Source organism: Apium graveolens, chromosome 3 (genome assembly GCF_009905375.1).
Source record: "Apium graveolens cultivar Ventura chromosome 3, ASM990537v1, whole genome shotgun sequence".
Taxonomy (NCBI): domain Eukaryota; kingdom Viridiplantae; phylum Streptophyta; class Magnoliopsida; order Apiales; family Apiaceae; genus Apium; species Apium graveolens.
Genome location: NC_133649.1, coordinates 118,026,177 through 118,098,265, shown reverse-complemented (window position 1 = coordinate 118,098,265; position 72,089 = coordinate 118,026,177).

Here is a 72,089-nt window from a genome sequence, read left to right as displayed (position 1 = left end):
AGTTCCACAAGTTCATCAGAACTTATCCTTTTACCAGTATCAGAAGTTATTCTTCTCCCAATATCAGAACTTGTTCTTTGACTTGTAGTTCCAGTTTTACTTGATGAGAGACCTCCACCTTGACCATGACCTCCACCCATTTCAGAGTTTCCCGGGTCATTTCCATCATCCTTTTTCTTCAGTGTCTTAACAGGTTTGCATTTAGACTTAATTACTTTCTCCCCCTTTTTGGCATCAGCTAGGTAAAAGAAGAGAGAGAAGCAATTCCACTGAGGATTGGATCTCATTGAGTTGAGAATGCTGAGAAGCTTGATTTTTCAAAATTTCATCAATCTGAGACTGTTGCTTCTCTTGGGTTTTCTCAATGTTGGTAATTTTGTCAAAAGAAGGTTTTAAAAACCTTTTCTTGTCCAACTTGACAACTGTATCTTTCTGATTTAAGGTTTCTTGAATCTTGTCCACCTTGGCCTGAGTTATAGAGTGTTGACCTTGAAGGTGCCTTGTACTAAGTGCAGTAACTCTTAGCTGAGTTTTGAAATCATCATTAACTAGCATCTCATCAGCTTTTGCCAAGTGATTAGCAAGAATCTTTTCAGTAGGAACAAAGGTAACTGTGTTCCACTCCTTAGTCCACTCCTGTCCTCTAGGAGTTTCACTCCAAGGTACTGGTGCTTCCTCTATAACAAACTTTTTGACTATCTCAACTTTTGAAGGAGCTTGTAGAGGTGCATGTCCAGAAGGACCAGCTGCATCAGCATCTAAATTTGTAGCAGCATTACCAGTATCATCAATATTTGCAGCATCAGAACTTACAGAGTCAACATCTTCAACATCCTCTGATAAAAGAACAGTATGAGAGGTTATGGAGGCTTCAACATCATCCTCTAAGTGCTGATCTCCAACTATGTTCTGATCAACAGCCATATTCTGATGCTCACCTAAAATCTGATCTTCAGTATCTAGAAGCAGAGAAGGTGTTGTAGGCAATTCTGGATTAAAATCAGCATCAGGAATTGGTGTTGTTGGCGGAGTGACTTGAGTTGGTGGAGCATCTAGATTCAAAACCTGAGGCACTTCCAAGTTATGTATGTCAATTTCATCACTTGGCCCCTGGGTATCAGCATGAATTGGAGATTGATGAGTTGCATGAAGGTCTAGATCAGCACTAGGAGAATTGTGAGCTTCAACAGGATCTTGTGAGATCAGAGATTCCTGACCCCCTTCCTTAGCTGCTGCTTCCATTCCCTTACTAGAATCTTCAGGCCTTTTTGCCAATGTTTTGAATCTTTTAGCTTTTGAGGATGCTGTAGGAGCTGTATCATCAGAATTACGCTTTCTAAGCCTTTTTAGAGGCCTAGAACTCCCAATATCAACATCCTTCTGAGAAGAGACCTTCTCAGCTTCTCTTGCAACAGGTTCTAATACAGGAACCTGTTCCTCAGCATCTGATTCATCTCGTAAAATGAATCTCCTTCTTTTTTGTTGTGTCTGAGGTACTTTCTTAGTCCTCTTAGGTTTGGAAGATGAAGGCTGCACTGTAGGATCTGAAGGTTGAGGTTGAGAAGTTTGAGGTGGTTGAGTAGAGGTGGTAGGTTTATATAACCAATAGAATACCAAGAGATGCAAGGAAAATTGAATGGTTATAGGTAGAAATAATTCTACCTCATCTCCCTAGACTGATGAGAATAATAACAACCATTGAAAGCTTAAAACAGGATTTAATGCGCACACGAAACAAGTAAAAATTACTATGTATAGACGAGTACCACTAACCCAAATTATGCTGATTGTTAATATCTCACCCAAACATATTCTGATTTAAAATAAGACTGTTTCAGATTTTAATCACAAATAAGTCAAGTAAAGAATCATAATTTTAATATCAGAACTTAGACTTATATCAGAACTTAACAGACATCAGAACATGATTCTTTAACTCGAAAAGTGAATGCTTATTTCTGTAATTCTTCACACAAATTCTGATTTCGAATCTTCAGAACTTAATCATCAGAACTTCCATCATTACTTGTCCTCAGAATTTATGCATCTGACACTTAAACGTTCATCTAAAACAACATTTATCACCACAGTAATTTTCATCATTCATATGGAGTGTATGTGTGTGCAGTAAGCTAAATATCAGATAAAGATTAAAGTCTGATTCACTTCAGTACATCTTAGAAATAAGGCATAACTAAGAACTTTGCTCAAAATCTATCATGATTCTGAAGTCTACTTTAGAATGAGTTCATGCATGAATCCACCTCAACTGTTTTGTGCTCATTTTATGCATCTTTTAAAAGTTCTATTTTACAGTGGCTTCTCAGTGTAAGTGAGTCACAACTGCTTATCAGAATTTATGCTATTATCAGAGTATTTCTCCAGTAATCATAGAGTGTAAAAAGTCACCAAGAAAATATTTATTTGCTTTTCTGATGCATATTACTTAATACCAGCAATGCACTTGGGTCTTCCCTTCCACATTTTTACTCTAGATCTCAAAGGAGTACCTGATTTTTATTCCCTTTAATTTTTCTTTTTCTTTTGATAAGTGAGGTTTATCAGCACTTAGTACATCCATCAGTTTTACTAATATCAGAACTTAACAGATAAGAAGCACTATTCCAGTTTTTGACTTAGTAATAAGATACACAAAATAAACTTCAACTAAGCTCAATATCAGAATTTGCTTGTGTTAAAAGTTTTCCACATAAACAATTACTTCAAACATGGGATCTTTAGTATATTAAAGACTACTAGATCAGCATCTAGCATAGTTATCCTCATTGGATTGAATAGTCACAGAAACATGCATATCACTATCAGAGTTTAGAAATTCACATCAGACAACAATCAGTACTTAAGCAATTTTCAATTAAGCACAGAATACACAAAGATAGTAATATCTGTAAATAGTGATTATAAAATCTGATGAAATAGAACATACACTAAGCAGACTTAGAGAAAGAAACTGAAACCATTCCAAGTTCATTTACCAATCTTGTAAAAGTAGCTTCACACAGTAGTTTTGTGAAGATACTTGCCAGTTGTTGATCTGTTGGAAAAAAATGCAATTCCACTATACCTTTATCCACATGTTCCCTTATGAAGTGGTACCTAATGCTGATGTGCTTGGTCATTGAGTGTTGAACTGGATTACCTGTCATAGCAATAGCACTTTGATTATCACAGTAAATAGGGATTTTAAAATGTATTAACCCATAATCCAGTAACTGATTCTTCATCCAAAGAATCTGTGCACAACAGCTTCCTGCAGCAATGTACTCTACTTCTACAGTTGATGTGGAAATTGACTTTTGTTTCTTGCTAAACCAAGAAACCAATCTGCCTCCAAGAAATTGGCAGCTTCCACTTTTGCTTTTCTTGTCAATTTTGCATCCTATAAAATCTGCATCTGAGTAACCTATTAGTTTAAAGTCTGATTCTCTAGGATACCACAATCCCAGATCAGCTATTCCCTTAAGATACTTGAAAATTCTTTTCACAGCTGTTAAGTGAGGTTCTCTTGGATCTGCTTGAAATCTTGCACAAAGACAGGTAGCATACATGATATCAGTTCTACTAGTAGTTAGATAGAGTAGTGAGCCAATCATACCTCTGTAATCAGTAATATCTATTGATTTACCAGTATCCTTATCCAATTTTGTTGCAGTGGCCATGAGAATGGATGCACTTGAAAAATCTTGCATTCCAAATTTCTTCAGCAAATTTCTGGTATACTTGAATTGACAAATGAAAGTGCCTTCTTCATTCAGCTTGACTTGAAGGCCCAGAATATAGCTAAGTTCCCCAATCATACTCATTTGATATCTTGACTGCATCAGTTTGGCAAACTTCTTGCAAAGTCTGTCATTTGTAGAACCAAAAATGATATCATCAACATATATATGCACCAAAAGTAATTCCTTTCCATGGTTGAGGTAGAACAGTGTTTTGTCAATAGTTCCTCTGTTAAATCCACTTTCCAAAAGAAACTGAGCTAAAGTCTCATACCATGCTCGTGGAGCTTGCTTAAGGCCATAAAGTGATTTATCAAGCCTGTAGACATGATTTGGAAATTTGGAATCTACAAAGCCTGGAGGTTGTTCAACATATACTTCCTCTTCCAATTCTCCATTGAGAAAAGTACTTTTCACATCCATTTGAAAGACAGTAAACTTTTTGTGAGCAGCATAAGCCAAAAATATCCTTATGGCTTCCAATCTAGCAACTAGTGCAAATGTTTTATCATAATGAATTCCCTCCTGTTGAGAATATCCTTTTGCAACCAGCCTTGCTTTATTCCTTGTTATTATGCCATCACTATCAGTTTTGTTTCTGCACACCCACTTTGTACCAACAACAAATCTGTTCTTTGGTCTTGGCACTAGGGTCCATACTTTGTTTCTTTTAAATTCATTTAACTCTTCCTGCATTGCTTGCACCTAATCAGCATCTTGAAGAGCTTCTTCCACTTTCTTTGGTTCAATCTGAGAAAGAAAAGAATTATAGAGACATTCACTTGAAGTAGCTGTTCTAGTTCTGACACCTGCATCAGGATTTCCAATTATTAAATCAGGTGTATGTGATTTAGTCCATTTTCTTGCAGATGGAAGGTTTTCTCTAGAACTGGATGCTCCCCCATGATCCATGCTATCTTCATCAACATTTTCTGATGCTCCCCCTGAAATTATGCTCTTTTAGTTGGATCCTTCAGAAATTGAGTTTCCAGAATTATCAGAACTTGGCTCATCAGAACTTGATGAGCCAGTTGTAGGTTCTGATGCTTCTTGAGATGTGATTCTATCTTCAGTATGTTCCCCCTGCACAGGTGCATCTTCCTTTGGAGTAGTCACCACCGTTTCAATAACATCAGAGTTTAATCCATCAAAGTTTGCAGTATCAGGATTTAGACTATCAGGATTTTCAGTATCATAATTTAAGTCTTTATTTTCAAATCTCAGCTGATCATGATCATTGAAATCTTCAAGTCCAGTAATCTTCTTATCATCAAAGGAGACATTGATAAATTCCATGACATCCCTTGTTCTTAAATTGTAGACTCTGAAGGCTTTTGTGGAAAGTGGATATCCAACAAAAATTCCTTCATCAGCTTTTAAATCAAATTTGGATAGCTGTTCAGGATGAGTCTTAAGAACAAAACACTTGCATCCAAATACATGAAAATACTTCAGATTTGGCTTCTTTTTCTTCACCATCTCATATGGTGTCTTTCCATGCTTGTTAATGAGTGTTGCATTCTGAGTAAAATAAGCAATCTGCACAGCTTCAGCCCCAAAATAGGTTGGTAGCTTTGCTTCATCAAGCATTATTCGTGCAGCTTCAATAAGAGTTCTATTCTTTCTTTCAACAACTCCATTTTGCTGTGGAGTTCCAGGAGCAGAAAATTCTTGCTTGATTCCATGGTCTTTGCAGAACTCTTCCATGATCAAATTCTTGAACTCAGTGCCATTATCACTTCTTATGATCTTCACTGAATCTTTGACCAATTTATCCAGTTGCTTGACATGATCAATCAAGATAGATACAGTTTCACTTTTTGTGTGCAAGAAATACACCCATGTGTATCTGGTGAACTCATCCACTATGACCATAGCATATTTATTCTTTGCAATCGACATGACATTCACTGGACCAAATAGATCAACATGTAGTAGGTGATAAGGCTCAAGAATTGATGATTCAGTCTTGCGCTTGAATGGAGATTTTCTTTGTTTAGCCTTCTGACATGAATCACAAAGGCCATCAAGAGCAAATACTGACTTTGGCAGTCCTTTCAAAAGATCTTTCTTGACCAGTTCATTTATATTGTTGAAATTTAAATGAGAGAGTTTCTTATGCCAATTCCAGCTTTCTTCAATTGATGCTCTACTCAACAGACAGATTGCAGAGCCATCAGTACTTGTTGAAATCTTGGCTTCATAAATGTTACCATGCCTGTATCCTTTCAGAACAACTTTTCCTGTAGATTTGCTTACAACTTCACAGTGTTCTTCAAAGAAATCCACATGATAACCTCTGTCACAGATTTGACTAACACTCAGCAGATTGTGTTTAAGTCCTGAGATCAGAGCTACTTTCTCAATGATGACATTCCCAAGATTGATATTGCCATATCCCAGTGTTTTTCCAATATTGTCATCTCCATAAGAAACACTTGGGCCAGCTTTCTCCACAAAGTCTGATAGCAGGGCTTTATTTCCAGTCATATGTCCAGAACATCCATTGTCCAGAACTAGGATGTTTTTACTATTGCCCTGCAATCACAAAGACCACTAATGATTAGTTTTAAGGACCCAGACTTGATTGGATCCTTTGGCCTTATTAAGTTTGTTAACATTTGCAGCGGATTTAGCATCAGAGTTTATGTTAACATTTTTCTTATCAGCATTTACACTATCAGACTTTGTATCAGTACTTACACTAGAAGGAACAATGTTAACTTTCTTTAAAGAAGGTTTTATTTGATAATAATCATAGTACAAACTATGATATTCCTTACAAGTATAAATGGAATGCCATAAACTACCACAATGAAATATGGCCTATATTTAACAAACTGACTCTTAACTATTGACTTTGAAGGTAAGGAGTTTATGTTCTTATTCTTCCTGCAAAAAGAGGCCAAATGGTTAGAACTTCCACAGTTATGACATATTTTTCTAGGAGCATTAGGAACAGGCTTATAATCATTGCTTTTATTCACACCTTCCTTTCCATTCCTATTTTTCCTAGGTGACTTTACCTTGTTTACATTCTTAACATCTTTCAGCTTATACTTAAGCTGCATCTTTGTCATTAAGCCTACGTTAACTTCAGTTGGCTTTTCCTGTTTTAGTTTGTCAGAAGTTAATTCCTCTTTAACTTCTGATTTCTCAGTTTCAGACTTTACAACTACAAACTTAACAGGTTTTACCTTTGACTTTTGTTTAACAACTATAGGCTTAATTTCTACAATTCCTTTATCATTCTTATCATCTCCATAACCTAAACCCTCTTTCCAATTTCCACTACTTAACAAATTCTAAGTTGTACTGCCATAGTTAGTCCAAGTCCTGATAATATTTCTTTCCTTTTCTAACTCAGTTTTTAGAGATTCATTCATTTTAAGTACTTCATCCCTAACATAGAAAGCATCATCTCTATCTTTCTGAGTTTGATGGAACATGACTAACTCTTTTTCTAAATAATTATTCCTCTTTTTACAAGCAAAATTTTAAGAAATTAATCTTTCACATGTTAAAGTTTGATCTCTATAACTAATGAACATGGTTTTAAGATATCTTCTCAACTCATTAATGTCATCAGTATGAAAGGCATAAGTAATTTGAGGTACCTTTAACTCAGCAGCTTCAGAACTGCTATCAGCATTTGCCATCAAGGCATAGTTCTCCTCACTTTCAGAATCTGAAGTGTCTGTCCAGCTTTTCTTCTTTGTGACAAGAGCCTTGCCTTTGTCACTCTTCACTTTCTTGCAATCAGGAGATATGTGGCATTTCTCACCACAGTTGTGGCATTTGACATTTGTGTAATCTCCTCTGTCAGACTTCACTCCTTTGCCTTCAGTTTTTCTGAAATTCTTCTTATCAGAACTTGCACCTTTCCTGGAAAACTTCTTTCCTTCCTGAATTTTCTGTATGCAATCCTTGTGATTCCTTTCACCATAGGAGCACACAGCTTCATCATCTCTTCATTAGCATTCATCTCAGGCAAGCTTTCAGTTTCTGAGTCATCATCACTATCAGAACTTGATGACTCAGTATCAGACTTTGTGATGAGCACCTTTCCCTTGCCTTTCCTTGAGGTAGCTGCTTTGGGGGATTCTTCCTCAGCCTTAAGAGCAACTGTCCTTGACTTTCCTCCTTCCTCTTGCTTCTTTGTTCCATCTCAAGTTCATGAGTCTTGAGCATCCCATAAATTTCATCAAGAGTTATTTCTTCAAGATTATAGTTGTCTCTTATAATTGTGGCCTTCAAATCCCAACTTTCAGGAAGAGCTAACAGGAATTTAAGGTTTGAATCTTCAAGATCATACTCCTTATCAACTAGTGACCAATCATTCAAGAGTTTGACAAATCTGTCATATAAATCAGTCAATGACTCATTAGGCTTTGAGTCAAAGTGTTCATACTCTTGAGTGAGTATAGTCTTCCTGTTCTTCTTAATAGAATCCGTTCCCTGGCATCTTGTCTCCACGGCATCCCATATCTCCTTTGCAGTTTTGCAGTTAATTACCCTGTTTGACATTACATTATCAATGGCACTATGCAGCAAGTGTCGTACCTTAGCATCCTTAGCAATTGATGTGATATCTTCAGCAGTGTAATCACTCTTCTCCTTTGGTACAGACTTTGCTGCTTCACCTGCAACTACAACAGCGAGTTTTGTTGGCTTGTCAGGTCCTTCATTGATTCTGTCAAGATATTCTGGATCTGTAGCTTCCAGAAACATAGTCATCCTCACCTTCCATATGGGATATTCAGATGGTTTCAGTATGGGAACTCTAATAGCCTCATATCGACTATGGATTTGAGTCTTTGGAGGTTCTTCAGTTTTGGTGGGTTTGGTTGGAGTTTCTGCTTCGGACATGATTGTTTTTGGATCTTAAACTATTTGTGTGTTAACAGATAGGCTCTGATACCACTTGTTAGGTCACACACACTGTAGAAGGGGGGTTGAATACAGTGTATAGCACCATCAAATCGAATTCAAAGAACACAAGTAACAGAAAATAAACTTTATTAAACTCTGTTACAATATGGAACTGTCCTCTCTCAGTGATGAGCAAAATATCACGAGAGCTGTTAGGGTTACAATGAATATTATTCTCGATAATGATAACACTTACAGTGTAAACCCTATGACTGTGTTTATATACTACATATTTACAAGATAATCGCTAATTTATATTAAATATAATTCTGCTTCCTTAAATATATCAATCTGATATCTTTTCTTCCAAGTATACTATTCTTCATAGAATTCCTTCTTCATGCATATCTCTTCTTGCGTTTGTCTTGATCTTCTTTCCTTTCAATCAGCCGCCTTCCTTATCTGAAAGTTTCCTTTAAGTCCTGATATTATCTCCTGATAAATATCTCCTGAACCTTAAGTACTGATAACTTAAGTTCTGTCTTCAGTATAAGTGCTGATATCCAGTTAAGTACTGATTTGTCCTGTTGAAGTAAGATCTGAAAACTAAACACAAATCATATTAGACATGACATTATCAAATATATCTAACATTACAGCAAATCAAACACTGTTATATATATTAAGTTAGAACATTTTTAAAATCTCAAAAGTAGCCAGAATTAGATTCAACCCCCCCTTCTGTAATTCTTGTTATATTGTTAGGGAATAACGATTGGTATCAGAGCAAGCACTTGAAGTACAAAGAGTGTAAAGATCACAACAATCAACAAGATGAACAAAAAGGATGTTGGAGTTAAAATTCCAATTCTGGATAAAGACAACTATCACCACTGGAAGGTGAAGATGCACCTACATCTTCTTTCCCAAGATGAAGCTTATGTGGATTACATTGAAAGAGGTCCTCATGTCCCTATGAGAGCTGCTACAGGGAATGATCCATCAGTTCCAAAACCTAGGCATGAATGGTCTGATCCAGACATTGAACAAGTGAGGAAAGATAAGAAAGCCATGAACATACTGTTTAATGGTGTTGATGGTGATATGTTTGATAACATCATTAACAGTAAAATAGTCAAAGAGGTTTGGGACACAATACAAATTATTTGTGATGGTACTGAGCAAGTAAGGGAGAACAAGATGCAATTCTTGATTCAGCAATATGAGCATTTTCACTGTGAAGAAAGTGAGTCACTTACTGATATTTTAGTAGGTTTCAGAAACTACTGAATGCTCTAAAACTGCATGGAAGAGTTTATCAGACAAAAGACTCTAACCTCAAGTTTATTAGATCTCTCCCAAAGGAGTGGAAGCCAATGACAATCTCATTGAGAAATTCACAAGATTACAAGGAGTTCTCCTTGGAGAGACTGTATGGCATCCTTAAAACCTATGAGCTTGAAATAGAGCAAGATGGAAGGATGGAGAAAGGAAGGAAGAAGGGAGGATCCATTTCACTTGTTGCTGAGTTGGAAAAGGGGAAAGAGATGAACGTGGAAGATGTTGAGTTTACATCTAAGGTCTGTGAAAGCAAGGGGGGGCTGGTAACTTGGTGATATATACACCAAGTGTAGCAATTGAGAACATCTAACTAAGCACATTTTTCAGAGAGATAGATAAAGTTGTACTTGTTAAGAATTTCTTTGTAGTTTGTTTGTTCACTTGTAAAGCAGCCGTGTGCTATTCAAAGTATCACAGAGTTCTCAATCTAATATATATATATATATATATATATATATATATATATATATCTGGTGGACACTTTCAAATCCACCCGAAAGTTTTAAAGCTTATGTTTTATTACTTAGTTTTTTTATTTCTATTACTTCTTCATTCCGCATTACAACAAATCAACCACTGTTATATATTAAGTTAGAACATTTTTAAAATCTCAAAAGTAGCCAGAATTATATTAAACCCCCCTTCTGTATTTCTTGTTGTATTGTTAGGGAATAACATATTGTTCCAAACACTATTCCTCTCAAGAACACGTAACCACTAACCGAGCACTAAATTTTATATCCGCAAAAGATTGGAAAGAATTTTTTAATTTAGTGATTATCCTATTCAACCCCCCCTTCTACGATAATTCGGGACCTAACACAACTCTCTTTTCCTGAAAATTACCCTTGGTCACCAAAATCACCCTTATGAAGTTTATGGTCTTGTTCAAAGCCCTCTTGTAAGTGATGAAGTTGTTGTTGAGAGAAGCTCTGACAGCCTTTAGCATATCTTCAAATTCCTTGCTTAGACCAGGTCCCTCGGCTGCTTTGATAAGTCTCTCCATTCCAACATCAACTTCAACTATTTGAGATTTGCCTTTATTAGCAGCTTGAGCTTGAGCTTGAACAGATGTAGATGTTTGGGATGATTTTAGTAACCTAGCCTCTATCTCCCCCTTAGTCTTGTTGGCAGGCATGATAAGAGGTGTAGAGATTTCAGGCCTCACAGCTTCTGGATGTAACACCCCCAAATCCGGGGTCGGGCATCCGGGTTCTCACGAGTTTCATTTCCCTTAATAACACCCAATCTTAATAAATTATCAACTACTCTGTACTGTGACCCCACAATAAACACACACACCACAAGTTATAGTCTCAGAGATGAATATCCAAAAATAATCACAAGTCGTTTTATTCCACAATTATATGCCAATACACCTTAAAAAGGTTTCTGAATAAATTTACATTTCTTTGCCATTATTACAATTCATAAATATACATAATCTGGTACATCAAAAGTTGAAAGCCTAGCCTATTGGTAGTTCCTACCTCAGCTACAGCGACATCAATGCCTATAGGAAACTGCGGAACGTTTCCTATCCGCTCGCGAATTGGGAGCTTGGTCCTGTTCATCTTGTCTATCTGATGTTGTGTGATGAAAGAAGAAAGCAAGGGTGAGCAGCAAGCCCACCAAAATAATATGTATAATGATTAACAATATATGAGCCTTCTCATAGTACTCATGAAAGTCTTGGTCAAAAGAAATGAACCAAGTTGATATCTTAATGCGATGAAGTCGCAAAATATTCAGTATATATATATACATATATATTTTTCAAAATATGGGAAGTCCTCTTCCATGCATAATACACACAGAGTTCCAGTGTATAACTGTATAAAAATATCGTTGCAAGGTGATCTCATATATCTAACCTTGTCTCAACGTTTTTCTGAAAATCTTTGTCATGCATAAGATAATCATTTCCTAGATATAAGTTTAAAAGATGAAGTTACAAGATACTCCAATATACTTATATTTTTTCCAAATACTACTTGAACTACCACCGTTCAAGTTATAATTACTTTCAAAAGTTCATCACACTGATGAGACTACAAGATAAGACTTGAATAGATTCAATCTTTGAAATATTTTGAAGGAAATGAAGTTATGATATACTTCATTAAGTCCCGATATATATATACACCTATATATATACATACGTTTCCTGAAAACCTCTGTCATGTAAAGTATGAACAGAATTGCAATATCCAATAAATTTGGAAAGGAAAGAATTTTGGCATAAACCTAATATCTTGCTGATCAGGCAAAGATACCAATAAGTAACCTTTTCTACTAGTAGATGGATGAATCTCCCACCGGTCATCACCCTGGCCATATAAGGACCTTGTGCTGGACCGCCACCCGGCCTCTTACGCGTTGATGGACTGCCACCCAGCCACTTACACTTTGATAGACCGTACCCCGGCCTATCGCTTATGCCGACTCAATTAGATGGGCTTACTTCCCGAACGTTGGGTAAGTAATCAATTCATTTGTTTTCTCAAAATAGCAACCACATTGCGAATGTAAAATGCAACATAGAGCTGGATCCCCCAGGTTTTGAGCGAGTATTTAAATCCCCTTTGAAAGGAAGATCTTAAATATAAAAAAAAATGAGTTTTGGGGTCCACTCTAACTTTAAAAATCATTTTGAAGACTCGAAAACATTTTTAAGAATGTTTGGAGTACTGCTGATTTATTAAAATAAATCAGTCCCGATATATTAGAAAATATCTGAATATTATTATTTAAAAAATATTTCCATAAAGAATAATCTTTATAAAAATAATTGAAGTAGAAGTTTTAAAACTCTTACTTGAATGAAAATTAAATAATCAAAGATATACTTATACAAAAGTACTATCTTTATTTGAATAATCGAAAATAAGTTTGATTATCGAAACATTATTCTTTAATAAAATAAAGAATATATCTCAGCAAATAATCAGAGTCATAGATCCTCAAATGAATATTCAAATAATATTCAATAAATAAATTAAGCTGAGTCATAAGCCCTCGAATGAATATTCGAAATAATATTCAATAATACAATAAAGGAGTCATAAGTCCTCGGATGAATATTCGAAATAATATTCAATAATAAAATAAAGGAGTCATAAGTCCTCGGATGAATATTCGAAATAATATTCAATAATAAAATAAAGTTATCGAATAAACCTTATTCGATTAATAGTTTTGAAAACTATAACCATATATATATATATAAATATATATATATATATAATCTACTCGGGATCCTCGACTCCCGGTTTTAGAAAATGTTTTCACCTTTGGGTCCCTATACTAAGGGTATATGTAATTTACCGCTATTCTCTAGCATAGGTATTATCAACTGAACCAACAGATATATATGGAAAGAATACGAAACAGGCATGCATATGTACCATATCACATGCTACAATATATCGCAAGAATTTGCTAATATAACCGTCATGCATCTATTACAAGATAATGCATATACAAGTGTATACATCACAACAACAGTATAACGGATAGAAAACTTGCCTGAGCGACTGGGGGTTACGAATGGCTCGGGACGAGTCTGGTAACCTATAAACAACAAGTAAGTTGGAATTAAACCAAAGTCACTTGTAAATCTATACATTAACCAACTTAGACTCTAACGCTCGCTTTGCACTTACTGATTCTCTTAAGTCACTCGAGTACCCTCGGCTCCACCATTTTTAATAAATTAACCATTACGAGTTTTAAGGCGATTCTTTCGCAAGTGTCTTACCAACTGCCTATTACACCTTACATAAATGTTTCATACTTCAATTAGTCCTTTAAGGTCTTTAACCTATGTTTCAAAGTAAGGCGAGGGGTAAGGGTTCGTTCGCGAAACGTTGTTACTTAAAACGGCCGTTTCTCCTAAACCGTTCATCGGAATCAAACGAACCACATATCAAAACGAAGCTCGTAACATGAACTATCTAAACATGGAAATGGTCAAAACCTAGCAGTGAGTTCAAGGGTTCTGATGTTAAGAACAAAAACAGTCTACGGTAAATCGGGCATTACGACGGCTATGTTTACGCGATTTTCCAAATTTAAACCATTCCAAAACAACCACCAATCAACCCCAAATCAATCATACAACCAACATCCATCCAAAACACACTCCAACAGCCCCAACAACTCAATATTATCAACTTTATACTACCCTCAAACATGAACTAAAAGCTATACTTAAGTTCATTAACTAATTAACAAGATTTATAACTCCAAAAACACCACAAAACCAACTAATCTCTACAAACTCAACCAAACTTTAAACAAACAAGCCTCATGCTTCACATATTCTATATCAATCATATTCATTCCTAATTACTCAAAACCAAAGCTAGGGTTTGGAGTTTATACCTTCCTTGGAGCTTTTAATCCATGAAAGATCCTTGAAATGCCCATGGAAGCCATAATCTAACCTCCTACAAGCTTGTTCTTTCAAAGAAATCAAGAACACAAAAATTAATTTCAAGAAAGTACTATTCACCATCTTCTTCCATGATTTATAGAAAAAGATTGGCTTGGAATTAGAAGCTTAAACTTATAGGAAGTATGTAACTATCCATGGGGAAGCTTAGATAAATACCTTGCTAAATAGTAAGTGGTGGAGCTTGGATCTTCATTTTTTAAGAAAAGGGGCCGAGAGCTTCATGAAGAAAATGGGGGGTTTTGTGTTTTTTTGATGAAAATGAAATGTTTTGGCTTGGTTGGTTGCTTTTTGTTTTGTTTTTTGGTTAATTACCTTTCTAGCCTTGACTTTGTGTGGTTTTAAATCAACCACATCTCCTTCCCCTTATGTCATGTTTATGTCACATTGTTATGTCATCATCCCTTCTAATCTCTTTGATTAGCTTCTAATTGTTTGCCTAATGACTGCTGATCTGTTATACGGTTCGCTTAACTTTCATTTTCGTTTATCGTTTGAGGGATCATACCCGGGATCTTATTACTTAGGTTCCCTTAACCTTTCTCAATATATTATATTCCTTTTATGATCCTCTCTTATAATCCTTTAATTTAAATCCCTCTTATCTTGTTACCTTATACTCAATTCTTTTCGTATCTAGTGGATTTCCGGGAAAAATCAAAGTGTTCGGAATTGGATTCTGACGATCTTTACATACACTTATATGCCATATAGAGTACTAATAAAATCTCAGAATATCCATAACAGAACCCCTACATAGTGTGGCATGAAAAGTTTTCTCATTCAGCTAAAACACTATTCATAAGGGTTACAAAAAGTTCAAAATTTTGGGGTTATTACAGTCTCCCCTCCTTAAAAGGATTCCATCCCGGAATTAAATAGAAAACAAATGGGGGTACTCTTCTAGCATTGCGCTCTCTAGTTCCCAAGTTGATTCTTCCACATTATGATTCTGCCATAGCACTCTGACTAACTTGATCACTTTGTTCCGGAGCACCTGCTCCTTCTTATCTATAACCCTTACTGGCTTCTCCACGTAAGTCAGATCTGGTTGCATATCCACCTGCTCGTACTCCACTATGTGTCTGGCATCCCGATGATACTTCCTTAGCATTGACACATGGAACACATTATGAACTTGTTGCAAGTTAGGGGGTAAGGCTAGCTCGTAAGCTAACTTTCCAATCCGTCTTAATATCTCAAAAGGTCCAGTGTACCTTGGGCTTAGTTTTCCTTTCTTTCCGAACCTCATTAATCCCTTCCAAGGGAATACCTATAACAATACTAGGTCCCCTAATTCCTATTTTTATCATACTTCTTATGTTCATCTTGGGCTACTACCAGCCGTCCTCTGATTAGATCTATTATATCCTCGGTCCTTTGGACTACTGTGGGTCCGAGCATCTTGCGCTTTACAGCTTCATCCTAACATAAGGGAGATCGACATTGTCTTCCCTCAAGGATCTCATAAGGCGATATCTCAATACTGACATATGATCTATTGTCGTGAGAAAACTCAATCCGCGTTATGTGATCATTCCAAATTCTTTCAAGTCTATTACACAGACTCTCATTATAGCTTTTAGCATTAGAGCTTTTGCTTCTCAATACCCATTCTTTTCCAGTTCGTAATCGCTACTACCTTCCGTTCCTAATATTATACTGGTTATACTTTTGCTCGCTAGCGTTCTATAACCTTTTAATAACCACGTCAACCTTAGTATCACGAATGTGTTTCCATTCCGAATACCACCATAACTTTACTACTCCTTTTTCAGCTGTTTCTATTTTCCAAAATTTGATCAATCATATAGAAGTAAAGGAATTTGTTGAGAGATCACTATGATCATGAACACTTGTTATATCGCATAGTTAGTACAGAAGGTGGCCAGCCTTTAGTACTTGACAAGCAATTAAACAATAGATGGTATCCTACTAGGCTTCTATCACACAGATAGATAGTCATTCGGCAATACCTCCCCTTCTGGAAGGGTTGTTCTTCTCAGCTTACATGAAATGAAAAGAAGAGAAAAGAACGAACTGAAGAGAATTTTATATATGAAAAAAAAAATATACTGCCACAAAATATCTGGCTTGGAACCTACCTCTGAACTATAGAGGTCTGTCATAGGAGAACAAAACATATATGTATTTATATCAACATCAAATATTATAGCATCGTATTTCACATGCCTAAATATATACTATTCCATCCATCATTCTATGGACCCATGCTCTTGCTCGAGCTTATACACAATCACCTTTGAAACTCCCTCGACATCGAAAATCAAATCTGGGATCTCATTCTGGACATCATCGTTACTAGAATTCTATACTAGCATCGCAACCTTCCTCGTATAATAATACGACTCTCTATTGATAAGAAAGAATAAATATTCAATAGGTAGATACTCTACTTAATTAGTCTATCAATGATAACTTATACACTACCATGACCCGTTTAGTGGTACTTAATCTCAACATCCATTCCAATACAACTCTCATGGTTGTAATCGACTCATTACTCGCAGAATCATTGCTGCACTACTATGGTCCACCACTGACTTACTGTCGTCATTCATTTTCCATGAAATCTTAATATCTAACCATACGGAGTCCATATATGTCGTATAAAATTCTTCTAAGGAGGTAACCTAATCACCATTCATGATTCATGAAGAACACTCCTGATCCTGACATACATACATGACATGAACTAGATAAAATTGCAGAAGAGTTTCAGTCAAAGCAACGATAGCAGGTGAATACCATTCTTAATCGTATGCCTTAAATAGAAGACTTAACTCAAGGTTCGTTTAGCCCTTTTTTTGAAATATGGTCCTGGATTATTCTCAAGATAGTACCTTCTGAGATAGATAGCCCGCTCATGGCGATTACACGAATTAAACCTTTACCAACCACTATTACGGTTGGGTATTGCACAGTCATCAGAAGGAATGTCAATCTTCCAAACCATAATACAACCTTCACAGCTTTAACCATCATCACTGTATTCTTTTGGTACAAGCGCCCATAATTATCCTCTTACCTTTAAAGTGTCGGCCACCTCTTTGGCCTTTCCTGATAGTAAAATTTCCTTACAGTCAATGTCATTTTAACCACCTCCAAATAAATTTTCTACCTCATTTCAATCACAGCTTATGTGAAGATGTTTTCCTTAAATCTGATGAGTAAAAAAAATCACCATTTTTCCATAAGTTATTGCCTCAGTCTTTAGAGGTTAATCACTGTCATGACTGACTCTCAATCATAATTAGAACATCTTTTATCTTAAGTCCTAATTGCCCTGAACAATTTCGACCATTACTGGTTCGATCCATACCTTCTCGTGGTTTAACACGTGCCTCACTTGGCATCAATATAATTACGTCATATTTCCTTTATCAATATTTCTATTCTTGAAAATTTTGAATTTTACCTTTCTCCTTGTAAAACCTCTAAGGTTATCCTTGAATCGTTCCTCCTGTATTCCCTAGATACAGGGCATATCAAGATACCATTTATTAATACCAGAATCATTGTCTATATACTTCTGAAAATTTCTCCACTGATTCTTAAAGGTTGTTATTACCTTAATCCTTTCCAATTCATACTGTCAAAACTCATACTGTCCCTATTAAGGGTGAAATGCCAACCTTTATGCATTCCCCCAGGATTCATTTTAAGTTACCGATGTTTTATCCTAAATTCCACCTTTAAAAGGTACCTGCATCCTTTCATGGATAAATCAAGTCATATAACCTTGATAAGGGTGTCTTATTCAATCATTCCCACCTCGATAGTATATGCCTAATTTCACAATAACATCTGTATACAAAATGAGGTTAATCAAAATGGCCTCCAAAAGATAACAACGGTTATCCGCTTTTCTTGCCTAATCTGGTAACGATAACAAGGATGTTCTGGAAGATATTGGTCGTGTTCAACGTGAACTTCTTCTTAATAATTCCTTATTTACTTTTGTTGTTTATCTCAACAGTCATTTCAATGTTAGGATATCTTTCATACATGGCGTCTCCCTTTCTGGGTATCAAGCCACCGGTCTTACACTTCACATTCTTGAAGGTCACTTCCTTCATCCAATTTTTCCTAATTTCTTACTTTCTTGTCTCCTCAGTCTATCCTCGTCTCATTATTTATCCTTCGAACTATCTCAAGGTTTCCTCAAATCCTCCCAACTTACAGGGGATAAAATATATGTATCTCTTATGCCTTCAACCATCAATTTTAACTCATGGTGAATCACCCTCATCCTGACGAATGCATACTTTTCTATTTCTATTGCTACGAGTCTTTAGGGTTTCCTCATACCCAACTCCCTTATCATACCTCAAACTCTATTACCTTTATATTCCTTTCCACTTCAGTTTCTTTTTATTTTCCTTTCTCTTGTCATTATTTCATGAACCAACACAACATAAGCATTGATTTCAAACATCCCGTCATTCTGGATTCCTGTCTCAGAACGAATCTTGATAACCTTTACAACTTAGATTCATAATTCATCATACTCGTCTGCCTTTGTTCTGGCTCTAAAGCTTTTACACTATCTCCTTATCTTTGGGAATTACTTTCCCGAAAACAATTGACTGAACTTAAATCAGTTTATTATAATCTCTTGCTCCGTGCCTTCCTTGGCCTTTCACCAGCGGGTGGCCTCTCTCTTAGGAGGGTAAGTGATAAAACAGTCTTTTGTGATTTGTCAATCATTTAGAATCTCAAATGATTCCTATATTTCCTTTAGCCAGGCTCTTGCCTCAACTGGGTCAGCTTGTTCCTTGGAACTCTGAGAGCTTAGCGACTTAAAGGTTCGGAAAGATTTTCTCACCGCATTGTTTCCTCAGGGTGGTGGTTGGGGATAATAGTCTAAGTCCTTTTTAGACAGGTCCATGAATTGCCGTATAGGAGTACCGTCTCGGGTCTCCTTTCCTTACTCGACTTTCTGTTTCCTTAGTATGAAATGTTTCATCCTTCTCCCATACTTTGGGTTATCTTATATATAAAAATCCTCATCTTCCACTTCATTATGTTATGGGTTCCTTCTATCTTGATGGCATCCTCCCTGACTATCACATTCAGGGTTTGCCCTTAATCTTATTCCTTGAACTATGACTTTCATCTAAGATCTCATCTTTAAGCTCTCGAACATTTAGAACCCAATTTCTGTAGGAACACCTCACTATCCTCTTATCATCTTTCTCGGTATGGATCTCTTCTCCATTCATTGACTCTCTGCCTTCATTCATCACTTTTTCTGGCATAATATGTTCTTTTCCAATAATTTGAACTGTATTGCAATCTCAAACAGCTTTTCGGTACCGGCTCCAGTTACCTTCACTTCTATTTCCATTTTCTCAAAATCTCTTATAAACTCTCCCAAAGACATTATTATCTTGAGTCTCTCTTTTTTACTAAGGGCATCAGCCACCACATTGGCTTTCCCTGAATGATAAAGAATCTCCCAATCATAATTCTTGATTAGCTCTAACCACCTCATTTGGCACATGTTGAGCTCTTTCTGCGTGAAAATGTACTAGAGCACTTATGGCTTAGGTAAATCTCGCACTTCTCTCCATACAAGTAGTGCCTCCAATCTTTAGGGCAAAACTATTGCCACGAGCCCAAGCTCATGGGTGGGGATATCGAATTTTATATTCCCTTAATTGTCTTGACGCGCACGCGATTACCTTGTTGTGCTGTATAAGAAGCACCCTAATTCCTTATGCGAAGCATCACTACACTTCACAAAATCTCATTTTCCATCCGGCAACGCCAACATTGGGAACGTCACCAACCTTTGCTTCGGTTCTTAAAAGTTGTTCTCGTATTTCTCTGTCCATTCAAACTTCTCAGTCTTACGAGTAAGCCGCGTTAAAGGGGCTACTATCTTTACAAACTTGAAAGAACCTCCGGTAGTGACGGGCCAATCCTACCTCTGGGAGTTGCCCTAACTATGGTCATCAATTCCTCAGTGGTCCTTTATTCATTCTTGTCAGGATCCTTCACGGGATCCTCCTCAGCAACAATCCCTTCTAGGACAACCTCCTCAACCGTTACATCCTCAATATCAACATCATCCGGTCCTGCGTTAGGACGCTCTATCGGATCCACAATCCGATCTCCAATTAGTAATAAAACATCATCGCGCTGTTACTCCTCAACCTCAGGGTTCGGTGTCCCGCTTCCATATACGATAACGAACTACGCTTCTATCACGATATTTATAAGGGTTCCCATAAGGGTTTTAACTGTCAGTACTACGTTAGGTAGTCCGACTATGAACTTGGCAAGAGTTCTTATTATCTTAGTGAACTTATTATCTTTATGTCACATCATCTCTGAGGTTTATAACGCTTCGCTCTGATACCATTTCTGTAACACCCCCAAATCCGGGGTCGGGGATCCGGGTTCTCACGAGTTCCATTTCCCTTAATAACACCCAATCTTAATAAATTATCAACTACTCTGTACTGTGACCCCACAATAAACACACACACCACAAGTTATAGTCTCAGAGATGAATATCCAAAAATAATCACAAGTCATTTTATTCCACAATTATATGCCAATACACCTTAAAAAGGTTTCTGAATAAATTTACATTTCTTTGCCATTATTACAATTCATAAATATACATAATCTGGTACATCAAAAGTTGAAAGCCTAGCCTATTGGTAGTTCCTACCTCAGCTACAGCGACATCAACGCCTATAGGAAACTGCGGAACATTTCCTATCCGCTCACGAATTGGGGGCTTGGTCCTGTTCATCTTGTCTATCTGTTGTTGTGTGATGAAAGAAGAAAGCAAGGGTGAGCAGCAAGCCGACCAAAATAATATGTATAATGATTAACAATATATGAGCCTTCTCATAGTACTCATGAAAGTCTTGGTCAAAAGAAATGAACCAAGTTGATATCTTAATGCGATGAAGTCGCAAAATATTCAGTATATATATATACATATATACTTTTCAAAATATGGGAAGTCATCTTCCATGCATAATACACACAGAGTTCCAGTGTATAACTGTATAAAAATATCGTTGCAAGGTGATCTCATATATCTAACCTTGTCTCAACGTTTTTCTGAAAATCTTTGTCATGCATAAGATAATCATTTACTAGATATAAGTTTAAAAGATGAAGTTACAAGATACTCCAATATACTTATATCTTTTCCAAATACTACTTGAACTACCACCGTTCAAGTTATAATTACTTTCAAAAGTTCATCACACTGATGAGACTACAAGATAAGACTTGAATAGATTCAATCTTTGAAATATTTTGAAGGAAATGAAGTTATGATATACTTCATTAAGTCCCGATATATATATACACCTATATATATACATACGTTTCCTGAAAACCTGTGTCATGTAAAGTATGAACAGAATTGCAATATCCAATAAATTTGGAAAGGAAAGAATTTTGGCATAAACCTGATATCTTGCTGATCAGGCAAAGATACCAATAAGTAACCTTTTCTACTAGTAGATGGATGAATCCCCCACCGGTCATCACCCTGGCCACATAAGGACCTTGTGCTGGACCGCCACCCGGCCTCTTACGCGTTGATGGACTGCCACCCAGCCACTTACACTTTGATAGACCGTACCCCGGCCTGTCGCTTATGCTGACTCAATTAGATGGGCTTACTTCCCGAACGTTGGGTAAGTAATCAATTCATTTGTTTTCTCAAAACAGCAACCACATTGCGAATGTAAAATGCACCATAGAGTTGGATCCCCCAGGTTTTGAGCAAGTATTTAAATCCCCTTTAAAAGGAAGATCTTAAATATAAAAAAAATGAGTTTTGGGGTCCACTCTAACTTTAAAAATCATTTTGAAGAATGTTTGGAGTACTGCTGATTTATTAAAATAAATCAGTCCTGATATATTAGAAAATATCTGAATATTATTATTTAAAAAATATTTTCATAAAGAATAATCTTTATAAAAATAATTAAAGTAGAAGTTTTAAAACTCTTACTTGAATGAAAATTAAATAATCAAAGATATACTTATACAAAAGTACTATCTTTATTTGAATAATCGAAAATAAGTTTGATTATCGAAACATTATTTTTTAATAAAATAAAGAATATATCTCAGCAAATAATCGGAGTCATAGATCCTCAAATGAATATTCAAATAATATTCAATAAATAAATTAAGCTGAGTCATAAGCCCTCGAATGAATATTCGAAATAATATTCAATAATACAATAAAGGAGTCATAAGTCCTCGGATGAATATTCGAAATAATATTCAATAATAAAATAAAGGAGTCATAAGTCCTCGGATGAATATTCGAAATAATATTCAATAATAAAATAAAGTTATCGAATAAACCTTATTCGATTAATAGTTTTGAAAACTATAACCATATATATATATATAAATATATATATATATATATATATATAAAATCTACTCGGGATCCTCGACTCTCGGTTTTAGAAAATGTTTTCACCTTTGGGTCCCTATACTAAGGGTATATGCAATTTACCGCTATTCTCTAGCATAGGTATTATCAACTGAACCAACAGATATATATGGAAAGAATACGAAACAGGCATGCATATGTACCATATCACATGCTACAATATATCGCAAGAATTTGCTAATATAACCGTCATGCATCTATTACAAGATAATGCATATACAAGTGTATACATCACAACAACAGTATAACGGATAGAAAACTTGCCTGAGCGACTGGGGGTTACGAATGGCTCGGGACGAGTCTGGTAACCTATAAACAACAAGTAAGTTGGAATTAAACCAAAGTCACTTGTAAATCTATACATTAACCAACTTAGACTCTAACGCTCGCTTTGCGCTTACTGATTCTCTTAAGTCACTCGAGTACCCTCGGCTCCACCATTTTTAATAAATTAACCATTACGAGTTTTAAGGCGATTCTTTCGCAAGTGTCTTACCAACTGCCTATTACACCTTACATAAATGTTTCATACTTCAATTAGTCCTTTAAGGTCTTTAACCTATGTTTCAAAGTAAGGTGAGGGGTAAGGGTTCGTTCGCGAAACGTTGTTACTTAAAACGGCCGTTTCTCCTAAACCGTTCATCGGAATCAAACGAACCACATATCAAAACGAAGCTCGTAACATGAACTATCTAAACATGGAAATGGTAAAAACCTAGCAGTGAGTTCAAGGGTTCTGATGTTAAGAACAAAAACAGTCTACGGTAAATCGGGCATTACGACGGCTATGTTTACGCGATTTCCCAAATTTAAACCATTCCAAAACAACCACCAATCAACCCCAAATCAATCATACAACCAACATCCATCCAAAACACACTCCAACAGCCCCAACAACTCAATATTATCAACTTTATACTACCCTCAAACATGAACTAAAAGCTATACTTAAGTTCATTAACTAATTAACAAGATTTACAACTCTAAAAACACCACAAAACCAACTAATCTCTACAAACTCAACCAAACTTTAAACAAACAAGCCTCATGCTTCACATATACTATATCAATCATATTCATTCCTAATTACTCAAAACCAAAGCTAGGGTTTGGAGTTTATACCTTCCTTGGAGCTTTTAATCCATGAAAGATCCTTGAAATGCCCATAGAAGCCTTAATCTAACCTCCTACAAGCTTGTTCTTTCAAAGAAATCAAGAACACAAAAATTAATTTCAAGAAAGTACTATTCACCATCTTCTTCCATGATTTATAGAAAAAGATTGGCTTGGAATTAGAAGCTTAAACTTATAGGAAGTATGTAACTATCCATGGGGAAGCTTAGATAAATACCTTGCTAAATAGTAAGTGGTGGAGCTTGGATCTTCATTTTTTAAGAAAAGGGGCCGAGAGCTTCATGAAGAAAATGGGGGTTTTGTGTTTTTTTGATGAAAATGAAATGTTTTGGCTTGGTTGGTTGCTTTTTGTTTTGTTTTTTGGTTAATTACCTTTCTAGCCTTGACTTTGTGTGGTTTTAAATCAACCACATCTCCTTCCCCTTATGTCATGTTTATGTCACATTGCTATGTCATCATCCCTTCTAATCTCTTTGATTAGCTTCTAATTGTTTGCCTAATGACCGCTGATCTGTTATACGGTTCGCTTAACTTTCATTTTCGTTTATCGTTTGAGGGATCATACCCGGGATCTTATTACTTAGGTTCCCTTAACCTTTCTCAATATATTATATTCCTTTTATGATCCTCTCTTATAATCCTTTAATTTAAATCCCTCTTATCTTGCTACCTTATACTCAATTCTTTTCGTATCTAGTAAATTTCCGGGAAAAATCAAAGTGTTCGGAATTGGATTCTGACGATCTTTACATACGCTTATATGCCATATAGAGTACTAATAAAATCTCAGAATATCCATAACAGAACCTTTACATAGTGTGGCATGAAAAGTTTTCTCATTCAGCTAAAACACTATTCATAAGGGTTACAAAAAGTTCAAAATTTTGGGGTTATTACACTGGAAGTGCAGGAAGTTGAATGTTTAGTGTACCCATGATGGCCCCCAAAAACACAGAATTCTGTATTTGTAGATGCTTGTGGGAATCCAAGGATTGAATATCAACCTACTGACTTTGAACCATTGTTGTGAGTTGGGAGACTTGAGTTGTTAGAGACTCATTGGCTGATTGCAGATTGGATACTTGATTTTGAAGAGCTTCGATCTGCAAGTTTGTTGATGTAGAGATGGGTTTTTCAGATCAAATCTTTCCATTTGGTAAGCAAAATGTTGGAATCTTGATTGGATCTTGACTTTAGAAGGAATAATTTCATCCATCTTCTCCCTTACCATCTTCTTGATCTTATCTTGATGACCAGTCAGAGTCAATTCTAGTACTTTACCAAATAGGTGAAAAGCTTTCATTTGAGCCTTGTAGACTTCATTGACTACATCATAAACCTCTTGTGGAGTCAGGACCTTGGCATTACTCCCCAAAATTGTAACATATTCCTCCCTGAATCTTGCCAAGTCCTGATCCATCTCCAGTGTGAAGTCTTTAGACAACCAGGCATCCACATTTCCATCCTGCTCAACTTGATTCACTATATTCTGCTTTTTCTTTTTAACATCTTTATTATAACTTAGCAGAATTATTTGATAGTCTTGATTTGTCATGTCTGAAGTGAGCAGATACTGTGAGATGTTGGAAATACCTAAAATTTGATCAACCAAAAGATTATCCACAGTGCTTGGTAGTGCTTGGTTGAGATTGAGCATTTTTTAACCACTGTTGGATTGGGTAAGATGGTTGTTGTGAAGGTTTGGATGTTGAAGGTTGTTCATTTGGATTTGAGGTGGAAGGTAAGATTTGAGTAGAACCACCTATGACAGATGTTATAGTTTGACTCACAGTCTGAGCTGTGGTTATGACAGTTTGTTGTTCTCCACTTGTGATGGGAACCTCCATTAGAATAGGAAGGGAGTTACTAGGTTACTGTCATGTACTCTAGTCTCAAACCCTTGCTCATTTTGCAGTGAGCTTGCACTTGTGCTAAACTTGCCTCCCCTATAGCAGGATAATTGGAAATTGAAATCCTAGCTTCAATTGTAAATGCAATCTCAGCTAGGGTTTTGAGGGGAATTGTTCCCCCAACAGGAACCTCTAATTGAATTAGAGAGGATTTAGATAGCTCCCCTCAGGAGTACTACCCTTAAACCTAACAACATGTGAAGGTTGATTTACACAAGAAAATGCATTTGTAACTATCACAGGGTCTTCAGTAAAAACTGAAGAAACCCTTGTGTTTGTGTTGGTATCATCAAGGTTTACCCCAGTTTATAGGCTCTCACCAACTAAATGTGGTTCCTGGGTGGTGAGCATAGCTTCTTGAACCATGTCACTTGATGTTGTCAACTTTTGAGAATCAGATTCAGGAGTTTGATTATATGAAAAATAAATTTGAGGTATAAGATTTTGAATGTCAGTGTTGAGTTTTGGCAGCTCCCCCTGAATGAATGAGGGAGCTTCAAGAGATGTGCTCTCTTTGTGTGTGCCATCCTTATTTCTCTATTCATACACTTGAATTTTTTCAAGTGATGGTGCAGACTCTTTACAAGGTGCATTAGGGTGGATACTTTATTCAATAGAGACACCCTATTGAGAGGATGCCTCCAAAGTCTGTTTTAATCCCTGTTTTATAACTACATCGTTTTGGGAGAATGCAGAGGTGGCTTAAGAGGTCAACTCAGTTTATTTTACCTTCTTTGGTTTTCTGACCAAGGGTGACTCTTTTTCTGTTGTATCCTCACCACTCTCAGTAACTATAGCTAATGGTGCTTGTTTTCCCTTCTTATTACTCTTTTCAGCCTTTTGAGAGGATGGAGTAGTTGGTTTCCTAGCTTCTAATGGTACAGAATAAAAGGGTCTCAGCATTGGAAGGTCCCTGTTGGTGTTCCTGTGTTTGTTTTTCCACAGGTTCAGGAACCATTGCTACACTAGATATTGATGTAATTTAAGACCTCATATCAGGCATGGGGTAAGGGTAAGTCTTGAATCTCTCCAACAAAAAAGGAGTGATTCTAAGATTTATAGGTACCGTGTTATTTGTAGTAAGTGATCCAAATAGAATATTGGACACTTGCTTACAATTGCCTATTAATGATCTATTAATACCATTAAGTAAATGAATATCCTTAACCTTATGATTTAAAGTGAACATTTTAAACCTAGTAAAGAATATTTCATTACCTCTTGTAGCTAGTGGCATCGTGAGCCTGTGCTCAGTTCTTCAAGGATCAGCAATGTGGCGCCCTCCAAACCCGGGTCAGAAGTTTGGGGTTCATACAAACACCTTAATTATAACCTGCTTATAACAATAATAAAGATAATAATAATATATGCAATGACCCTACTTACCAATCACCACGGACCGTAACAGGTTAAAGTATGCACACAAGCCAAACACACTAATATATTACAAACCGTTCAAATCCCAACTATTTCAAAATCAAACTGAGTATTAAACATTATTACAAACTTTTACAAACTTAAATTATTCCAAAAGAAGTCTACTAGCTCAACTTTCTCAACCTGAACCCCTAGCTCTCGCGCTGGACTGGGGATCCTCTTTACCAACTGGTTCCTTTTTAACTGGAAAGAATATAAACAACATCGCACAAATGAGCTAACTAGCTCAGCAAGTCACAATGACAAAACTGAGAATAATGATCTTCAGGTGAATATGTTTATGATATCAAGTGAATAATGGATTATGATTTAGAATTGGATATTATACTTTTAATTTAAAAACCAAGGTTAGGCTGCTGATCAGTCACGCACTAACCTCGAGCAAGGCACACAGCATTGCTCTAACTACTGGATCCAAGGCACACATTGGCCTAACTTGACCATTATATGGTCTGACCACGAATCTGGTCCACAATTTTATAAAAACAATCCAATTCTAACATAATAACAGAATATGCAATAATAAACAATAACCGAAATCATTAACAACAATAAATGTTTAACAATGAAAGGGTTTAAATCCTTGTAAGGATCAACAAGGTACTTTTAAAGCTTGAATGCTGGGTAATGAAAGAATTGGATAACAAAGGAAACATCATTTCAGGGTTTCAAGGATTTGGTCTTTCAAAGCATAAGATATCATGGATTGAGTATATAATAATTCAGTTCAGTGTCTGGTATTTAGTTTGTATGTATTTGTGGAGTAGTATCGTAGATTTGTGGTTCTTGTTTGGGTATACAATAATCAATGGATTAGAAAGAATATGGTTCATAGCTCAAGAACAATAACTGAAATCAGGATTTAGGTTTCCGTGCTTCAAAGCACTTGCAATGTCAACAAGACTATCAAGAATTACAATATCTCGAGAAAGTTCAGAACACTTGCCTGATATTAGCTTACTATCCTGCACTTGCTTTCAATCATAATCGTCTTACTCCTTGACTACCTGTTTCCCTTTCCTACGCCTTGCCTCTTCTGCTCACATATCATAAGCATCTATCAATAATTTACTCACGGAATTCTATTCAACACATACTTCTATCTACCCTTCGTTTTACCCAAATCCGATTAACGGATTGAAAGTTATGCGATAATCAAGTAAACACCGAATATATAGACCGATAGTTAATTAACAAGTCATATGTAGCACATAATACATCACGTAATCAATGATATATTATTTATAAAGAAATCTCGGGTCATAAATAGGCTTTCTGGTATTTAAAATGATTTTTAAAACATTTTTCGGAATTAAAACGGGTCGTTGGATCAATTTCGGGTTAATAAACAGGGTTCGGTTGGCCCATTCTGGCTCCGAAATAATTTTTAGAATAATTATCGAGCCTTGGAAATAATTTAGAATAATATTTTAAAGCTCGAAACTATTTTTCAGAATTTTTAAATCATTTTTAAATAATTAAATCTAATTAAATAATTAATTAAATTCAATTAATAAATAATTAAATCAATTAATCAATTAATTTTCGAATTATTTGACCAATTAATCAATTAGAAATTAACTGAAATTAATTAACTAATTAATTTAGATTTATTTGTGAATTAAAAATAATTTTCAGAATTAAAATAATAATTTTTAGAATTTTCAGAAATTAAAAACGAATTTTTATAATAAAAATAAATAAGAAATATGATTTTTAAACATTTTATAAACAGGAATCCTAAATCTGCAAAGTCTGGAAACTACAGGGACCTAACTGCATCGTTTTCAAAACTATAGGTACTAAACTGTAATTTTCCAGTTCTTCGCCGGAAAACAGTCGGGTTTGCCGGAGAACACGTTCCCGGCGTCCTCACCCCACCAACACCTCCAGATCATATCTACACAACATCAGGAACACAACCATGCAATCAATTCATCCTAACAATCCCTGAGTTGGCCGGAATTTGGCCGTGAAGTTTTCCAGTTTCCGGCGAACATCGGAAAACTTCAAAACACAACTCCCTTCTCTACAGACCTCGTTGGTTCATGAAACTTATACGACTAGATTGCAAATTTCACAGGGAACACAACCCACTATAACACATCATCAATCTACCACAGAATAAGAAATCCCCAAATTTCAATTAAGAACATTCATACGGGTTATAAACCCTAATTTTGAAATTCGAAAATCAAACTCAAATTTGAACATGTTGTTGAACTCCAAATCAGACGTATGACATATGAAAATCATCAGGAAAACAAGCTTTACAACATGCAATCATCAAATCATACAAACAATCATCCGAACAAAAATTCATATTTTTAATAAAATAAATTCGAAAATAAATAAATTTTTAGAAAAATAACCTCGATTTCTGCAGTGAAACAAAGCTCAGAATCTGATAGAACACTTCAAATCCTTCGTTTTGGTTACTCAAGCTTTGAAAACAGAGATCGGTAACGCCTTCGTTTAGCTGTTTGATTCTTAGAACAGTTTTAAGAAATTAGGGCTTTTCTCTGAAAATTATATAATTAACTATCTGCAAATGATTTTGATACGAAATAAAATACGGTAAAAGGCTATTTATAATTATGGAAAATTTGTATCCCGTTGGATCATTCCGGATATAAAACGGTACGTTTATTTGTAAAAACTGATCCAAACGGTATCGGTTTTCGGGATAATTATCCAAATCAGTACAATTTGTACTGCGGTCTTGGTCTCAGCGCCTGGTTACACGTATTACGAAGTGATAATTGGGATAGTTTAATAAAAAGCTCCCGTTTATCGAAAATACGGGTTTTATTGATTTACCGAAACGAATATTGTATCGAAAATGTTGCGCCGGGACCCGCGCAGGACAAACCGTAAGCCGGATCGAAAAAGTCGAAACATGGAAAATGCTCGGAATATTACAATTAGGTTAGGAATGAGTTCTCGGAAGAGTTTCGGGTTCCAAAAACGTAACAACGGTTGACGTCGGTTGGTTCCCGTTTTTATAAAATAGATTTTAATTACCCGGAAAAAGATTTTAGAAATTTCATATGATTCTTATAAATCCATAAACCAACATAAAAATAATTAGGAAGATATGACAATTATCTATATTTTATTTTGGACATATAAAAATTAAAATACTCAATTAATATTATTTTTGAATATTCAAGTATAGATAACACTTAACAATTAACTCACAGAATAGATACTGGGCACACATAATAATATCAAAAATAATTACACGATATATCACGGATATTACATCCTTCCCCCTTAAAAGGATTCTGTCCTCAGAATCTCCTAAGAAAACAAATGAGGGTATTTTTCTCTCATATCATTTTTTAACTCCCAGGTTGACTCTTCAACCTTTGGGTTTCTCCACAATACTCTTACTAACTTTACCACTTTATTTCTCAATACTTTCTCTCTTGCCTCTAGAATCTCTATCGGACTCTCTACATATGATAAATCTGCCTGGAGCTCTATTGGCTCATATTCTATTACATGCCTGGAGTCTGGATTATATTTCTTGAGCATCGATACATGAAAAACATTGTGAATGTGCTCCATGTGTGGAGGTAACGCCAATTCGTAAGCTACTTTGCCAACGCGCTTTAGGATCTCAAAAGGTCTGACATATCTTGGACTCAGCTTTCCTTTCTTTCCAAACCTCGTTAGTCCTTTCCACGGTGATACTTTCAGTAATACCAAGCTTCCTTCTTCAAATTCCATGTCTTTCCTTGACTGATCTGCATATTTCCTCTGACGATCTTGTGTGGCTATCAATCTCTTGTGGATAATTTCAACAACTTCCTTTGTCTGTTGTACCAGTTCAGGTCCAAGTATCTTGCGTTCTCCTACTTCGTCCCAATATATGGGAGATCTACATTTGTGTCCATAAAGGGCTTCATAGGGTGGCATTCCAATGCTGGCATGATACCTGTTGTTGTAAGCAAACTCTACCAGAGGTAAATGTTCGTCCCAACTTCCTTTGAAATCAATAGCACAAACACGTAACATATCCTCGATTGTCTGGATCGTTCTTTCACTTTGGCCATCCGTTTGGGGGTGATAAGCTGTACTCATATTCAGTCTTGTTCCCAAACATTCTTGAAAACTCTTCCAGAATCTTGAATTAAACCTTGGATCTCGATCAGATACGACAGACACTCGAACTCCATGATGAACTACAATTTCTTTTAGGTACATATGGACCAACTTGTCAAGCGAAAATCTTTCATTTATAGGCAGAAAATGAGCTGACTTGGTAAGTCTATCCACTATAACCCAAATGGCATCATGATTAGCCCTTGCCCTTGGTAATCCAACTATGAAATCCATGGTAATATGTTCCCACTTCCACTCTGGAATCTCCAATGGCTGTAGCAATCCGCTTGGTCTTTGATGCTCTGCTTTAACTCTCTGACAGGTATAACATTTGCTAACCCATTCCGCAATTTCCCTCTTCATATCTGGCCACCAATAATTCTTCTTTAAATCTCTATACATTTTGGTACTCCCTGGATGGATGGAATATCTTGAACTATGTGCTTCTTGTAAAATTTCATTCTTTAACTCCGTCACTGGTGGAATCCAGATTCTAGATGAAAATCTCAAAATGCCTTGATCATCCTTCTGCGTGCATAATTCTTCACCTACCAAATGATTTATATCTTGATCTATTACATCTTTCTGACATTTCTTTATTTTCTCCAACAACTCCAGCTGGAAAGTCATACTGTACACTTTCGCTTCCTCAGGTTCACAAACTCTAATTTCCAATTCCAATTTCTGAAATTCCTTATATATATCCTCAGGTACTGATAACTCATTTAACTTTTCCTTCCAACTTAACGCGTCTGCCACCACGTTCGCCTTACCGGGATGATAATTAATCGAGCAATCATAATCCTTGATTAATTCTAACCATCTCCTTTGCCTCATATTAAGTTCCTTCTGGGTGAATATATATTTCAAACTTTTGTGATCCGTGAAAATCTCACACTTTTCTCCATACAAATAATGTCTCCAAATCTTCAAAGCAAAAACTATAGCTACTAGCTCCAAGTCATGAGTAGGACACTTTTGTTCGTGTGGTTTCAATTGTCTTGACGCATACGCAATCACCTTTTCGTGCTGCATTAAAACACATCCTAATCCTTTATGAGAAGCATCACTATAAATTAAGAAATTCCCTTGATCGTCTGGAAGTGACAAAACAGGTGCCGTGATTAATCTCTGCTTCAACTCCTGGAAACTTTCTTCGCACTTGTCGTTCCATATAAACTTTTCATTCTTTCGTGTAAGCTTTGTTAATGGTGTGGCAATCCTTGAGAAATTCTGAACGAATCGTCGATAATATCCTGCCAATCCCAAGAAACTTCTTACCTCAGTGGGTGTTCTCGGTCTCTCCCAATTCGTAATTGCTTCGATCTTTGCCGAGTCCACTTTGATCCCTTCGTTACTGACTATGAGTCCTAAGAACTGAACTTTTCGTAGCCAAAACTCATACTTCGAGAATTTAGCATATAACTTCTTTTTCCTTAAAATCTCCAAAGTCGTTCTCACATGTTCCGCATGATCCTCTTCCATCTTTGAATAGATTAAAATATCGTCTATAAACATAATAACAAACTTATCCAAATACTCTTTGAAAATTCTATTCATCAGGTCCATAAACGCTGCTGGGGCGTTGGTCAATCCAAAAGACATCACTAAAAACTCGTAATGTCCATACCTTGTTCTGAAAGCTGTCTTTGGTATATCTTCTGGTTTGATCTTTATTTGATGATATCCCGATCTTAAATCGATCTTGAAGAAATACTTGGCTCCCTTCAATTGGTCAAACAAATCATCAATTCTGGGTAACGGATACTTATTCTTGATTGTCAACTTGTTGAGCTCCCTATAGTCGATGCACAGTCTCATGCTTCCATCTTTCTTCTTGACAAATAATACCGGTGCACCCCATGGGGATACGCTGGGTCTAATTACTCCTTTCTCTAATAGCTCTTGTAATTGCTTTGCTAACTCTTTCATCTCAATGGGCGCCATTCTATACGAGGCCTTGGATACTGGTTCGGTTCCAGGTGCTAAGTCGATTGCAAATTCAATTTCTCTATCTGGAGGAAGTCCTGGCAATTCGTCGGGAAATACGTCTGGAAATTCATTCACTACTGGGATATCTTCAAGTTTCGCTGGCTCCTGACTTTTGTCAATCACGTATGCTACGAAATGCTCGCATCCTTGCCGTAGTAACTTCTTGGCTTGAATCATCGTTAAGAACTTCTTTACCTGCTTCTGTCCCTGGAACGTTACTATTCTTTCGTCTGGCGTTTTCACCATTACTTTCTTATTTCGACAATCTATCTGAGCATCATGCTTAGATAACCAATCCATCCCTAATATCACATCAAATTCTCCTAACTTAAATGGTATCAAATCTACACAAAACTTACTACCAAAAATCTCAACCTCACAATTCTCACAAACTTGATTCACAGCTACACGTTCTTGATTTGCTAACTCCACAGTCATTATTTCATTTAAGCACTCAACTGGACAATTTGATTTACTAACAAAATCTTATGAAACAAACGATCGAGTTGCTCCCGAATCTATTAACACTTTGGCACATAAAGAGTTCACATTAAGCGTACCTGCCACGACATCCGTATCCTGGATCGCATCCTTCACCGACATGTCAAAAACTCTAGCCCTCGGAGTCTCATTCACTGTTGGGGTAGATCCCATAATTCTCAATGCATTACTGACTGGGGCTGGTGTCTTGCAATCCCTGGCCATATGTCCTGGCTTCCCACATTTAAAGCATGTAAATCCAATGACTGGAACCTTCACTGCTGGATTCCGGATAGGCTGATCCTTATTTGCTGGCTGATTTCGGCACTCCCTTGAATAGTGCCCTTTCTGGTTGCATTTAAAACATACCACATTCAACTTGTTACAAACTCCTCCATGCTTCTTTCCACAAACTTGACAATCTGGAAAAGTTAATCTCAACTGATTCGGCTGATTCACATTAGCTGGACGATTGCACTGGCCTCCGTCTCCTGTATTTCGTCTCCTGAAATTAAAATTTCTCCCTGGCTGAAACTTGCCCTTCTTAAAATTTGGAAACTTCCCTGTTTGTGACTGACCCTCGCTTCCCTCAACTTTTCTTTTCTTGCTTTCCTTATCTTTCTGGAACATCGCACTCTCTGTCTCTGCGATCATAGCCTTCTGTACAACCCCGACATAGGTATCCAATTCAAAAATAGCTACCTTCCCCCTGATCCATGGCTTCAAGCCTTGCTGGAATCTCTTAGCTTTCTTTCTATCAGTATCAACATACGACGGCACATACCTTGACAATTCCTCAAACTTCCCCTCATAATCTGTTACCGACATATTCCCTTGCTTTAACTCTAAAAACTTCAGCTCCATTTGATCCTGAACAAACTGAGGAAAATACTTTTCTAAAAACAATTCCTTGAACCTTTCCCAACTAATAACATTTGTGCCTTCCAATGTCTTCACCATTTCCCACCAATAGGTGGCCTCATTCTTCAGATAGTAACTTGCAAACTCTTTCACTTTCACTAAGGCAAATGCCTTTTCTATTTCCTTTAACCAAACATTTGCTTCAATTGGCTCTAAGGAACCCTTGAATTCTGGTGGGTTTATTGCCTGAAAAGTTTTGAAAGTTACCTGGGGATTGGTCTATCTTTGTTGTTGTTGTGTCAGGTGAACTATTTGTTGGGCCAAGATTTGAAGAATCTGGGCTATTGCTGGGTCCATGAGTCCTGGGTTCACATTCTGGGTTGTATCATCTTGGTTATTATTGTTGTTATTGGTTTCTTCATTCTGGGTGTTGGTGCGGGTATTTCTTCTGGGAGGCATTTTCTGTAAAGAATCAATCAATTTATTTAGCTTTTGAATCAAATCTTTGTATAAAAGAAAGGTTTTGTAAAACAGGAATATCTCTTTTTGAAAACAGTTGTAACTAAGTAAATTGCATGCTTCTTTACAGAATATAAACAGTTATGGAAAATAGGGTACATGGTATCACAGGGTATACTGGTACAATAAATAAGGTAAGGTAAAACATGTGCAATAAAATAAATGACAGTGCTGGAAAGGAAAAAGGTACTGATATATATTGATCAAAAGTTTTAGGTAGTACAAGCGTAAAGACGCTTCGAAAGTCAAAGCAAAAAGGGTACAACAACCTACTCACTAGTCAGCATCGCTAGTCTATAAATACAACTCAAAAGTCTTCTGATACACACTACACACTACTGTCCATACTACATAACCATACAACACTGCTCAGTATCTCCATCTCTGAATCTCTAACTCAGCTCCAAGGAAACTCTGGTCCTGCCAGCCTCTCAAAGTCCTCCATCACCTCAGTAGCCCAGCCCATCAGTGCATCAGGGCCTCTGCCAGGTAGTGTAGCTCCATGTAGCCTAGCCTCAAGAACCCTCTGTGTCACATGAATCTCCTCTCGAAGCTCCCTCACACCACGATCAACATCTGTAGTCCTGATGATATGCTGTAACTCTCTGATCTGAGCCAACAAGGAATCACGCTCCAATAGAAGAGCCTCATACCGGTAATAAGGAACTGGGGGCAATGTAGACTGGAATGGGGCACTCGCTACTGAATGCTCAGTGGAATCTGAATCAGCTGTTGGGGGTCCTCTGACAGGTGGCCTCATGCCTGGAGGTGGAATAGCCTGCAATGGTACGGGCTGCAACACCGGTGGAGGTAGAATAGCCAATGCTGGTGGAATAACAGGTCGTGGATCCGATGCTGGTGCTCCAACTGAAGGCTCTGAGTGATCAGCTGATACGGGAACAAAAGAGTCGGCCATCTCTGCTATCTGAAATTATATCGTAATATAAGAATCTCGTACCACGACGCAAACTATACTAATACCGGTTATACCATAACACTCAACCTCTCGACGTTCTATCATCCTATACCTTACCTCTAATCCTAACCCTCTACCCATTCCCGTTAACCTAGGCTTGTGTCAGTGACTTATAACCTGTAGCTTTGATACCAAACCTGTGGCGCCCTCCAAACCCGGGTCAGAAGTTTGGGGTCCACACAAACACCTTAATTATAACCTGCTTATAACAATAATAAAGATAATAATAATAATATATGCAATGACCCTACTTACCAATCACCACGGACCGCAACAGGTTAAAGTATGCACACAAGCCAAACACACTAATATATTACAAATCGTTCAAATCCCAACTATTTCAAATTCAAACTGAGTATTAAACATTATTACAAACTTTTACAAACTTAAATTATTCCAAAAGAAGTCTACTAGCTCAGCTTTCTCAACCTGAACCCCTAGCTCTCGCGCTGGACTGGGGATCCTCTTTACCAACTGGTTCCTTTTTAACTGGAAAGAATATAAACAACATCGCACAAATGAGCTAACTAGCTTAGCAAGTCACAATGACGAAACTGAGAATAATGATAATCAGGTGAATATGTTTATGATATCAAGTGAACAATGGATTATGATTTAGAATTGGATATTATACTTTTAATTTAAAAACTAAGGTTAGGCTACTGATCAGTCATGCACTAACCTCGAGCAAGGCACACAACATTGCTCTAACTACTGGATCCAAGGCACATATTGGCCTAACTTGACCATTATATGGTCTGACCACGAATCTGGTCCACAATTTTATAAAAACAATCCAATTCTAACATAATAACAGAATATGCAATAATAAACAATAACCGAAATCATTAACGACAATAAATGTTTAACAATGAAAGGGTTTAAATCCTTGTAAGGATCAACAAGGTACTTTTAAAGCTTGAATGCTGGGTAATGAAAGAATTGGATAACAAAGGAAACAACGTTTCAGGGTTTCAAGGATTTGGTCTTTCAAAGCATAAGATATCATGGATTGAGTATATAATAATTCAGTTCAGTGTCTGGTATTTAGTTTGTATGTATTTGTGGAGTAGTATCGTAGATTTGTGGTTCTTGTTTGGGTATACAATAATCAATGAATTAGAAAGAATATAGTTCATAGCTCAAGAACAATAACTGAAATCAGGATTTAGGTTTCCGTGCTTCAAAGCACTTGCAATGTCAACAAGACTATCAAGAATTACAATATCTCGAGAAAGTTCAGAACACTTGCCTGATATTAGCTTACTATCCTGCACTTGCTTTCAATCATAATCGTCTAACTCCTCAACTACCTGTTTCCCTTTCCTACGCCTTGCCTCTTCTGCTCACATATCATAAGCATCTATCAATAATTTACTCATGGAATTCTATTCAACACATACTTCTATCTACCCTTCGTTTTACCCAAATCCGATTAACGGATTGAAAGTTATGCGATAATCAAGTAAACACCGAATATATAGACCGATAGTTAATTAACAAGTCATATGTAGCACATAATACATCACGTAATCAATGATATATTATTTATAAAGAAATCTCGGGTCATAAATAGGCTTTCTGGTATTTAAAATGATTTTTAAAACATTTTTCGGAATTAAAACGGGTCGTTGGATCAATTTCGGGTTAATAAACAGGGTTCGGTTGGCCCATTCTGGCTCCGAAATAATTTTTAGAATAATTATCGAGCCTTGGAAATAATTTAGAATAATATTTTAAAGCTCGAAACTATTTTTCAGAATTTTTAAATCATTTTTAAATAATTAAATCTAATTAAATAATTAATTAAAATCAATTAATAATTAATTAAATCAATTAATCAACTAATTTTCGAATTAATTGACCAATTAATCAATTAGAAATTAACTGAAATTAATTAACTAATTAATTTAGATTTATTTGTGAATTAAAAATAATTTTCAGAATTAAAATAATAATTTTTAGAATTTTCAGAAATTAAAAACGAATTTTTATAATAAAAATAAATAAGAAATATGATTTTTAAACATTTTATAAACAGGAATCCTAAATTTGCAAAGTCTTGAAACTACAGGGACCTAACTGCATCGTTTTCAAAACTATAGGTACTAAACTGTAATTTTCCAGCTCTTCGCCGGAAAACAGTCGGGTTCGCCGTAGAACACGTTCCCGGCGTCCTCACCCCACCAACACCTCCAGATCACATCTACACAACATCAGGAACACAACCATGCAATCAATTCATCCTAACAATCCCTGAGTTGGCCGAAATTTGGCCGTGAAGTTTTCCAGTTTCCGGCGAACATCGGAAAACTTCAAAACACAACTCCCTTCTCTACAGACCTCGTTGGTTCATGAAACTTATACGACTAGATTGCAAATTTCACAGAGAACACAACCCACTATAACACATCATCAATCTATCACAGAATAAGAAACCCCCAAATTTCAATTAAGAACATTCATACGGGTTATAAATCCTAATTTTAAAATTCGAAAATCAAACTCAAATTTGAACATGTTATTGAACTCCAAATCAGACGTATGACATATGAAAATCATCAGGAAAACAAGCTCTACAACATGCAATCATCAAATCATACAAACAATCATCCGAACAAAAATTCATATTTTTAATAAAATAAATTCGAAAATAAATAAATTTTTAGAAAAATAACCTTGATTTCTGCAGTGAAACAAAGCTCAGAATCTGATACAACACTTCAAATCCTTCGTTTTGGTTACTCAAGCTTTGAAAACAGAGATCGGTAACGCCTTCGTTTTGCTGTTTGATTCTTAAAACAGTTTTAAGAAATTAGGGCTTTTCTCTGAAAATTATATAATTAACTATCTGCAAATGATTTTGATACGAAATAAAATACAGTAAAAGGCTATTTATAATTATGGAAAATTTGTATCTCGTTGGATCATTTCGGATATAAAACGGTATGTTTATTTGTAAAAACTGATCCAAACGGTATCGGTTTTCGGGATAATTATCCAAATCAGTACAATTTGTACTGCGGTCTTGGTCTCAGCGCCTGGTTACACGTATTACGAAGTGATAATTGGGATAGTTTAATAAAAAGCTCCCGTTTATCGAAAATACGGGTTTTATTGATTTACCGAAACGAATATTGTATCAAAAATGTTGCGCCGGGACCCGCGCAGGACAAACCGTAAGCCGGATCGAAAAAGTCGAAACATGAAAAATGCTCGGAATATTACAATTAGGTTAGGAAGGAGTTCTCGGAAGAGTTTCGGGTTCCAAAAACGTAACAACGGTTGACATCGGTTGGTTCCCGTTTTTATAAAATAGATTTTAATTACCCGAAAAAAGATTTTAGAAATTTCATATGATTCTTATAAATCCATAAACCAACATAAAAATAATTAGGAAGATATGACAATTATCTATATTTTATTTTGGACATATAAAAATTAAAATACTCAATTAATATTATTTTTGAATATTCAAGTACAGATAACACTTAACAATTAACTCACAGAATAGATACTGGGCACACATAATAATATCAAAAATAATTATACGATATATCCTGGATATTACAAGCAAGCCCATATTTAATTGTTTATTGTAGGCTATGGAGTGCACCGGCTTCTGGACAACACTTGATATGTTGTCATAGCCTGTCTCTCTGCAGGTGAAGACCTTTATGATTGAGTCAAATAAGAAAGACCACTCTCTCCTCAGATATTTCTTGTTGAGACTGGCCATATTGATCTTCTCACTGTAGTTGACAAAATCCATGAACTTATACAGATCCTGTTGAGTGGGAACCTCCACCTTGTTCTCAGTAGGGATACCAAAGCTGCATTCACATCTTGCTCATTAAACTCGACCTGTTGGCCTCCAATAGGGCAATTCACCACTATAGATACACCATTATCATGCATAACTGTCCTCACTACAGTTGTTATCCAAAACTCATGCAGAACATCCAAGTAGAGGATTGGGTTAATAGTCAAAGGATTGGGTTAGCAGTCAAAACTCCTGCAAGATAGAACTTAGATAAAAATTTCACAAACCCCTTGAAAATGTCAGTAGCTTGGTTAGCATCTGTGAAAGCAAAGTAGTTATTTCCATTCTTGGGGATTGCAGCTCTATCATTATTTAGTGCCATTGTAGTTGAGTAAGGGAGAATGGGTAAGAAAAAATAGAGAGAAAGAGCTTGAAACGAGAGAGAAATTGGTGTTAAATTGGAAAAATTAGGTCACTTAAAGTTCTCGAAGGCGTAAAAAGGTGTATGTCGAGATTTCTGGGTAAAAGTGAATGACTTGTCGAGAATTAAAAATAGACGTTTGGAATTTACTTATCGAGAAGTCATGTTTTTGAAATTAGATACATATCAATATGCCATTTTATTTATTCTTATAGAGAACTAAAAATGACTTACCGAGGTGTCCAATAAATACCCAGTTTGTCCTGAATGGACTGAGTTTTTCTAATATTTATTTGAATAAATCAAAATTAAATCAGAAAGAGTTTACCAAAAGTATTTTACTAATGTAATTTATTGAAATAAATTACTTCAGTTCTAAGTTATTGATAAGTCTAAAATATACTTGTAGAGAACTCTGTGAGTTAACACTTGTAGAGAACTCTACAATGACTTATCAAAAAGTCATAATGAAACTTATCGAGAAGTCCTTCGAGGAGTCAGAAAATTGACTTATCGAGAACTCACTCGTGAAGTGCCAAAATGGCTTGTCGAGAAGTCAATTAAACTTATCGAGAACTCGGTTCTCTATATACTTTTGTTATTTTTAATTCTGCCTTTTGTTAATTCACATATTGAAAATGAAAATCAACATTTAGGCAGTTTTCTTAAAAAAATTCCAAGATAAATTTGAATTTTGAAAAATAAATACACGTATATTTCTGAAATATTTATAAATCATATTTCAGTTAATTTAAATTTATATCAAATTAATTTTGATTCACTTAAAAAGTAATCTGCTGCAAAATATTTAGCTGAGTTCTTTCCTTTAGGATGAAGAATTTAACATTTCAATTTCACCAACAAGTCTAGTGAAAGTTGCTTCATCCAAAGGTTTAGTAAAAATGTCAGCTAACTGTTTTTCTGTTGGAACAAAAAGTAGCTCAATGGTACCATTTGCAGCATGTTCTCTAATAAAATGGTACCTTACATCAATGTGCTTTATCCTAGAGTGATTAACTGGATTAGCCACAATGGATATAGCACTAATGTTATCACACATGATATGAATTTTGTTCTACACTAGACCATAATTCAATAGCTGATTTCTAATCCAAAGCACTTGAGTACATCAACTTCCTGCAGCTATGTATCCAGCCTCTGTTATAGAAGTTGACACAGATTGTTACTTCTTGCTTTACCAGGAGACAAGTCTTTGTCCTAGAAATTGACAGCTTCCACGTGTATTCTTTTCGTCAACCTTGCATCCAGCAAAATCTGCATCTGTGTATCCAATAGTTTCAAAACCTGTTCCCTTAGGATACCATAATCCCAAGTTTGGAGTCCCTTTTAGATATCTGAAAATTCTCTTCACAGTCATCAAATGTGATTCCTTTGGATTGGCTTGAAATCTTGCACACAGACATGTTGCAAATATAATGTCTGGTCTACTAGCAATTAAATACAACAAAGATCAAATTATTCCTCTATAGCCTGAAATGTCTACACTTTTTCCATTTTTATCTTCATCCAACTTAGTAGCTGTAGACATAGGTGTAGATGCAGGTGAACAATCAACAATACCAAACTTCTTCAATAAATCCTTGACATACTTAGTTTGGCTGATGAAAATGCCATCACTTCTCTAACTGTCTTGGTGTCCAAGAAAGTAACTTCATTCTCCCATCATACACATTTCATATTCACTCTGCATAAGTTTGGAAAATCTTTGACATAGCTTTCTATAAGTAGAACCAAAAATGATATCATCCACATAGATTTGAACTAGGATCATATCATCACCATACTACTTGTAGAAGAGAGTCTTGTCAGTTGTTCCTCTAGTGAATCCATGTTTAAGCAAAAATTCTGACAGTGTGCCATATCAAGCTCTGGGTGCTTGCTTTAGTCCATAGAGATCCTTGAGTAGCTTGTACATAAAATCTAGAAATTTTGGATCTTCAAAACCAGGTGGTTGTTGCACATAAACTTCTTCTTCCAACTCACCATTATAAAATGCAATCATCACATCCATTTGATATACCTTGAAATTTGAATGTGCAACAAATGCAAGAAAGACCCTTATTGCTTCAAGTCTTGCACCTGGAGCAAAATTTCATCTTAGTCAATTCCTTCTTCCTGTGAGTAGCCTTTTGCAACCAGCCTTGCTTTATTTCTGGTGACAATTCCATTTTCATCCATTTTGTTCATGTACACCTACTTTGTTCCAATTACATTTCTGTTCTTTGGTGCAGGAACTAATTCCCAAACTTTGTTTCTTTCAAACTGATTTAGCTCTTCTTGTATAGCATATATCCAATCAGGATCTAGTAGAGCTTCCTCAGTTTTCTTATGCTCAATTTATGAAAGAAAACATGCATGAAGACATTCATTTGCAGTTGCACTTCTAGTCCTCACTCCAACAGTTGGATCACCAATAATTGTTTCTCTTGTATGACTCCTATCCCATTTTCTGGTATGAGTTTGTTGACTTGAGTTTTCTGTATTTTCTTCAACATTGGCATGAATTGCAAAACTTTCTCCTCTTTGTCGCTCTGAGTTTGTGCTATCAAATTCAGGTGTTTGAGACGAGCTTCCATTTTGATGATTCACTTGTTCATTTGACTCTTCATCCATTCTGTGATTTGTGTTGACTTCAGCTTCATCCTTAGAATCACTATCAATATTGAGATTTCAAATTTTAGGGCCTCAACTTCATTTTCATCAAGGCATTCCAAGCCTGGACACTTGTCATCATCAAAAGTTACATCTGTGCTTTCCATTATTTTCTTTTATACGTAGACTTTGTATGCAGTCCGCTCCAATGAATATCCCAGAAAAATTGCTTCATAAACTTTAGAGTCAAATTTTCCCACATAATCAGATTTGTCCTTTAGAACATAGCACTTGCTTCCAAACACATGAAGATGCTTCACATTAGGCTTTCTTTTACATAAGATTGAGTAGGGTGACTTGCCAAGATTTTTGTTAATGAGATATCTTTTTTGAGTGTAACATGCAGTATTGACAGCTTCTTCCCAAAAACTTGTTGGCATATTGGCATCTTGCAACATTGTTCTAGAAGCCTCCACTAAAGTTCTATTTTTCCTTTCAACAACACCATTTTGTTGAGGTGTCCTAGATGCTGAGACCTTATCTTTGCAGAATTCAGTTAGAGTTGCATTTCTGAATTCTGTGCCATTGTCACTCCTCAATCTTTTCACATAGTTCTGATCTTCAACCTGATTCACAATCTTCTTGATGTGTTCAAGTATGATGTGTGGAGTTTCATCTTTAGAGTGCATAAATTCTACCCATGTGTATCTTGAGTAGTCATCCACCATCACAAGTGCATATTTCTTTGTTAAGATTGATAGGACATTTACTAGTCCAAATAAGTCCATGTGTATAAGTTGCAAAGGTGCACTTATAGAATTTACAGTTTTACTCTTGTGACTTGATTCCTTCATTATTTCCTTTTGACAAGCTTCACAGACTTAATTTTGAGCAAACTCCATATTTGGCATATCTCTCACTAACTCCTTTTTGACTAGAGTGTTAATTGCTTTGTAATTCAAGTGAGAGAGCTTTTTATGCCACAACTTGCTTTGTTCTTCAGATGCCTTGGTGTAGAAGCAACAAATTCCATCCTCATTTGCTGAATTCAAGTCTGCAATAAATAAGCTTCCTTTTCTTACTCCTTACAGAGCAACTTTATTAGTCTTTTTGCTGATGATTAAGCATTCTCCTTTGTCAAATTTAACATTGAATCCTCTATCTGTGAACTGATTAACACTTAGGAGATTTACTTCCAAACCAGCAACCAATGTTACATCTTCAATGACAATATTTCTAGAAATTAATTTGCCATATCCCATTGTGAAAAGTTTGTTGTTGTCTCCAAAAGTCACTAATGGGCCAGCTATATCCTCAAACTGTGATAGTAGGGCCATATCACATGTCATATGTCTTGAGTATCCACTGTCTATGATCTATATGACTTTCTTCATTTTACCCTGCACACAATGAGGATTAAGTATTTTTAGCTACCCAAGCTGTGTTGGATACTATCTTCTTGTTAACAGAATGTGCAGAATTAGAATGAGTTGATTCAGAAAGAATGGTGTTCATTGCTTGATTTGCATGTTCCTTTTTAAGTGCAGATCCAATGTTGATTTTCTTGAGGTCTACTCTCAGCTCATGACAACTTGACATTACTTTCTGCAAGGAATGCAATCAAACCTATCACAGAAGGAATATGGATCTTCAGTCTTGGCTTCACCATACTTGCATGCTCCCAATCTTGTCTCACTAACAGCCTTTTTACAAAGGTGAGTTAGATGATTTGTAGAGCCATATTTCTGACATTATTTTCTAGGAGCATCAGCAATAAATGCAAAGTTGTTGCTTTTGTTTATCCCAATCTTTCTATTTCTATTTTTCTTCTTCTTTCTTGCATCTTCAGTTTTAACTTCCTTGATTGGCTTCTTGGGAGTTTGATCAACCATGGGCTCCTTCTCAGTTTTAGAAGTTGGAGTTGTTTCTTTACATTTCTTTTCATTGTCCTCATCAGCAACTTCTTGCATTCTGATCAACTCTTCTTCACTGAAATTTACTTCACATGCTTTGAATATAGCTGAATCAACCTTTCTCAGCATAGCTGGGACATCTTCACTTGCATTTGTTTTTCCTTTATCACCTTCAACTTTTCTATTGTTGTTCAATGCACCATAATCCAATACAATAGGTATGTTAGCACATGGCTTGTTCTTCTCATGGTACTGACCAACTAACTGAGATGCATTTCTGAATTATTTAAGTTTTACTTTATTCTTCTCTAGCTTCTCCCTCAACACAGCTTTTATCTCAGTAGCAAACTTTAGCTTGTTCTTTAGATATTCATTTTCTTGCTTGACTGTCTCAATCTCCACAAGCATTAGATCAAACTTTTGTTTGTCACTTTCAAGCTTCTCATTAGCTTTTGATGACCCATTGACCTCCTCAGTAGCTGCTATCATGCTAGTATGGATGTGGAATATTTCTATGCTCATCTTTTCAATATTTTCCTTATATTGACTATCATTTAAATCAATGGTGGTGAGAGTTGGTACCTTTGTTTTTGATGAGGATGACTCTCCTTGCCCCAAGTCCATGGCTGCATAGTTTCCTACTTTCTCATCATCATCATTATCAGAATCATTTCAACTCTTTCTTTCTGTAATATAAACTTTTCTGTAATAACCCCAATTTTTGGAATTTTTGAAACACGGATAAATAGTAACTTTTGTTGATGATGCTGATTAAGGAAAATTATCAGACCACGCTATATAGGAGTACTTTTATGGAAATTCTAAGATCGTATTAGTATTCCATAAAGTAAATGAGTGTATGTAAAGGTCGTTAGAATTCGAATCCGGACACTTTGATTTTTCCCAAAAATCCACCAGATACCGAAAGAAATGAGTATAAGATAACATGATTAAAAGGATTTAAATTCAAGGATTATAAGAGAGGATCATAAAAGGAATATAAAATATTGAGAAAGGTTTAGGGGAATCCAAGTAATAAGATCCTAAATATGATCCCTCAAACGACGAACGTGAACAAAAGTTAAGCGAACCGTAAAACAAATAAGCGACCAAGAGACAAGCTTGTACAAGAAGCCAAGGATTGTGACATCATCAAACCACAAGGAAAGGACATGTGTTAAAAAGGTGACACAAGCATGGTGACATAAGCATGACAAAAATAAGTGTGTTGTTGGTTGATTCTTAGCCATGCAAAAGTTACCATGGTAAAAGATCAAAATTTGCCAAGCCAAAAAGGAAATCAACCAAGCAAAATATCATAACATAAAAACTAAAAATTTGACTTTGCTCCCATGAAGAGAAGCTCTCGGCCAAAACAAACCCAGCAACTTCAAATTATCATATCTCCTTCAATACTCACCCAAATATTGTGTTCTATAGCTCGTTGGAAAGGTATTGAGATGGCCTACAACTCTTGTTCACAAGTCTCGTCCAAATAAGCATGGTAAGACCCTCATTTTTACAGTTCTTTCAATCGTACTTTTAGAAACTTCAAAGCCTAACTTTGTGTTCTTGATTTCTTTGGAAAGATCAAGCTTGTAGGAGGCTCACTAAGGCTTTCTAGAAACTTAACACCTCCCAAGGAAGGTATAAACTTCAAACCATAGCCTTTACTTTGATTATTAGTGATTTTGATGGTTGGTTTTCTAAATGAGAAGCATGACATTTGATTATTAGTAGTTTGATTTGGATTTGGAGTGATTTGGTGAATGAATCTTGTTATTTTTAATAAAACTTGATTGTGGTTGGTTGAGATGAAGAATCTGAAGAATAAGGACTGGTATAGTATTATTTAGTTGAGGTTTTGATCTGTTAATGATTGTGGGTTGTTTGGTGAGGTTTTGGTGTAGTGAGAAACTTGGAAAACTCGTAAATATAGCCGTCGTAATGCCCATTTTTATTCAACTGCTTATTCTTAGTGTTCAGGACAGAAAAATCAATAAACAATCTGTAACATTGCCATGTTTAGCTAGAGCGTTTCATAAGCTTCGTTTTGATATGTGGATCACTTGAATCCGATGTACGGTTTAGGAGAAACGACCGTTTTAAGTAACGGCGTTTCGCGAACGAACCATTACCCCTCGCCCTACTTTGAAACCTTGGTTAAGGACTTTAAATGACTAATTGGGATATGAAACAATTATGTTAAGTGGATTAGGCAGTTGGTAAGGTACTCGCGAAAGAATCGCCTTAAAACTCTTAAGAGGTTAATTTATTAAAAATGGTGGAGCCGAGGGTACTCGAGCGACTTAAGTGAATCGTTAAGCGCGAAAGCGAACGTTAGGGCTCTAAATGGTTAAAGTCTAGTTTCTTAAGCGACCGTGGTTTAATTCCGGCTTACGTTGTTATTCATAGGTTACCGGACCCACTCTAAGCTTAAGTCTACTCCGGAACACTCAGGCAAGTTTTCTACCCGTTATACTGTTATTGTGATGTATACATATGTATATGCATTATCTTGTGATAGATGCGTGGTGGTTAATTAGCAAATCTTGCGATATATTGGAGCATGTGATATGGTATATATGCATGTTTGTTTTGTAATCTTGATATATATTGTTGATTCAATTGCTTATAAGTTGCATAATACCTATGCTAGAGATAAGCAGTAGTTTCGTATACCCTTAGTATAGGGGACCCAAAGGTGAACATTTTCTAAAACCGGGAGTCGATGTTCCCGAGTATATTGTATATATATATATATAGATAGATATAGTTTTCAAAACTATGAATCGAATAAGGTTTATTGGATAACTTTATTTTTATTAATGAATATTATTTTGAATATTCATTCGAGGACATATGACTCCGTTTATTTTATTTAATGAATATTATTATTTGATTATTCATTCGAGGACTTATGAATCCGATTATTTACTAATTATTATTCTTTATTTTATTAAAGAATAATGTGTCGATAATCAAACTCACTTTTGATTATTCAAATAAAGATAGTACTTTCGTATAAGTATATCTTTGGTTATTTAATATTCATTTCAAGTATAAGTTTTAAAACTTCTACTTCAATTATTTTTATAAAGATTATTCTTTATGGGAATATTATTTAAATAATAATATTCAGATATTTTCTAATATATTGGGACTGATTTATTTTATTAAATCAGCATCACTCCAAACATTCTTAAAAATATTTTCGAGTCTTCAAAATGATTTTAAAGGTTAGGGCGGATCCCAAAACTCATTTTTAAATTTAAGATCCTCCTTTCGAAGGGGATTTAAATACTCGTTCAAAAATATGAGGGATCCGGCTCCGTGATGTATTTTTATATTCACAACAAGGTTGCTGTTTTGATAAAAGAGTTTTTGATTACTTACCCAACACTCGGGAAGTAAAATACTTGGAATAAGTTAATCCATTAACAGGCATCGCTTGGGAAATATCGGTGAGTTTTTCTTTCCAACTAGATGCGACTTCTTGGTGGAGTCGTATCAACAAGTTCCTACTTGGGGAAAGGGGAGACGAGCTTTACGTTTCAGAGTCATGGATTTCATCTAAACTAGTAGTGGCGTAAGTGGTCGAGTGGCGCCGGCCTAGCCTTATTTATTGGCCCAAATGGTCCGGAAGTTCCGCTAAGACGGTCCATTTCTTAGGAGTCCAGTGTTCGGTTGACAAGTAAATCTGACAGGTTCTCTTCTACATGTAGAAAATGGTGGGGTTGCACTACTGCGACTGATCATCGTGAGTGGTCTTCCTGGCGCGACAAACTCCCGTAATGAGTTCATCATCCAATTGGATATTTCTGCAACACTACCCAGAGCACTTCGATAGAAAGGCTACGGTTTGGCGATTGTTGAGTGTTGGCAGGGTCGAGTTTTCAAAATGATGTTTTCATCAAATGAAGTATCTCGTAACTTCATTTCATTTTGAGGATATTTCAAAGATTAAATCTATTCAAGTCTTTTCTTGTAGTCTCATCTATGTGATGAACTTTTGAAACTGATGATACCTTGAACGGTGGTAGTTCAAGTAGTATCCGGAAAAGATATAGGTATATTGGAGTATCTTGTAACTTCATCTTTTCAACTTATATCTGGTTAATGATTATCTTATGCATGACAAAGATTTTCACAAAAACGTTGAGACAAGGTTAGATATATGAGATCACCTTGCAACGATATTTTTATATAATTATCAACTGGAACTCTGTGTATATTATGCATGGAAGAGGACTTCCAAGATTTTGAAAAGTATATATACATATATACTGAATATTTTGTGACTTGGTCGCGATAAGATATCAAACTTGGTTCATTTTTTTACTTGACCAAGACTTTCATGAGTACTATGAGAATGTTCATATATTGTTAATCATTATACATATCATTTCGGTGAGCTTGTTGCTCACCCTTGCTTTCTTCTTTCATCACACAACATCAGATAGACAAGATGAACAGGAACAAGCTCCCAATTCACGAGCGGATAGGAAACGTTCCGCAGTTTCCTATAGGCATTGATGTCGCTGTAGCTGAGGTAGGAACTACCAATAGGCTAGGCTTTCAACTTTTGATGTACCAGACTTATGTATCTTTATCAATTGTAATAATGGCAAAGAAATGTAAATTTATTCAGAAACCCTTTTAAGGTGTAATGGCATATAATTATGGAATAAAATGACTCGTGTTATTTTTGGATATTCATCTTTGAGACTATAACTTGTGGTGTGTGTGTTTATTGTGGGGTCACAGTACAGAGTAGTTGATTGTTTATTAAGATTGGGTGTTATTAAGGGAAATGGAACTCGTGACAACCCGGATCCCCGACCCCGGATTTGGGGGTGTTACATTTTCCCTGTTGCTTTCTTAGAAGAGCTTCATACTTTGCTTTCAATTCAAGATAAGCCTTGTCCATTTTCACCTTCTTTGGCTTCCTGCATTCTATAGCAAAATGGTCCAATTCATCATAATTAAAGCACCTGATTTCTGATCTATCAATAGATCCTATTTTGTAGCCATTTTTGTTTCCATAATTGTATTGTGTCTTTGTCTTCCAATTGTTTTCCTTGTTGAATGTATGTCCCTTATTTTTAAAGAACTTTAGCTTCTTTACTCTAATATTAGAGAATTTTCTTGCTAAGTAATCCGTGGACTGATCTAGTTCATCCAGTTCATCCAAGGTATATAATTCATCCTCTTCAAGTTCAAGAATAACTTGCTTATGTAGTTCCTTGTTCTTTTGCTCATTGCTTGTGGCAGCTGGAGTCTGGATTTCCTGTTCATCATCAGATGACTGGCTATCATTAACCACTAGAGCACTTGAGCCATCAACAATGTGCCATTGACCAGCTCTTAAGGACTTTCTTCGGATCATTTCCAGTTAATAGGTTTCCAAGATGCCATATAGAACATCCAGTGTCATTCTGCTTAAGTCTCTCCATTCTCATATAGCTGAGATTTTATGTTCTAAATGATCAGGAAGGGTGAGAAAAATCTTCAAATTAACCTCCTCAGTTTCATAGTATTTTTCATGAAGTTGCAAGTCATTAATCAACTTGTTGAATCTTTCAAAGAAATCAGTTATACTTTCTTTAGGTTTAGCCATGAAAGCCTCATACTGAGATACCAAAATTCTCATTTCATCCGACCTAACTTCCTCTGTTCCTTCACAAAGAATTTCTATTTTCTCCCAGATCTGTTTGGCTGTGTCACCATTGATAATGTTATTGTATATTACATTGTCAAGTGACTCTATTAAAATCAGTTGCAAGCCACTATCCAGAGAGACTTTCTCCTTTTCAGGTTCAGTATACTGTGAGGGGTCTTTAGGAGCATAATGAGATGGAATGACCATGTCTCCATCTGTAGATTCCTCAACTCTTTCCATGGGGGTGAAAGGGCCATTCTTGATACTGCTAATATTTTGTGTATTTATTCTTCCAAGATCTTTAATTTGTTTACTTTCAGATTTTTCTATGATACCACTTGTTAGGTAATGAATACAACACAGGTGGGGGGGTGAATGTGTTTTGGTTCTTTTTAAGACTTTTTCAAAGTTAATTGTTTGGTTAACAAAGTAGATAAGAAATGCAACAATATTTTATTATCTGAAAATAAACAGTGCACACAATATTTCAAAACTCACTTAATTTTGTATTAAAATTGAGCTAGTGTCTTGCTACAAATTCTGGGTTCTTTGTAAGTAAAGAACTCAGCTTCTTCCTTGAGAGAGTTATAAAAAATTCTAGATCTATTTGATACAATTAAAAGAAAAGGACCAGTGTTTACATTATAGATTAGTAAACACGAGTTCACACAACATGCAATAGAATGTACTAAACCTTACTAAAAGTAATCTCTAAAGCTTTCCATTTTTGGCCTAGTGTATCTTTGCAAATCCTCTGAATCTATGACTTTCCTTTGTCAGTTAATCTTGGCCTTTGATCTTGCACTCTTCAAGCTGCTTTTGAAGACTTTTCAATCTAACTGATTAGATCATTTGATGTTTGATAATCTCGAATATTTAACTTATCTCTATTCTGTATTTGAGCTTCATATCGAGATCTCCAGTTTGTTGTATAGAGAACTGACATCTCGATAAGTATACTGGCTTATCGAGATCTCTTAGTTCTCGACAAGTGTTTTGACTTGTCGAGGTCTCTGAGTTCTCTATAAGTAAACTTGACATGTCGAGGTCTCTGAGTTCTCGAATGTGAACTTGACTTGTCGAGGTCTCCAAATCTCTGCATGTAGAATTGACTTGTCGATATCTCTGAGATCTCTATAGGCATTTTGACTTGTCGATATCTCTAAGATCTCTAATGAGAAAACTTACTTGTCGATATCTCCAATCTGCATATCTTCATTTTGGCTTGTCAATATCTCTGAGTTCTCAAATGCTGGAATGACTTGTCGATATCTCCAATCTTCATATCTTCATTTGGCTTGTCGATATCTCTGAGACTTCTCGATAAGTTATTTTTGACTTCTCGATAAGTCATCTGGAGTTCTCGAATGACTTCTCTATATGAATTGATCTGTGACTTGTAGATATCTTGACTTAGAATATTTTTCTTAAAACAGATTTATTCAACTCCAAGCTTCTTCACAATTTCTCTAAGGCATGATCTTCCTGATTTTCTTCCAGAGTTTATTCATAGGCTTGAGACTGTTTACAGAAAAATACTCCAGTATAATCTTTTACATTTGTATAGACTCAAGTGATACAACAAAAAATAAAAATTTAGATTATCATACAACTAATTCTTAGGGGTGTCAATTTGACTTATTCTTGTTATAGTACAGGCATATCTTGCACAACAATGCTCACATGGATTTACGTAGCAAGCTGTCAACAAAATCACTAGTTTGACGATTTCCAAAATTGAAGTATATTAAGATGAAAACTTGTACTACTTGTCAACTAGGAAAGCAAATCAAAACATCACACAAATTTAAGAAAGTGGTATCAAATTCTAAACCTTTAGAGCTTTTACACTTGGACTTATTTGGCCCAGAAGCTTATAAGAGTATTGGAGGTAGGCATGCTTTTGTTATTATTGATGATTTTACTAGATATATATGGGTATTATTTTTGTCTACTAAAAATTATGCTTTTAGTAAATTTGAGAAGCTAATCACGTTACTTGAGAATAAGCTTGAAACGAGACTTATAATTATACAAAGTGATCATGGTGGTCAATTCTAAAGAGATTTTATTTCTTTTTGTAAAGAAAGAGGAATCACACATCAATTTTATGCACCTCGTACACCACAACAAAACAAGGTTGTAGAGTGTAAGAAAATGCATTGCAAGAAACTGCAAGGGCATTGCTTCAAGAGAGCAAGCTGTCAAGAAGTTTTCAGGAAGAAGCTATCAACAATGCAAGTTACGTTCTTAACAGGGTGCCAATCATACCATTAAAAATCCATATGAATTAGCGAGGAAGAAGAAACCTAATATTTTTTATTTTAAAGTCTTTGGTTCAAAGTGTTTTGTACTCAAAATTTCTGAAAGGGATGGTAAATTCGACTTTAAATCTTATGAAGATATATTTTTAGGTTATTCTTTAACAAGTCATGCTTATAGAGTCTACAATTTATCTAAAAATGTTGTTAAAGAGTCTATTGACGTTTTATTAAAAGAGTCTAATGATGATCTGTCAAGGGAAGAGGAAGATATTGCAGGGTACATGTACTATTAGCGAGCTGACGGTAAAGAATACTGAATTACAGTAAGCTGACAAATCAAAATATGCAACTCCATAAGCTGATAAACAAGCTGGAACTTCTTCATCTATTGATGAAACTATGAAACATTTATCTAGACTCACATTGAAAGGTCAAAGAGGAAATAGGGTTACTAAGAAATTTTAGAATATGTTTGGTGGTGAAGATCTTTCACCTCCTTCTAAGCAAATTCAGACAAATGAGGAAGTCATAGCTCAACATTCTCTACCAAAGTCAACTAAAACATTGATAATCATCATCTAGAATTTATCATTGATGACTGTTTCTAGAGCATAACCCCAGAAACTGATTGAAAGATCCGCTTAACTCATCATCGATCGCACCATGTCCAACAAGGTATGATTTCTCCTCTCAGAATTTCTATTCTATTGAGGTGTTCTAGAAGGAGTAAGTTGTGATACAATATCGCACTCCTTCAAGAAGCTCTTGAATTTGAGGCTCAAGTTTTCTCCTCCACGATCTGATTGTAGAACTTTTATATTTTCCCATGTTTGCTTTCTACTTCATCCTTATATTCTTTGAACATTTCAAAAGAATCGTATTTGTTCTTCATAAGATATACATATCCATATCTACTGAAGTCATAAGTAAATGTTATAATGTAGTAATAGCCACCCCTTGCCATCGTACGCATTGGACTGCATACATCATTATGTATAAGTTATGATCGTCCGATAGCCCTTTTACCTTATCAGGTAAAATAAGCTTTAGTCATTTTTCCAATGAGATAAGGTTCGCATCTTTCGCATGATTCCAAAATAAAATTATCCAAGTATCCATCTATATGTATCTCAGATATGCGTCTCTCATTAATATGGCTTAAACGACAAAGCTAGAGGTAATGTTTAATTTGAGTCATCTTAGAACATATAAATTATTAACTAGTTGTGCAAAATTATAAGCCTTATCATTGAAATAGAATAAATAACTATTTTTCATTTAAATAAATTAAAAATCATTATTGTCCACACAAGAAATTGATATAATCACTATGCCATAGATTGGATTCCACAACCCCAAGAAACCGTTACTAAAGGCCAAAAAATCGTTGCTATAGGTCAAAAAAATGCTATTGCAACGCTTTTTTGGGGTTACAGTTTTAGCCATTGGGAAAGAACTTTTTTGCAACCCCGGAACATCCTATTGCAACCCATGCTTATTTGTTATAGAAACATTCTATTTCAACACCAATCGGGTTGCAATAGGACTTGACCAGTGTTGCAATAGGGTTTGGGCTATCAGTATAATACTGTGGGCCCCATATGTGGGCCCCCATTTTGTATTATTTATTAATTTGCATATCCCAAAAATATATAACATATTAATTTCAATACTAAATAATACCAAAAACAAGCAATATTTACCAAAATACACTACCACCAAAGTATTTAGCTTGATAAATAGTTCAAAAATCCAAATCACGCACACCAAATAAGTTACATTCTTAAAAACGTTTAACACCTTAATCTAAAATTAAAAATGATGAAAGGATACAAATATAATTATAAAAACTATCCTTTTGACTAAGAAGTTGGGCCTTGTCCGGTAAAACTTGCACTTTTTTCTTCCACTAGTTCATCATCCCCCTTCATTTAGTCCTTCGAAATCATTACACATGACTTTTTTTTTTAATTTTGTCCTGCAAATTAAAACCATAATCATATAAAATTAAAAAATAGATGTCCTGAAAAATACGTATCATATGTGATCAAGTAATAATAAGATACTCACAATTAGACGGTAATTATTGACTTTATAATAAGGTTGTCCTTGTATTGTAAAACAAATTAACCAAACAGTGAATGCAAAACATATTTCAATACTAGACATTATTTAAGGACAAGACCAAAAAACTATACTAATTCTAATACTGAAATCCACAAGACACTTGCATTACAAACTATACTAATACTTGGAAGCAAAACAAACTGATTTTCAATTAAAGTACAATAAAGGGTGGACAGAAACCGTACATAACCGGAATATAATATTGAAGCTAAATCAATTGTACTTTAGTCCAACTAAAGTATAATTGATTTAGCAAATTAGCATGTTTATATCAAGTTTCCATTTTTTCCCTTATAATAAAAGTCATGGAAAAATATATAGCCGGAAGCGGGGATGGAGGAATATCGTAGCTAGGGTACGCAATGGACAGTGTTGAAGAAGCTTACTAACTTCACCAATCATAGTTGTACTTTAGTGCAATGTTAATGTGTTCTAAAACATGATATGAGTTCATATCCCACTCGGAAAAGCACACATATTCCCACACAAACACACATAAAACATATAGCATGCTCTAAAATATTAGATAAATGCATTATGTAAATACAACTGAGGTCACTGAATTGGTCCACGACACTTTCCTTTATCAGCTATATTTTCAGAGTATTATGGGAACCATATACTATTATCTGATTTCAATACCATCATAACAAAATATATAATAAAAAGTTTACAATTCAAGGAGGTAATATTCACTTGCAAAAATTCCAAAACACAAGGATATCAATAATATCTGACTTTACCTTGACCTGAAGCCTCAAAAACTTTACATAATCCACATTTTCATCAAGTATCACAGCTTTATCGGTCTACACAATAGGAAAAAAGAGTTTTTCTAGTAGTTTACATGGGAATAAGCAAACATCAGGTTTTTTAATAATACAATAAAACTTATGGTTACTGAGTACCACTAAAGAAATTTATTTACAACTACATATAAATGATAATCGGACTGTTGGAGTCAATTGAGAATCACTCGCAATAAAAACAATATATGGCACGCGAATTTAAACAAATCATTTGACTTTGATATCTGATATGTATTTGTTGTGGAATTACATCTAATGCAACTATCCAAGAGCACTAAGGTCAACAGACTCTGTTGTGTATATGTTGTGTACTTGATGATTTCATTAACAAAACACCTTGGTAGATTTTACCTAGTGAAAATTGTAGCACTCGACGGATAAAGATTATAGTCTCGACGGATGACTCAATATAGTCCCGACGGATGATGATCTATTATCCATCGAGTGAGTAGCTTATGTAACAATAAGTCTGTAGCACATTTCTGCATACACATTGTTTAGATTCTTTAAGTAGTACTCAAATCATGTTGACTTTAACTAGATATGCAGAATAGGTTGATTAATTGTACATAGATGATGTCTTGTAATCCGGCATTAATGAAATGAAGTCAAGTGCCAGATTGCTACCCGATGGATGAACAACAATGCTATTCGATGGATGATTAACTAAACAACCCGAAGGATGATCATGAACTCGACGGATGATCATAAACCCGACGGATAAAAAATTCAAACATCTGTTGACAGTGACAACACAGTCACATGTGTCGAGTGTATGTAAATGGAATGTGGAAGCCTATTCAACTAGGTTTTAGAGAACAAAGAAGCAATACCATTTCCATGCTATTATAAAGATATTCAAAGATGCTGGAATAGAGTAATGAAGTAGCATAGTATTAGACTTGATAGTTTTTGTTTTATTATCTTGTCTTATTGCTTTGTAATCTTGGTGATATATAAACCAAGAAGCAACAAATAGAATAACTAACTAAGCAACCAAGAGAGAAACATTTTGTAAGCTGTATTCTCAGTATTTCTCTGCATTCTTAGTTGTTCATTTGTAAGCAGCTGTGAGCTAATTGCTACACATAGTTCTCTTGATATATTATATATCTCTGGTGGATACAGTCAAATCCACCAGAAAGTTTTTAAAGACCTGTGTTTTTAATTACTTGTGTTTTGATTCATTTCAAGTTATTATTCCGCACTCTGCAAATCAACTCACACTGATATATATATATTTAAGTTAGAACAATTTTATTTGTGAAAAAGTTTCAAGAATTCCATTCAACCCCCTTCTGTAATTCTTGTTGCATTGTTAAGGGACTAACAATTGGTATCAGAGCAAGCTCTTGATAAACAAAGAGTTTTAAAGATCAACAAAACAACAAGATGAACAAGAAGGATGTTAGAGTCAAGATTTCTTTTCTGGATAAAGATAATTACCATCACTGGAAGGTAAAGATGCATCTTCATTTACTTTCTCAAGATGAGGCCTATGTAGATTGCATAGAAAGAGGTCCTCATGTACCAATGAGAGCAACAACTGGAAATGAGCCATCTGTCCCCAAGCCAAGGCATGAAGGGTCTGATCCTGATATTGAACAAGTCAGGAAAGATAAGAAGGCCATGAATATCTTGTTCAATGGAGTTGATGGTGATATGTTTGACAACATCATCAAATGCAAAACTGCCAAGGATGTTTGGGACACTATACAGATTATCTGTGATGGCACTGAGCAAGTTAGAGAAAATAAGATGCAGCTACTGATTCAGCAATATGAGCATTTTCATAGTGAAGAAAGTGAGTCTCTCACTGACATCTTTAGTAGGTTTCAAAAACTACTAAATGCTCTGAAGCTGCATGGAAGGGTCTATCAGACAAAAGACTCCAATCTGAAATTCCTTAGATCTCTTTCAAAGGAATGGAAACCAATGACAGTCTCATTAAGAGACTCTCAAGATTATAAGGAGTTTATTTTGGAGAGACTGTATAGCATCCTGAGGACTTATGAGCTTGAAATAGAGCAAGATGAGAGGATGGAGAGAGGAAAGAAGAAAGGAGGATCTATTGCACTAGTTGGTGAGTTAGAAAAAGAGAAGGAGAAGAAGATGGAAGCTGTTGAATCAACTTCAAAGGTCTGTGAAAACAAGGGCAGGGGGATGGTAGCAGAAAATGAAGATTCTTTGAGCTAAGATGACATGGAAGATATTAATGAACATCTAGCATTTCTTTCCAGAAGATTTGCCAAGCTCAAGTTCAAGAAGAACTTTGGAGTAGCCAAGTCAAATAGAAACATGGTGGATAAATCAAAATTCAAGTGTTTCAAATGTGGCTTGGCAGGGCACTTTGCCCGTGAGTGTAGAAAGTCAGATTCCAGCAAAAAGAAGTTTGAGCCTGTGGATTATAAACAAAAATACTTTGAGTTGTTCAAACAAAAGGAAAGGGCTTTCATTACACAGGAAAATGACTGGGCAGCAGATGGTATAGATGAAGATGAAGATGTCAGCTATGCAATCTAGCCCTAATGGCCAAGTCTGATGAAACAGAGACAAGTTCTTCAAGTAATCAGGTAATCACCACTAACCTTGCACATTTATCTAAAGCTGAGTGTAATGATGCTATAAATGATATGTCTACAGAATTATACCATTTGCGTGTTACACTTAAGTCTCTCACTAAAAAAAATGCTAAAATCAAAGAAAACAATTTGTTTTTAAGTGAGAGGAATAATGTGCTAGAGTCTCAGTTCATTGAATTTGAAAAATTAAGAATTGAGTGCAAAATTGCTAAGGATGAATTAACTGAGTTCTTGAAGAAAGAAGAGATCTTGAAGAAGCAGCTTGAACGTGAACATGAGGTGATTAAAGCATGGAAAACATCTAGGGATGTTCATGCTCAAATCACCAAGGTTCAAGGGATTGAGTCCTTTTGTGATGCAGCCTGGAAAAAGAACAAGGAGAAGCTGGAATCCAATCTGGTGGAAGGATTGCTAATAGATGTCGGATAGCAAAAAGGGTTATCCGTCGAGTGACATAAATCCTCATCCGTCGACTGTGAGCAAGCCTGTGAGTAAAGCCAAGCTTGTCAAGTTAAATGAGAGATATGGATCAGTTTCCAAAAATTTTGTTCCAGGAGAATCTAGTCAAGTGAAGAAGGAAAAGAAGGCTAATGTTGGCCATATGACTGTCAAACAATTGAGTGATAGATTTGAAAAGATTGAGGTTAAAACAGAGGCAAAAAAGAAAAACAATAGAAATGGTAAAGTAGGGATTAACAAACAACAACTACACACCTGATAAATATGCTCCTAGAAAAATCTGTGTCAAGTGTGGTAGTGTAAATCATTTCTCTGTTAATTGCAAATCTTCCATGCCTACTTCCATATCTGTGCCACCTCACTTTCCCAACATGAATGCCATGCCTCCTATGCCTATGAATGTTATGTCTACACAGAATATGAATGCACAGTTTGCTAACATGCCATTTGCACCTAATCTTTATTATGCTGCATTTAGTGTGCCACAAATGCCATTTAACATGCCTTACGGGAATAACATGTTCACTAATAACATGCCATTCCCTGTTAATCATAACATGCATGATAATTCTGCTGTAATGAATGGTTTCAAAGGTTCAACTCAAACGACTAAGGGTGAATCTGATATCCCCAAGTCAAATGAGATCAAACCTAAGAAACAGAAAAAGAAAGCTAACAAGGCAGGACCCAAGCAAACTTGGGTACCAAAATCAACTTGATTTGATTTTGATGTGTGCAGGGAAACAGAAAGAATCTATGGTACTTAGATAGTGGTTGTTCAAGACACATGACTGGTGATTCTGCCCTGCTCACAGAGTTTAAGGAGAGAGCTGGCCCTAGTATTACTTTGAGATGACAGCAAGGGTTATACTGTGGGATATGGCTTGATTTCAAAAGACAATGTCATCATTGAGGAAGTTGCCTTAGTGGATGGTCTCAAGCATAATTTGCTGAGTATCAGCCAGCTTTGTGATAAAGGCAATTCAGTAACCTTCAACTCAGAAGCCTGTGTTGTGACTAACAAGAGGAGCAACAAAGTAGGTTCTCACTGGTGTGAGAAAAGGAAATATGTACCTAGCTGACTTCAACTCATCAAATGCAGAATCTGTTACTTGTCTTCTCAGCAAAGCAAGTCAGGATAAAAGTTGGTTATGGCACAAGAAACTATCCCATTTAAACTTCAAAACCATGAATGAACTAGTAAAGAAAGAACTGGTTAGAGGAATTCCTCAAGTGGAGTTTTCTAAGGATGGATTGTGTGATGCTTGTCAAAAAGGGAAGCAGATCAAAGCATCATTCAGGAAGAAGCTTGACTCAACAATTGAAGAACCTTTACAACTGCTACACATGGATTTGTTTGGACCAGTCAATGTGTTGTCTATTTCAAGGAAAAGATATTGCCTAGTAATTATAGATGATTTTTTCAAAGTTCTCTTGGACATATTTCCTAAAGTCTAAAGATGAGGCTAGTGAAATCATCATCAATCACATAAGGCAAGTCAATAATCATCCTGATTTCAAAATGAGAAGAATCAGGAATGACAATGGAACTGAGTTCAAGAATTCTGTCATGAGAGCATTTTGTGAAGAAAATGGAATTTTGTATGAATTTTCAGTAGCGAGAACTCCACAACAGAATGGAGTAGTGGAAAGGAAGAACAGATCACTTATTGAAGCTACCAGGACAATGCTTGAAGAATCTAAATTTCCAACATATTTCTGGGCTGAAGCTGTAAATACTGCATGCTACACTCAGCATATTTCTCTGATCAATCAAGTAAAATGCATGACTCCCTATCAATTGTTCAAGAACAAGAAGCCAACTCTAAATTTTCTTCATCTCTTTGGCTGTAAGTGTTATATCTTGAAAAATCAAACTGATCAGAATGGGAAGTTTGATGCTAAAGCAGATGAAGGAATTTTTGATGGATATGTTGTTGGTAAAGCATATAGAGTCTACAATCTAAGAACCAACATTGTTGTGGAATCAATACATGTTGTATTTGATGATAAAAAGATTGAACGACTGTAAGATGGAGACTACCATGAGAGCCTCAAATTTGACAATATGGAGATGGTTAGTGATGACAGTGATGATGAAAGTGATCAAGAAACAGTATCAAAAAAATAATGCAGAAAAACTACTACCAATGAAGCACAAAATTCAATATCTGTCGAGTTGCAAAATACTTCATCCGTCGGGAGACAATCTGCCTTATCCATCAGAAGGCAACCTGCTTCATCCGTCGGTACTCAAAATTCACCATCCGTCGGGTTATCAAAAGGAGTAGGGAGTCAGGATAGATCACTTACAGAAAGATCCCCTTTCTCAAATCAAAGATCCACTAACTCAGGGGGAGTCTCTAACAATCAAAACTCAATCACATATCAAGACAACAATGAGGCCTCTTCATCTAGAGCTAATCTACCTCAACAAAGAAAATGGACAACCCCTTTGAGCTTATAATTGGTGATGTATCTTCTAGAGTTCAAACATGGAGAGCAACTCAAGAAGAATGTCTGTACAGCAGCTTTCTTTCTAAGGAAGAACCAAAGAAGGTAGAAGAAGCTTTGTTGGATCCTAATTGGATTTTAGCTATGCAGGAGGAGCTAAACCAATTTGAGAGGAATAAGGTATGGAAGCTGGTGCCCAAGCCTAGAGGAAAGAATCCAATTGACACTAAATGGGTATTCAGAAACAAGATGGATGAAAATGGCATAGTAGTCAGAAACAAAGCTAGATTGGTTGCTAAGGGCTATTGTCAACAAGAAGGAATAGATTTTGATGAAACATTTGCTCCTGTTGCAAGACTTGAAGCCATCAGAATCTTCTTAGCCTATGCAGCCCATGCCAATTTCAAGGTCTATCAAATGGATGTCAAAAGTGTCTTTCTAATGGAGACTTGGAGGAGGAAGTCTATGTTAGTCAGCCTCCTGGTTTTGAAGATCCAAATTTTCCAGAACATGTCTACTATCTTTTGAAAGCACTTTATGGACTGAAGCAAGCACCTAGAGCCTGGTATGACACTTTATCAAAGTTCCTTTTGGAAAATTACTTCACAAGAGGTACTGTAGATAAAACTTTATTCTTTAGAAAGGTTAATGGTTCTAGTATACTTGTTCAAATTTATGTAGATGGCATTATTTTTGGCTCTACAGATGAAAAACTTTACAAAAAGTTTGCCAAATTGATGCAGAGTAAGTATAAAATGAGTATGATGGGAGAACTAACTTACTTTCTTGGTTTGCAAGTTAAGCAAGTTAGTGATGGAATATTCATTAGTCAAACTAAATACATTTATAATCTCTTAAAGAAGTTTGATCTAATGGATTGCACATCTGCAAAAACTCCCATGGCCACTGCAACTAAGCTTGAATTAAACACTACTGAAAAGTCTGTGGATATTTCAGGATATAGGGGCATGGTTGGCTCACTTCTGTACTTAACAGCTAGTAGGCCAGATATAATGTTTGCTACATATTTATGTGCTAGATTTCAGGCTGATCCTAGAGAATCTCACTTAGTAGCTATTAAGAGAATTTTCAGATATCTCAAGGGAACACCAAAACTTGGCATTTGGTACCCTAGAGATTCTGGTTTTGATCTAACTGGTTATTCAGATGCAGATTATGCAGGTTGTAGAATTGATAAAAAAAGTACAACAGGAACTTGTCAATTTCTAGGAAATAAGCTTGTGTCCTGGTTCTAGTAAAAAGCAAAATTCAGTTTCTACCTCTACAGCTGAAGCTGAATATATTGCTGCTGGCAGTTGCTGTGCACATATTTTGTGGATGAAAAATCAATTACTAGATTATGGTCTGCAAGTTGAGAGGATTCCTATTTTTTGTGATAACACAAGTGCAATTGCCATCACTGAAAATCCAGTACAACATTCAAGGACAAAGCACATAGACATCAAGTATCACTTTATAAGGGAACATGTAATGAATGGTACTATGGAACTACATTTTGTTCCAAGTGAAAAGCTGCTTACAGACATTTTTACCAAGCCACTAGATGAATCCACCTTCTCAAGGTTGGTAAGTGAGTTAGGTATGCTTAATTATTCCTAAATCCTTATGAAATAGTTTGCAAGTTGTAATTCAGCCAGAAATTTAAATTGATTTTTCAGTCCTGGATGAAATTTTAGCTAAGTCAAAATTTACACCTCGATGGATGATCTTTATCCATCGAGTTTGATCATCCGTCGGAACACTATTTGCTAATGAAAATCAATTATTTTTTCTGGAATATTTTATAACTCGACGGATAACAGTTTATCCTCATCCGTCGAATTGTCTTAATCTTAGCCGTTAATTTCCTGAACATTATCCATCGAGTATACTTACAGTTTGTAAGCATAACACGACGGATAATTGATGGAATTTTGACAGTTTATTTTTTTTAAACGGCTATTTTAGGCAATTTTTATTGGCTACATTATTTTACTTTATTATTTTTGGCAGTTATTTTTGAGATAGTATAAAAGCCCATTTTATTTCCATTGATTTTCTTTTATCATTCTCAAATTATCTGCTCCAACTTCTTTCTCTTTCAAAGCACTTACTCTCTCTCTGCAAGCTCTTATTCTCTAACAATGGCGCCTGTTGTCAAGATTATGTCTCAAACTGGGTTCATCTATGAGAAGAATAACTTCACAGCCTTAGTGAACAAGGGGATTCAACATTCTGGTAACTACCACAAAATGATGGATTTTGTGAAGAACTGCAAGCTTAACTATGCCATGCTGGAATCACCCACCATCTTTTGTGAAGTTGTTGAAGAGATGTGGACCACTGCTACATACAACTCAACTGATAAGACCATCACACTCACTATCAAAGGTAATGAATTATGTATTAATAGTGATGTTATTAAAGTATGTTTCAAGATTTCTGATAATACTGTGACCTTACCACACACAGACACTGATATAGTTAATATGCTTAATTCCATGAACTATGCTCTTTCTACTTCTAAGTTGAGTGACATTAAGATATTGGGTCTTAGGAAGGAATGAAGTTTCATGTGTGATATAGTGACCAAGATCTTTTCTGGTAAAATCAGTAATTTTGATTATGTTAATATTTCCATGCTCTACATGCTAGTTACAGATAAGTACTTTAATTTTAGTGGCCTTGTTCTGTTTGAGTTGGGTTTTAAATTAGGAGAGTTAAACAAGAGGGGTAAAAGTGTTTATTATGCAAGATTTTTCATGATGTTAGCTAAACACCTCTCTAAGGAAATTGTGCTTGAGAACCCAAACAACAAATTAAATTGTTGGGTTCAAGAGAGAAGGATTATTGCAAATTTGAACAGGGCAAATCATCACAAGGAGGTGCCACTCTTCTATTTCCCTATAATGGAAGCACCTCAGGTAAGTGAGGTAAGTTCATCTATCCCTACTATTCCAACCTCAAAAATTTCTTTGAATACTAGTGTAGGAATGGCAACTGTGTCAATGACCCAACAGTTGCCTACCCTAGCTACCAAACCAACAAAAATTTCAAAATCCAAATCAAAGAAAGCCCCCTCTAGTATCTCTCAAAAGATGCCAGTTGCAAAATTTACCAAAACCAAAGAGGGGAGTGTGAAGGTGGGAAAGGTAGGTGAGGGACAGGGTGAACATAAAAGAAACCCTAAGGATAAGGATGGAGAGTTGAGTGGTTCCCATCCTAGCCACACTGTAGTTTCCCAACAAACTGCAGTGCTTAAAAAGGATAAAAGCTCATTTCTAGTTGCATCCTCCCAAAATGATGTAACTATTGAACAAAGCTCTCAACCAAGAGCACAGGACAAGAGGGTAAGTGACACTAGCTCACCCCAAACTTATGCCAGAAAGAAGAAATGCAAAACCCTTGGTGATGCACAGGGTACACACACTGTGCAAACTGGTACTAAAGACACAGTCACTGCACCTTCACAAATTCAGCTTGATGTGGCTCTAATAAATGTTGAGTCACAGCCAAAATCTCTAGTGATAGAAGCACCTCAAACACCAAATTCTCCTACAATTTCTTTGGATGTGGATATGATCAACACATCAATTCCTGATTCCCCTTTTTTAACTTTATTGGGGAAGCCAAAATCTAATACAAGTGTGCATCATCTTTTAGATGATTTGTTGGCTCACTTGCCAATTCTTTCAGGAACTGTTGAATCATCTGTGCCCAAAATATCATCAATCAGCAAAGAGTCCACAATAGTTTCTATTCCAAGTTCATTCATTTCTACTCTCTCAATGGATATTGCTCATCCGTCGAGTAGTGACTGTATCCCGACGGATAAGCTTAACAACAGTTATCCATCGGATAGAAAAATCACTAACCCAATGGTTACTACTCATCCATCGAGTGTCTCTGCACAGTTTCAAACTTCATTTATTTCAAGTGCAGAAGACTTAGTGGTTTTCCATTCACTCTTAGGATTGAGGGAAGAGAGTGTTATGAGTGAGAGTCTGGGTTGCTCCCAGGAAAAAGGAGAGGAAAAGAGTGAAGTTATGCAATCCACTTCTTCAGGATTGGTAAAAGAGAGTGAGAGGAGTTCCACCTTAGATGGTGAAGGTGAGGGTGTGAGGGTGGGGAGCCAGGGTGAGACCCTGATGCAACAAAAGAGAGAACAAGAGAGAAATGCAGGTACAGGAGCTATAAGGATGGATGTTATTGCTAGTGAGTTAATGAATGTCCAGGATGCAGACAGAGAGGGACTATCTCAGCAACCTCAAGCTGTTATAGATTCCACTCCCTTGATGTTGAGGCATTTACTCACCCTGTTCCACCTTATCAACTTTTAGCTGAATAGGGCAATGATAATGCAGAAAGGGTGTTCAATCTGGTGCACACCACACAGTCTATGCTAAGAGCTAAGGATGCTAACACAGGTTTGCCATCTACAGCTGGTAAGGTTGATTATGAGACTGGTGGTTCAGCAGATTTCTTTGGAGATGAAGGTGGAGATAGTGAAGAAGATGCATTGGATATAGGGGGAGAAGTAGGTTCAAGTTCAAGATCACGAATGCCATCATGGGCATTTTCAAAGCACTGTGATGAGCACTACTTCAAGACAACCATGATTCAACTAATCAATCAGACAAATACTGCTCTTCAAACCACTACAAATGCCAACACCAAGAAGCTCCTTCAAGAACATATTGCTTCTCTGCAACTATAACAGATTCAAGGCTTCCAACATGCTAGAGATGTTAACACCATCAAGGGTGACATTGATGACATGAAGAAGGCCATTTCAGACAAAATAGAGTCTAAACTTCCAGAAGCCACAATGCTTGACATCAAGAGGCAGCTCAGAAAAAATTCTAATCTTGCCACCAAGATAGATGCCTTGGACACAAGGATGATAGCTATGGAAGCATCTCTAACTGCCATTCATCTACATCAATCTCAACAGACAGATTTACTTCAAAAACTGGTGGTTGCTCAAACCTCATCCTGTACTCAACTTGATGATAACAAAAAGGGGGAGAAAGGACCAAGTGAGGGGGAGAAGCTTCAAATTCAAATCAGTAAAGTAATTGTGCCCATAATTACTTTCACCAAGCCACCAGTAACAAATAGTATAGATCTGATCAATACAGCAGCAGCCAATTTAAGAGAAGCTGAAAAGGAGCAGTTAAATCCAATCAACTGGGAGAAAATTGTTGAGGACATACAAAGGAAGTTTGGGCTAGTAAAGGAGCCAGTAAAGTCAGCCATTCATCACTCTGAAGTCAAACAGATCTCTGTGAATGAAATGAGCATGAACTATCTGGAAAGAGGACAGCCATTCTGCATCAAATCTCTAAAGGCTGAAATTATTCTGAAGCCAAGGGTGAACTATCCAAAATCATCATTAAAGAACCCTTTGGATACAGTGTATGAGACACCTAAAACTGATGAGAAGAAGCTTCTGTTAAGGTCAATTGCCTTCTACAAGGATCCAGCTGATTCAGCTTTAAAAAGAAAAATTGCTAAAGTTTTCAGGAATGGGAAAGAAATTTATGTGGTGGCTGGACAACCTCAATTTGCTCAAGAAACGAGAGAAGAAAAGGCAAGATTGAAGTAGGAAAAGAAGCAAGCTATTCTAGATGCCAAAAAGGCTAAGCAAAAGAAAGAGCAAGCTGCTATCTTGGCCAAGCTACAAGCTATGAAACCAACACAACAGATTCCTTCTCAGCCATCTGGAATCACTGAATCTCAAGATCCAAAGAAGCAAGTTGAATCAGAACAGAAGAAATCTCAGAGATACAAGGAATTGGCCAAAAGAACCAAAAGGAAATTGATCTTTGTTGTTATGGAATTAGAGGATCAGTTTCCCAAGGAATCCACTTCAACTACAACTCAAGCATCAAAACCCACTGTGGTATTTGAAGACATCAAGGTGGTGGATCCTAACAGGAACTGATAGGGATAAATAAATTATGATTGTATAATTAAATACTGCATTAATTGTACAGGCTGTGGACTGCTAGGCCCAATAAAAAGATATATGATACTCAGACCAGAAAGGTTAAGCCTGATGGACCAGATCAGGCCTGATGGAATAAAAAAGGCCCAAAAGCCCTGATTATTAATTAATTTCGTAATTAATTAGTAAGGGAAAAATCAGATGTTGAGAAGAGTCCCGATAAGGATATAAATCCTTAGAGATTAGCCTCAAGGGGACCTAAAAGGATAAGGAATCAGTTTCCTACTATCTAGGACTCCAAAGTCCATTCTAATTATGAGACTTGCCCACCAAGTCTCCTATACCAAGTCCAATTCAAGGACTCCCAACATCTATATAAGGGGCCTCACCCCACAAATCAGAACTATGTTTTTTGGCTTGATTCTCTAATTCACAGAGATACGTAGGCATCTCGTAAAGGTAGATCGAGCCACGAAACACGAGAGCAGCCATTAAAGGCCTTGAGCTCCCGAATCTTAGTAATAAATACGGCAAATAATAACCTTAGTTTTTTATCCATAACATTTGGCGCCGTCTGTGGGAAAGCACAACAACAACCATGGCAAGAACACAGAGAACAATTAGAGCTCTGGAGGAAGGAACACCATCAGGGACAACTCAGGTGATTTCGTCAACCGTGGAGATTCCTCCCCACTCAACTTATGCATCTGCTCAAGGGAAAGCCCAGACAGGGGCAACTCAACCTCAGCCACAAGGGACAACTCCCCCAACTATTCAAGGTACGAATCCTCAAGTTTAACAAGTACATATACCTGTGAATTCTCGACCCGTCGGGTATGAATATTCAACTATTGTTACTACTAACCCCCCTTATGGGATGCCCCTTCACCCTGAGGTTGGAGGAAGCGGATATGCTGGGCGAAGCGAAGTACGAGGGCAGTCGCCCCCCTATATACGAGGTTTGGGTCCTATCCCTGAGGATCGGGAATTTTCTGGTCCTTACACTGAGAGAGACTCCGAATCTTCGGATGATGAAGTGGCCCCGAGAAGGAGGCGTCCTGGAAAAGAGCCAATGGCCGATGGAAGGCAACGCCCCCAAAGCACCCCAGGGGCGAATCTCCAAGAAGTGCAGGAAAGGATCAGGGCTCATGAGGCTGAAATCCAAAGGCTGAGGCGTGATTTGGAGGCTCACCAGGCCACCAGACCCCAGATACCTCCTAGGGGGAGAAATCCTCCTCCTGTCATAGACCTGGATGGTCCGGTACGAAGAAGGGCTGCTGTCCCAAGAACTGATCCAAGCAATCTCCTTCCTCTTGGAGATCCTGATGATCCAACTCCGCCCTTCACGGAAGAGATAATGAATGCCCATATCTCAAGGAAATTCAAGATGCCCACTATCAAAGCCTATGATGGCATGGGAGACCCCGCTAATCATGTTAGGACATTCTCTAATGCACTGCTGCTGCAACCCATGAATGATGCTATAAAGTGTCGGGCCTTCCCTCAAACCCTGTCGGGTATGGCTCAAAGATGGTACAGTCGCCTGCCCCCAAATTCTATTGGATCATTCAGAGAATTAAGTCAGGCTTTTATTAAGCAATTCATCAGTGGAAGAGTCCATGAGAAAAGTTCAGCATCTCTTATGGGTCTTGTGCAGGGAGCTAAGGAATTCTTGAGAGATTACCTGAATCGTTTCACAAAGGAGGCTTTAAAAGTCCCGGACCTTGATGATAAGGTAGCCATGATAGCACTGCAACAAGGAACTAGGGACGAGTTTTTTAAGATGTCTTTGGCCAAACGACCCCCTGAGAGCATGTTGCAGCTCCAAGAGAGGGCAGGGAAGTATATCAAGGTTGAAGAAAGTATGAGGAAGACCGTAGTAAGTAATGAGCCCACTGGAGGCAAGAAGCGGAAAGCTGATTTAGAATATATTGCAAAGGACAAATATCCTAGAACCGAACAAAACCCTGATTCAACCCCCAAGAAGGGAGGACCTGGGCAAAAGTTCACTGAATACGCTAAGTTGAATGCTCCCAGAAGTCAGATTTTGATGGAGATTGAGAAAGACAGAGATATTCGCTGGCCTAAGCCCTTGAAGGCTGATCCCACCAAGCTAGATAAGGGCAAGTATTGCAGGTTTCACAAAGATGTTGGCCATGACACCGATGAGTGTAGGCAATTGAAAGATGAAATTGAGTTTTTGATTCGAAAAGGAAGATTGAACAAGTATACTGGAGATGGAGGGGACAGAAATAATAATGGAAGGAAGAACTTTGAAGATCGTAGGAGGGACCAAGACGATCAGGGGCGGAATCCCCAACCTAGAGGGCCGGTTATAAATACAATTTTTGGAGGACCGCGACGCCCTCGAGGACCTGTGATAAACACGATCTTTGGAGGTCCAACTGCTGCTGGATTGTCCAAAAATTCCAGAAAGGCATATACTAGGGAGGTTATGCATATTATTGGAGAAGCCCCGAAGAGGGCCAGGACAGAAGTAACATTGGCTTTTGATGATTCCGACCTAGAGGGTGTGAAGTTTCCCCATGACGACCCGCTGGTCATAACACCGATAATAGGAAATAGCCCGATTAAGAGGGTCCTTATGGATAATGGTGCTTCTGTGGATATCTTGCTCTACGACACCTTTCTAAGGATGGGGTATAACGACTCCCAGTTGACACCAACCGACATGCCGATATATGGATTTGCTGGAGTAGAATGTCCTGTGGAAGGGATAATCAAATTGCCAACCACCATAGGTACGGAGCCAAGGCAAGCAACGCAGATGCTGGATTTCGTGGTGGTAAAGGCTAGTTCAACTTATAATGCTATCATGGGGAGAACAGGGATACATGCCTTCAAGGCAGTCCCCTCTTCCTACCATTCAGTCATGAAGTTTCCCACCTGAAACGGGATTGGAGAAGAGAGAGGAGATCAAAAAATGGCTAGAAGCTGTTATGTGGCCTCTTTGAGGGCAGATGGAGTCGGGGGGCAGGTTCTTCCTATTGAAGATATGGATGTTCGAGAAAATGATGAGAATAGAGGAAGGCCAGCAGAAGAATTGGTTTCGGTTCCTTTAGACCCCGAGAATCCTGAGAGGATGACTTTTATTGGAGCCACATTAGAGGAGCCCCTTAGAGGGAAGTTAGTGAAATTTTTATAAGAAAATAGTGATGTGTTTGCATGGTCAGCAGCTGATATGCCAGGCATAGACCCGGAGTTAATTACTCACAAGCTAAACGTGGATCCAAGCCGGAAGACAGTGAAACAAAAGAAAAGAAATTTTGCCCCGGAAAGACAAGAGGCTATAAAACAGGAAGTAGAAAAGCTCTTAGAGGTTGGTTTCATTGAGGAGATTCAATTTCCGGAGTGGTTAGCAAACCCTGTAATGGTGAAGAAGGCTAATGGAAAGTGGAGGATGTGTATAGACTTCACTGATCTGAATGATGCATGCCCCAAAGACTGTTTTCCGCTGCCTAGAATTGATACTTTGATTGATGCCACTGCTGGACATGAGATGCTGAGTTTCATGGATGGATTTAGCGGATACAACCAGATCAAAATGCATAAAGATGACATTCCAAAGGTATCATTTATCACTGACTTTGGTGTGTATTGTTATCTTGTTATGGCGTTTGGTCTCAAGAATGCAGGAGCCACCTATCAAAGGTTGGTGAATAGAATTTTTAAGGATCTTATTGGTAAGACTATGGAAGTCTATGTTGATGACATGTTAGTCAAGAGTCTAGTAAAGACTGATCATATAGCCCATTTAAGGGAAGCTTTTGAGGTCCTGAGGTACCACAAGATGATCTTGAATCCTACGAAGTGTGCTTTCGGAGTAGGATCTGGAAAATTCTTGGGACTGATGGTCTCAAAGAGGGGAATTGAGGCTAACCCGGATAAAATAAAGGCGATCCTGGACATGGAACCACCAAAAACTGTTAAGGATGTTCAGAAGCTTACAGGAAGGGTTGTTGCGCTAGGATGATTCATCTCCAAGTCGGGGGACAAGTGTTTGTCATTCTTCAAGTCGCTAAAGAGTATCAAAGACTTTGTATGGAGTGAGGAAAACCAGAAGGCATTTGAAGAGTTAAAGAAGTATATGGCCCAGGCCCCGTTGTTGGCTAAGCCAGTTCTGAGTGAAGTTTTATTTTTGTACTTGGTTGTTTCAGAGAGCGCCTTGAGCGCGGTGTTGGATAAGGAGGAATTGAAAGTCCAAAAACCCGTATACTATGTCAGCAAAATTTTGCATGGTGCTGAGTTGAATTATTCAGCTATTGAGAAAATCGCTTTAGCCTTGGTAATGGCTTCGAGAAAACTGCGTCCTTATTTTCAGGCTCACCAGATTGAGGTGCTAACAAATCAGTCCCTGAGAAATATCATTCACAGTCCCAAGGCAAGTGGGAGATTGATTAAGTGGGCAATAGAGCTGGGAGAGTTCGATCTCAAGTATAAGCCACGTACGGCAATAAAAGCCCAGGCACTAGCTGACTTCGTGGTGGAATGTACCATACCCAACCAAGAAGACGGGGGGCAGGAAGACGCCATACCTCAAGACAAGGGAGTCGATGATGGGGGCAAAGAGAAGGATGATAAAGAATATTGGGTTCTCTATTTTGATGGGGCATCAAAAATGAACTCCAGTGGAGCAGGATTGGTTTTGCAAAGCCCTGATGGGTTCTTAATTGAGTATGCTATGAAGCTAGACTTTCCAACCACAAACAATGAGGCAGTGTATGAAGCCCTGATAGCTGGCCTTGGTCTAGCT